The following is a 72089-nucleotide window of genomic DNA, read 5'->3' as shown; positions in this document are numbered from 1 at the left end:
GGAAAGAGTCGGACTTTTTTATCGTTATCATGACAATGAAAGTTGTTCATTGATGTAAAAACAAATAGTAAGAATATGAGAAAAAATTAATATTTTGATTCTAAATTTTTTCTTTTAAATTCTTTAATATTTTATATGTATACCGACAGGTTGATATCCATTTTAATAAAGTAATTATTCAGATCCAAACATAAAAACCATTTTAATATTTTTATTAAATTAATTAAAAATATATTATAATTTTTTATATTAATTGTTACAAAGAAATCAAAATTAGAAAGATATATGTTACATCATTAATCACCAAATTTTAATTCTGAAATGAAAATATAAAGTAATACATTTTATAAATGTAAAGAAACAATAATCAAATACTGCAAAGGAGAGTAAATAAGTAAAGTATTGACAATGAAGGAAAACGGGGATAAATGTCACTCCCTCCCTTTACTTTTACTTGTCGATGTTAACATATTAAGGGAAACAATTCTTCTTCTTATTTTACCCTTCACATTAATTATTCATTTTCAAATCATTTTCTGAGGCTATTGAGAATATATACCAATAAATATGGATATTATGATAAAATATATACTTGATTTATTAATTTTCAAAGAACGTGAAAAGTCAAAAGTGAACAAGTTATGTGTAGGAGCATTAAAATAACTTTTGGTGCAAATTTGCATTGCTATTGTTCGTCTTCTCTTCACGTTTAAAATATTGACAAAGAAGGAAAACGGGGACAATAGAAATAGAAAAGAAGATAAATATAGAATAGAAAAATAGACGTATATTTTTAGTAATTTGGCCAAATAATATAGACGAAGGGAGTACTTTTTTTTTATTAATTCTTAAAGAACGTAAAAAGTCAAGTATAGTAATGTGGCCAAGTAATATGGGACGGAAGGAGTACTTTATTTATTAATTCTTAAATAACGTGAAAAGTAAAAAATGAACTAAAAGTGCACGGAGGAAATAAATATGTGTCGGAGAATTAAAATAGAAGTGCACACGTGTATACATGAGAAGAGAATAAATATTCAGCACTATGACATATATCCACGTGAGATTTATTAATTCTCAAAGAATGTGAAAAGTCAAAAATGAACAAATTAAACTGCACGGAGGAAATAAATTTGTGTAGGAGAATTAAAATTGAATTGCATATGTCTATACATGAGAAGAGAATAAATATTTAGCTAGAACACTAAAATCAAAAGTGAACAAGTAAAAGTGCACGGAGAAAATAAATGTGTCGGAGAATTAAATTTAAAGTGCATATGTCTATACATGAGAAGGGAATTAAATATTAAGTACTATGATACATGTCTACGTTAATATGGACGAAGGGAGTACTTCATTTTTATTAATTCTTAAAAAACGTGAAAAGTCAAGTATAGTAATATGGCCAAGTTATATGGGACGGAAGGAGTACTTCATTTATTAATTCTTAAATAACGTGAAAAGTCAAAATGAATAAGTAAAAGTGCACGGAGGAAATAAATATGTGTCGGAGAATTAAAATAGAAGTGCACGCGTGTATACATGAAAAAAGAATAAATATTCAGTACTATGACATATATCCACGTGTGATTTATTAATTCTCAAAGAATGTGAAAAGTCAAAAGTGAACAAATTAAAGTGCATGGAGAAAATAAATTGATTTACACATCATAACTAGTGTCCTGTATTCCACAAGTTTCTCTTTTAAATTGATTTTCTCCCACCTCTCAAATCTATTTCTCCCTCACCCTTCTCTTTCTCTCTCTTCGTTCCCTCTCCAAACACAGAAAGATTTCGATCGGCGTTGAACAAAAGCTAATTAGTGATGGTCCCAGAGAAATATAAAAGTGTTGATGAGATATTTTCGATTTTTACACCAAATGCAGATCATCGGAAAATACACCAAATCCAGATCTAAGAAAAAGTCATGGACTCCAGCATTACAGGCAGCTACGACTGGAGGTGACGACGGCGACGATGACTTTTTTCTCATTTTTACTCTTCCCATCTTCATCTTATTTCAAAAGATTTCCAGATCTACTTGTTTTGTTCGCCGTCGAAAATGGAGGTGACGGCGGCGATTTTTATTGGGTGGAAACAACTCGGTTTTAGATATTGTTTTGGGTGTTAGTTTCCTGCTAGTTACACAGCTGATTTTGTTTGGTTTGTTTCTTACTTTTCCGACACTTCCACTTCTTCTCTGCGGCGGCAGCGGTGGTTCACCGGCCATGGGATTTCTACTGTAAGGATAGTAGTGAAGGCGAAGAAAGTGCAGTGCATCAACACGCCCTCAAATTCCAACGCCCGTCCACCATTAAACCGCTCTTTTGATCGAATTGCTCTATGTTTTTCGTTAATAATTGTTGAATCTCTTCTCATTGATAACGGCGCTATTCTACCGCCCTTTGGCATGAATCCAACGCATACTCCACCTCCGATGAGAGTTGTGGAGCTTCATGCTCTCCAAGTGTTTGATAAAACGTTTCAGTATATTTCAGTGTGTTGTTTCAGTATATTTCAGTATATTTCGTTGTATTTCTAACTTATGAAACAGTTTCTGATATATTTCATTGTATTTCATTGTATATACGCATACTACAATTTTATATATCTTAAACAATCAACCATATTTCTGTCACGACCCAGCCCCGTGGGCCGCAACTGGTGCCCTACTTGGACACCCAGACAGACAAACATATCAAATCGTAACACACTTATCCAAATCGAATCACAAACAGATAGCATATATGGCTATAACTGCTATATGTCGTCTCAAACTATATCAAACTGCATCAGACACATTTCAGCGCAACATATACATAGACATATATCAAAAAGCCGGCAAGGCTGTCAAATGGCACAACGGCCCAAAACACATATACAAACGCACGCCGACAAGGCTGCCATATACATATACAAAATGCAAGCCGACGAGGCTGCCATAGCGAATAGGGACATATACACACATCTGTACAGAAGCAGGCACACACACCCACAAATACGTCTACAGACCTCTAAACAGACCAAACGAATCATATGGCGGGACAGGGCCCCGCCGTACCCCTGAACAAATACACATATACATAGCGAACAAATATATACCAAAATGTATGCTCTGGAATGAGAAGAGCACTCGAAACAGCAGAAGGGGATGTCCTAAACGGAAGGATCACCAAACTGTGCGTCTGTACCTGCGGGCATGAAACGCAGCCCCCGAAGAAAGGGGGTCAGTACGAAATATGTACTGAGTATGCAAAGCAGAATATACAGAAAACAAACCTGAGACATAAACGAAACAGAATTGTCGAACATAAGTGCAAATCCAATCATATCAAAATGTTTAGTTTCAAATATGTAAGTCATGCATAGGGTACAGAAGAATATGGTCGCCCGCCTGTCGATGGCGCCATAACACAGCATAACACCAGAAAGTTTCAAATCTCCGTATCCCCGTCACATATCACCTCACAACATAACGCCATACACAGCATAACACCAAATATAAGTGGAACCCGACCCTCTTTTGCGAGTAGCTCGGTGAACCATAAGCACAGCATAACTCCGGAGTATATCAAAGCGCGCACGATAACAGAACCGGCCCGGGAACCGGCGAAAGATATAACAGAACGCACGAGCAGAGTCATGAGTAACCATATGCATAAAATCATTATCATAGACTCAAATATAAGTAAATGACCATACTTGAAATTCGAAATGATAATCATACCAAATTCTTTCAAAAGTCGTCCAAAGTACATAACGGAAAGTCGCGGGACCCACGGACGGGTATTGACCCGAGTCGGGCCCGCCTATGGAAAACATAATCATTATACATCATGCAAACTCCTATAAAAATATTGGAGCAATCCGAGCCTTTATGCGAAAGATATGGCATTTCGTAGTTACGGAATTCTTTAAAATAACTTTTTGTACAAAGTTTGGAAATCAATGCTTTCGAAGACATAATGGTTCATACTTCATCACAACATACATAAGAATGCCAAGAATTATATATAAGGATCATAACGTGCTCGGATTTCGAATTTGGAATTTCCTCGAGGCTCGTGATATAGCCTATTGAAAACTAAGGCATGCCAAAAGAAAGAAGGGTTGCGCTTTACATACCTCGAACGCACTTCCAAGATAGCCAATCTAAAGCTAATCCAAATCTACGCCTCGGGCTCCCCAAGGTCTACAATTACGCCAACGAATACCAATCATTAGCTAAGGGCACTTAAGCCATTCATTCCAAACTAATCATTAAATTCTACAGAAAATTCGGCAGCATTTCCCCTGTAAATAGGCCAACCCGAGAATTTAACTCGCTCAAAATCAACAACAACAACCACAATAACCAACCTAGCAACTCCAATAACCAATCCGAAAGACAATATTACATTAATACTCTCTTTTTCATCATTCAACAACATTTATAATAATTAACTCGACGGCTTACATTCGAGCCACCTTATCGCTCATACATTCAATTATCAACCCGAATCTTTACCAACAATATTCAAGGACATAACAAAATCAGCCCCATATGCACTACCTACACCATTGTTATCATTCTTTCTCTTTACATCCATGGAGTACAACAACAAAGTGATTAATACACTAATTATGTATGTTTATCCAGCCCCTTTAACAATGTTAGACCAGCCATCAAGAACAACCCACACTCCAGCAAATATACTACATATATTGTACATAATCATAACTATAATCCCAGCATTTCGACTCAACAAGAGCAGCCACGAAAATTACAACAAACAGCCCCCAAAATGTCACCACAAAACAGCCACGAAATTTATAACAAGCAGCCCCAAAACAGCCACAAAATCCATCACAAAACAGCCATGAAATTCATTACAAAACAGCCCTTATTTACCACATAACAATGACCGATAATCTCACGAACATCTAAGAATATACCAAGCAAATCGCACACACTTCGCATACGATATTTTATACGCCTCTTTCCTCCAAGTTTGATGATTCACATCAGCAACAACATCAACCTCTATATGCAAGCAAACTATCGTAACATTACAACAAGTTCTAAAACAGCCCCATCCATTATGACGTCACAATACAAATCTTAACTATCCTTAGTTCTCCAATTCCTCAAGAACAGCCCCTAACTACGATTTAACCATAACAATGACAACCTCAAATAGCCATATAATCACATGAGATTTTCCACCAAAAACCTTATCAAAACAGCCCACAACAACAACAACATCGACTATTATATGCAAGGAAACTGCTCTAATTTCACAACAAGTTCTAACATGATTTAAACTTTCCTTTCACCTTTTACACGTAATCCATAAATTAATAACAACAACCATCCATGTACAAGAAATTCCTTCAATTTCGTTTCAATAGCAAACCCAAAACAGTCCATCAACACTACAACATCGAAATACAATTTTCGACCTTTATTCCACAAAATTACAGACACATGGAATCAAGTGTAATTTTTACCATTGACAACAGCCCCTATACATGTTAATAACCATATTTCCAGCCCTTCAACATAAACAAATTATCTACAAATATCATACCATAATTATGACAACACTAATCAAACTCAACCCAATTAAAACAACTCCAAATCTGCCCACTTTTAATGCCAACTTTAATCAAACAGTTTTTCTTACTTCCAACTTCACATAATACAACTTAATAGATCCATTACAACATCATTAACTCCAATCTTATAACAAAAAACCGAAATCTTACCTCAAATTAAATTAGGACACTTTAGAAGCTTAAGTTGTTCCAAAAAAAATCTGCCATGGCCGTGAGTTGTCATAACTGTTGTAATCCTTGTTTTCTTCCTCTAATTGGACTTGGAAATCATCAACTTAATTGTGTAGAAGGGGGGAAGAAGAGGAGCTAGCCGTGAGCTTCCTGAAGCTACTGCCATGTCCATGGCCGTGTAGCTCTCTCCCTCTTTCTTTAGTTCACTTTGTGGAGAAGATGAGTGCCTCTCTCTAGATTTTTAGATTTGTGGTTGAAGAGGAAATCCCCCTCTCTCTCTAAATTTCGAATTTAATGAGTATTGGAAGTGTGAGTCATCCACTAAGACCTCACATGTTGTCTCATCTCTCTAAATTTTCAGATTTGGGAATGAAGTGTGGAAGATGACAATGTGATGAATGAATTATTTTAGTCATCAAAGTGTTGTTTATGGGCAGCATAATGCTCCCACACGTGCCCACTATAGAATGTCTTCAAGATCAGATTTTTTTTTTGTTATAATGCTTGGTGGAGCCCACTTAATACACTAATTAGCCTAATTAATCCTTAATCCCCACGAATATTTCTACACTAACTGCAATTAATTAACAAGTCGTGCACTTATTAAAATCGGGGATTAAAAGTCTTTGTCTCATATCCCAAAATAATCTTGTCCTTGAATTTATGTCCATTAGCTCACAAATAATCCAATGTACAAAATTACGGGATATAACATCCTTCCCCCCTTTAGAAACATTCGTCCTCGAATGTTACATTAGTGTTGTATAAGAAAACTTAACCTTTCACCCTTCCTAGTCAATTTTATCCTTCACAACTTCACAGCCTGTCTTACCAATACATTTGCATCCGTCACAATTCTTTTTCTTCTGTACTTTTGTCGTAATCATACTATTACTTCTTTTAACTATAAACTCGTCATAATTTATCCCTGCTTATCAATTCAGTCGGTACCTCATATAACACCCTATTAAGTTTGCCAGCCTTTTCTAAATCATCTCTTATTATCACAAACCCTTCCAAATTGCCCTAGCATTTCCTTTTTACTATATCGATATCGATCTCATAATTACTATTAACATCAATTCAACGATTAACTTATTTCTCGCAGTCAACTACACTCACCACTTAGTCAACTCTTATCATTACCGTTGACACGGCCTTTCAATACATATTACGAACTAATATCTCATTCCTTTTATACTTGTGGAAAATTTTAGCAGAGTTCCCTCTGTATTTCTTTACTATCCCAGAACCTGCACGCAGGAAATACCAACAATGCCTCACAGGGCCAACATATATATATACACACATCATATCATATCATAGCCATGCAGGGCTCCCAATATTAACAACAGTATGAAAATGATGGACTTACCTCGTATGTCTAATCCAAACTGCACCTGTTACACTTTCCTGTTTACCTTCCCTTTCAATCTTTAACTTTACATTTCAATCGTACTTCAAATACCTTACCCGACATACATTCTTCATACCGTTGCTTACCTGCGTACTTTGTAACTTCCAATATCATCAGTCACTTTCTTCGGTCGATGCCGTTCTACTGCTGAAATCAAGGGTTAGTATAAGGAATTTCATTTCCTATGACTGGGCTCTATCGCACGATCTAAGATATGAAAGAAATGTAACATCCTAAATGTCCTGTAGCTTCCTGTTTATAGATGTGGTGCACAACACACCGATAAACAAGACTCTACAAGACACGGTCTGTAGACATCCCAAGGACAAACTGCTTTGATACCACTTCTGTCACGACCCAGCCCCGTGGGCCGCAACTGGTGCCCTACTTGGACACCCAGACAGACAAACATATCAAATCGTAACACACTTATCCAAATCGAATCACAAACAGATAGCATATATGGCTATAACTGCTATATGTCGTCTCAAACTATATCAAACTGCATCAGACACATTTCAGCGCAACATATACATAGACATATATCAAAAAGCCGGCAAGGCTGTCAAATGGCACAACGGCCCAAAACACATATACAAACGCACGCCGACAAGGCTGCCATATACATATACAAAATGCAAGCCGACGAGGCTGCCATAGCGAATAGGGACATATACACACATCTGTACAGAAGCAGGCACACACACCCACAAATACGTCTACAGACCTCTAAACAGACCAAACGAATCATATGGCGGGACAGGGCCCCGCCGTACCCCTGAACAAATACACATATACATAGCGAACAAATATATACCAAAATGTATGCTCTGGAATGAGAAGAGCACTCGAAACAGCAGAAGGGGATGTCCTAAACGGAAGGATCACCAAACTGTGCGTCTGTACCTGCGGGCATGAAACGCAGCCCCCGAAGAAAGGGGGTCAGTACGAAATATGTACTGAGTATGCAAAGCAGAATATACAGAAAACAAACCTGAGACATAAACGAAACAGAATTGTCGAACATAAGTGCAAATCCAATCATATCAAAATGTTTAGTTTCAAATATGTAAGTCATGCATAGGGTACAGAAGAATATGGTCGCCCGCCTGTCGATGGCGCCATAACACAGCATAACACCAGAAAGTTTCAAATCTCCGTATCCCCGTCACATATCACCTCACAACATAACGCCATACACAGCATAACACCAAATATAAGTGGAACCCGACCCTCTTTTGCGAGTAGCTCGGTGAACCATAAGCACAGCATAACTCCGGAGTATATCAAAGCGCGCACGATAACAGAACCGGCCCGGGAACCGGCGAAAGATATAACAGAACGCACGAGCAGAGTCATGAGTAACCATATGCATAAAATCATTATCATAGACTCAAATATAAGTAAATGACCATACTTGAAATTCGAAATGATAATCATACCAAATTCTTTCAAAAGTCGTCCAAAGTACATAACGGAAAGTCGCGGGACCCACGGACGGGTATTGACCCGAGTCGGGCCCGCCTATGGAAAACATAATCATTATACATCATGCAAACTCCTATAAAAATATTGGAGCAATCCGAGCCTTTATGCGAAAGATATGGCATTTCGTAGTTACGGAATTCTTTAAAATAACTTTTTGTACAAAGTTTGGAAATCAATGCTTTCGAAGACATAATGGTTCATACTTCATCACAACATACATAAGAATGCCAAGAATTATATATAAGGATCATAACGTGCTCGGATTTCGAATTTGGAATTTCCTCGAGGCTCGTGATATAGCCTATTGAAAACTAAGGCATGCCAAAAGAAAGAAGGGTTGCGCTTTACATACCTCGAACGCACTTCCAAGATAGCCAATCTAAAGCTAATCCAAATCTACGCCTCGGGCTCCCCAAGGTCTACAATTACGCCAACGAATACCAATCATTAGCTAAGGGCACTTAAGCCATTCATTCCAAACTAATCATTAAATTCTACAGAAAATTCGGCAGCATTTCCCCTGTAAATAGGCCAACCCGAGAATTTAACTCGCTCAAAATCAACAACAACAACCACAATAACCAACCTAGCAACTCCAATAACCAATCCGAAAGACAATATTACATTAATACTCTCTTTTTCATCATTCAACAACATTTATAATAATTAACTCGACGGCTTACATTCGAGCCACCTTATCGCTCATACATTCAATTATCAACCCGAATCTTTACCAACAATATTCAAGGACATAACAAAATCAGCCCCATATGCACTACCTACACCATTGTTATCATTCTTTCTCTTTACATCCATGGAGTACAACAACAAAGTGATTAATACACTAATTCTGTATGTTTATCCAGCCCCTTTAACAATGTTAGACCAGCCATCAAGAACAACCCACACTCCAGCAAATATACTACATATATTGTACATAATCATAACTATAATCCCAGCATTTCGACTCAACAAGAGCAGCCACGAAAATTACAACAAACAGCCCCCAAAATGTCACCACAAAACAGCCACGAAATTTATAACAAGCAGCCCCAAAACAGCCACAAAATCCATCACAAAACAGCCATGAAATTCATTACAAAACAGCCCTTATTTACCACATAACAATGACCGATAATCTCACGAACATCTAAGAATATACCAAGCAAATCGCACACACTTCGCATACGATATTTTATACGCCTCTTTCCTCCAAGTTTGATGATTCACATCAGCAACAACATCAACCTCTATATGCAAGCAAACTATCGTAACATTACAACAAGTTCTAAAACAGCCCCATCCATTATGACGTCACAATACAAATCTTAACTATCCTTAGTTCTCCAATTCCTCAAGAACAGCCCCTAACTACGATTTAACCATAACAATGACAACCTCAAATAGCCATATAATCACATGAGATTTTCCACCAAAAACCTTATCAAAACAGCCCACAACAACAACAACATCGACTATTATATGCAAGGAAACTGCTCTAATTTCACAACAAGTTCTAACATGATTTAAACTTTCCTTTCACCTTTTACACGTAATCCATAAATTAATAACAACAACCATCCATGTACAAGAAATTCCTTCAATTTCGTTTCAATAGCAAACCCAAAACAGTCCATCAACACTACAACATCGAAATACAATTTTCGACCTTTATTCCACAAAATTACAGACACATGGAATCAAGTGTAATTTTTACCATTGACAACAGCCCCTATACATGTTAATAACCATATTTCCAGCCCTTCAACATAAACAAATTATCTACAAATATCATACCATAATTATGACAACACTAATCAAACTCAACCCAATTAAAACAACTCCAAATCTGCCCACTTTTAATGCCAACTTTAATCAAACAGTTTTTCTTACTTCCAACTTCACATAATACAACTTAATAGATCCATTACAACATCATTAACTCCAATCTTATAACAAAAAACCGAAATCTTACCTCAAATTAAATTAGGACACTTTAGAAGCTTAAGTTGTTCCAAAAAAAATCTGCCATGGCCGTGAGTTGTCATAACTGTTGTAATCCTTGTTTTCTTCCTCTAATTGGACTTGGAAATCATCAACTTAATTGTGTAGAAGGGGGGAAGAAGAGGAGCTAGCCGTGAGCTTCCTGAAGCTACTGCCATGTCCATGGCCGTGTAGCTCTCTCCCTCTTTCTTTAGTTCACTTTGTGGAGAAGATGAGTGCCTCTCTCTAGATTTTCAGATTTGTGGTTGAAGAGGAAATCCCCCTCTCTCTCTAAATTTCGAATTTAATGAGTATTGGAAGTGTGAGTCATCCACTAAGACCTCACATGTTGTCTCATCTCTCTAAATTTTCAGATTTGGGAATGAAGTGTGGAAGATGACAATGTGATGAATGAATTATTTTAGTCATCAAAGTGTTGTTTATGGGCAGCATAATGCTCCCACACGTGCCCACTATAGAATGTCTTCAAGATCAGATTTTTTTTTTGTTATAATGCTTGGTGGAGCCCACTTAATACACTAATTAGCCTAATTAATCCTTAATCCCCACGAATATTTCTACACTAACTGCAATTAATTAACAAGTCGTGCACTTATTAAAATCGGGGATTAAAAGTCTTTGTCTCATATCCCAAAATAATCTTGTCCTTGAATTTATGTCCATTAGCTCACAAATAATCCAATGTACAAAATTACGGGATATAACATCCTTCCCCCCTTTAGAAACATTCGTCCTCGAATGTTACATTAGTGTTGTATAAGAAAACTTAACCTTTCACCCTTCCTAGTCAATTTTATCCTTCACAACTTCACAGCCTGTCTTACCAATACATTTGCATCCGTCACAATTCTTTTTCTTCTGTACTTTTGTCGTAATCATACTATTACTTCTTTTAACTATAAACTCGTCATAATTTATCCCTGCTTATCAATTCAGTCGGTACCTCATATAACACCCTATTAAGTTTGCCAGCCTTTTCTAAATCATCTCTTATTATCACAAACCCTTCCAAATTGCCCTAGCATTTCCTTTTTACTATATCGATATCGATCTCATAATTACTATTAACATCAATTCAACGATTAACTTATTTCTCGCAGTCAACTACACTCACCACTTAGTCAACTCTTATCATTACCGTTGACACGGCCTTTCAATACATATTACGAACTAATATCTCATTCCTTTTATACTTGTGGAAAATTTTAGCAGAGTTCCCTCTGTATTTCTTTACTATCCCAGAACCTGCACGCAGGAAATACCAACAATGCCTCACAGGGCCAACATATATATATACACACATCATATCATATCATAGCCATGCAGGGCTCCAAATATTAACAACAGTATGAAAATGATGGACTTACCTCGTATGTCTAATCCAAACTGCACCTGTTACACTTTCCTGTTTACCTTCCCTTTCAATCTTTAACTTTACATTTCAATCGTACTTCAAATACCTTACCCGACATACATTCTTCATACCGTTGCTTACCTGCGTACTTTGTAACTTCCAATATCATCAGTCACTTTCTTCGGTCGATGCCGTTCTACTGCTGAAATCAAGGGTTAGTATAAGGAATTTCATTTCCTATGACTGGGCTCTATCGCACGATCTAAGATATGAAAGAAATGTAACATCCTAAATGTCCTGTAGCTTCCTGTTTATAGATGTGGTGCACAACACACCGATAAACAAGACTCTACAAGACACGGTCTGTAGACATCCCAAGGACAAACTGCTTTGATACCACTTCTGTCACGACCCAGCCCCGTGGGCCGCAACTGGTGCCCTACTTGGACACCCAGACAGACAAACATATCAAATCGTAACACACTTATCCAAATCGAATCACAAACAGATAGCATATATGGCTATAACTGCTATATGTCGTCTCAAACTATATCAAACTGCATCAGACACATTTCAGCGCAACATATACATAGACATATATCAAAAAGCCGGCAAGGCTGTCAAATGGCACAACGGCCCAAAACACATATACAAACGCACGCCGACAAGGCTGCCATATACATATACAAAATGCAAGCCGACGAGGCTGCCATAGCGAATAGGGACATATACACACATCTGTACAGAAGCAGGCACACACACCCACAAATACGTCTACAGACCTCTAAACAGACCAAACGAATCATATGGCGGGACAGGGCCCCGCCGTACCCCTGAACAAATACACATATACATAGCGAACAAATATATACCAAAATGTATGCTCTGGAATGAGAAGAGCACTCGAAACAGCAGAAGGGGATGTCCTAAACGGAAGGATCACCAAACTGTGCGTCTGTACCTGCGGGCATGAAACGCAACCCCCGAAGAAAGGGGGTCAGTACGAAATATGTACTGAGTATGCAAAGCAGAATATACAGAAAACAAACCTGAGACATAAACGAAACAGAATTGTCGAACATAAGTGCAAATCCAATCATATCAAAATGTTTAGTTTCAAATATGTAAGTCATGCATAGGGTACAGAAGAATATGGTCGCCCGCCTGTCGATGGCGCCATAACACAGCATAACACCAGAAAGTTTCAAATCTCCGTATCCCCGTCACATATCACCTCACAACATAACGCCATACACAGCATAACACCAAATATAAGTGGAACCCGACCCTCTTTTGCGAGTAGCTCGGTGAACCATAAGCACAGCATAACTCCGGAGTATATCAAAGCGCGCACGATAACAGAACCGGCCCGGGAACCGGCGAAAGATATAACAGAACGCACGAGCAGAGTCATGAGTAACCATATGCATAAAATCATTATCATAGACTCAAATATAAGTAAATGACCATACTTGAAATTCGAAATGATAATCATACCAAATTCTTTCAAAAGTCGTCCAAAGTACATAACGGAAAGTCGCGGGACCCACGGACGGGTATTGACCCGAGTCGGGCCCGCCTATGGAAAACATAATCATTATACATCATGCAAACTCCTATAAAAATATTGGAGCAATCCGAGCCTTTATGCGAAAGATATGGCATTTCGTAGTTACGGAATTCTTTAAAATAACTTTTTGTACAAAGTTTGGAAATCAATGCTTTCGAAGACATAATGGTTCATACTTCATCACAACATACATAAGAATGCCAAGAATTATATATAAGGATCATAACGTGCTCGGATTTCGAATTTGGAATTTCCTCGAGGCTCGTGATATAGCCTATTGAAAACTAAGGCATGCCAAAAGAAAGAAGGGTTGCGCTTTACATACCTCGAACGCACTTCCAAGATAGCCAATCTAAAGCTAATCCAAATCTACGCCTCGGGCTCCCCAAGGTCTACAATTACGCCAACGAATACCAATCATTAGCTAAGGGCACTTAAGCCATTCATTCCAAACTAATCATTAAATTCTACAGAAAATTCGGCAGCATTTCCCCTGTAAATAGGCCAACCCGAGAATTTAACTCGCTCAAAATCAACAACAACAACCACAATAACCAACCTAGCAACTCCAATAACCAATCCGAAAGACAATATTACATTAATACTCTCTTTTTCATCATTCAACAACATTTATAATAATTAACTCGACGGCTTACATTCGAGCCACCTTATCGCTCATACATTCAATTATCAACCCGAATCTTTACCAACAATATTCAAGGACATAACAAAATCAGCCCCATATGCACTACCTACACCATTGTTATCATTCTTTCTCTTTACATCCATGGAGTACAACAACAAAGTGATTAATACACTAATTATGTATGTTTATCCAGCCCCTTTAACAATGTTAGACCAGCCATCAAGAACAACCCACACTCCAGCAAATATACTACATATATTGTACATAATCATAACTATAATCCCAGCATTTCGACTCAACAAGAGCAGCCACGAAAATTACAACAAACAGCCCCCAAAATGTCACCACAAAACAGCCACGAAATTTATAACAAGCAGCCCCAAAACAGCCACAAAATCCATCACAAAACAGCCATGAAATTCATTACAAAACAGCCCTTATTTACCACATAACAATGACCGATAATCTCACGAACATCTAAGAATATACCAAGCAAATCGCACACACTTCGCATACGATATTTTATACGCCTCTTTCCTCCAAGTTTGATGATTCACATCAGCAACAACATCAACCTCTATATGCAAGCAAACTATCGTAACATTACAACAAGTTCTAAAACAGCCCCATCCATTATGACGTCACAATACAAATCTTAACTATCCTTAGTTCTCCAATTCCTCAAGAACAGCCCCTAACTACGATTTAACCATAACAATGACAACCTCAAATAGCCATATAATCACATGAGATTTTCCACCAAAAACCTTATCAAAACAGCCCACAACAACAACAACATCGACTATTATATGCAAGGAAACTGCTCTAATTTCACAACAAGTTCTAACATGATTTAAACTTTCCTTTCACCTTTTACACGTAATCCATAAATTAATAACAACAACCATCCATGTACAAGAAATTCCTTCAATTTCGTTTCAATAGCAAACCCAAAACAGTCCATCAACACTACAACATCGAAATACAATTTTCGACCTTTATTCCACAAAATTACAGACACATGGAATCAAGTGTAATTTTTACCATTGACAACAGCCCCTATACATGTTAATAACCATATTTCCAGCCCTTCAACATAAACAAATTATCTACAAATATCATACCATAATTATGACAACACTAATCAAACTCAACCCAATTAAAACAACTCCAAATCTGCCCACTTTTAATGCCAACTTTAATCAAACAGTTTTTCTTACTTCCAACTTCACATAATACAACTTAATAGATCCATTACAACATCATTAACTCCAATCTTATAACAAAAAACCGAAATCTTACCTCAAATTAAATTAGGACACTTTAGAAGCTTAAGTTGTTCCAAAAAAAATCTGCCATGGCCGTGAGTTGTCATAACTGTTGTAATCCTTGTTTTCTTCCTCTAATTGGACTTGGAAATCATCAACTTAATTGTGTAGAAGGGGGGAAGAAGAGGAGCTAGCCGTGAGCTTCCTGAAGCTACTGCCATGTCCATGGCCGTGTAGCTCTCTCCCTCTTTCTTTAGTTCACTTTGTGGAGAAGATGAGTGCCTCTCTCTAGATTTTCAGATTTGTGGTTGAAGAGGAAATCCCCCTCTCTCTCTAAATTTCGAATTTAATGAGTATTGGAAGTGTGAGTCATCCACTAAGACCTCACATGTTGTCTCATCTCTCTAAATTTTCAGATTTGGGAATGAAGTGTGGAAGATGACAATGTGATGAATGAATTATTTTAGTCATCAAAGTGTTGTTTATGGGCAGCATAATGCTCCCACACGTGCCCACTATAGAATGTCTTCAAGATCAGATTTTTTTTTTGTTATAATGCTTGGTGGAGCCCACTTAATACACTAATTAGCCTAATTAATCCTTAATCCCCACGAATATTTCTACACTAACTGCAATTAATTAACAAGTCGTGCACTTATTAAAATCGGGGATTAAAAGTCTTTGTCTCATATCCCAAAATAATCTTGTCCTTGAATTTATGTCCATTAGCTCACAAATAATCCAATGTACAAAATTACGGGATATAACAATTTCATTGTATTCCAGTGTATATTTTTCTGTATTTGGAAGTATTTCTAAAAGTTTGGAATGAAGTAATTTGGAGAGAGAAACGTGGGTTGTTATGGAACTTCAACAGTTATGCGTGATACATGGTTGATTTAATTTGACTTACCATTTAAAATGAAAGAAGAGAATCTGTTCCATAAATACAGCCTATTTTTACTCTGCCAGATTTTGTATTTCAGTGTATTTCAAAAATGCGAAATATGCCGGATTTTGTATTTCCGTGTATTTCAAAATCGCGAAATACAACAAAAATTAGCTACGATTTGTAAATATAGAAAAAGTAGCTATAAATTGTTAGAAGCTATTAAAAGATAGCTGTTTATGTAAGTTTCACTATCAAAATTGTCAGATAATAATACATATACTGAGTAAATGATTTTACTCTCTTTGATTATGAATATATAGATTTACTAAAATTAGCAGCTAAAAGCTACGAGTTTTTTCGCTTAAAGGCAAATAAAGTTGTTACTGTTAGTACTACTAGCGAGATTAACGGGGCACTGGCATTGAGAAAAAGTTGTGAATGCTTAGAAAATTTTGTTAGGGTAAAAAAAAGGAAGTTGTTAATAAATTGGAACGAATTGAAATTCCTACTTAATAAATTTAGAGGAAATGCTAGACAGCTAGAGTGGTTATGGGTTTAGCAACAGTCCAGAAATAAACATCCACGGAAAGTCCTTCTGAAAGCTGGCTTGGCAACTGCGGTATATATGGGATTTGGATAGAGAGAAATCTCAGAGTTTTCTAACAAAAGACAACTACCAGAGATATCATGTTACGCCAGATGAAGCTCAATTTATGTATTAGAGTGAGACACAACTCAAGGCTACTTGTAGGGATCTAACCTGAACTCTCACCTAGTTGATAAGGGTTCGAATCTCCACATTGTAATCCCTTTCCCCTACCCCTATATAATAAAAACAAAAAAAAGAACAAAAAAAACAAAAAAACTCAATATCAGTTCTTGGATACTTAGGTTGGTTCCTAGATAGTTTTTTTGTTTGCTAATGGTATAGGGGTCTGTTGAGAGGGGATAGGATTGGTTAATCCACCCCTGGTATGTAAATTGTTACTTGGTGATTAATACAAATTCTTTTAATTGCCAAAAAAAAAATATAGAGGAAATGACAAAATTCAAAATGTATTGTGTTGGAAAGGTGATTATCTGTCTAAATTTTAAGTAATTTTTTAAACATGAATGGAAGAAATACTTGGCATTTTGAGGCTTTGTTTTGAACTAGCCTGATAATTTCACGTTCCTATACTTCTACGTTCGTTGATATTGTTCATATTTGATAGTGGATAACTCACTGGATTACAAACCATGTGCAACAGAGCTTTTGGGGAGGAAACCCAAGCTGAAAATCTACAGCCCAAATTGCTTTACCTATTTTGTGGTGGTATTTATTTTTTTGCTCCTCAAAGCAAACAACTTTTTCGTGGGGGTATAAGTTTATATTTTCATATCATAATATCCCACGAGTTATGTTCCGTGCCCTTAAATTTTTTTGTCTCTCTAAGCATAAGTTCAGTTTTGAAAGACAAAAATTAAAGATCAGTGCATTTGAAGGTCAAACAGTGCAATTGTGTTCCTGTTAACACCAAGGGGTCGTTTGGTAGTTGATTAGGAGTAAGTTATTCATGTATTAAAATTATGCTTAAGTAATACTGTGTTTGGTAGCTAGTTATGAGGTGAGTTATTCATGTATAAAATTAGTACGGTGTTTGGTTTGCACTTTAGAAATCCGCATAACTAATACATGTATAAGTTATGAGGGAATCTATGTATTATTTTATGCATGGCAAAAGGTGCAATAGCTAGTAAATGAATAACTAATACATGAATAACTAAACTCTACATAACTAAAACTTGCATAAAATAATAAATAGATTCCCTCATAACTAATTCATGTATTTTAATACTCTAACCAGCTACGAAACGACCCCCAAGTTTTATATTTTACCTGCCTTAATGAGAATAATATAGGTGAGAATTAATTAGACAGAAGCGAATATATGCCAGAAGAAAAGTAATTAAGTTTAAAAGTTAAGAGCACTTGAACAACATGTAATAAAGTAAAAAAGAAATATTAAATTGACGTTGAAGAATAGCATCTAGTTGTGTTTGAGAAAAAGATCTCCTTGAAAAGAAGTTAACAATTAGAAATTTGTTATGAAATAATAATAAAAGTAAACGACACAAGAAATATAGCCAAAAGAAGTTGGGAGAGAGAGATTTTTATTGCTCTCTCAATTCTACAAATGGACCTCCTATTTATTGGAGGAAAATGGTGGCCAAGCACAAGATAATAGCTTGGAGGCCATATATTCTTGGTTGCCGATGACCAAGTATTCATGGTTTTCAAGTATATTAAATGGATATTCATTACTAATATTTACAACACTTCCCCTTGGGTGTCCATTAATAAGTGATGTGCCTCGTTAAAACCTTATTAGGAAAAACCCTATGGGAAAAGGTCCTAATGAAGGAAAAAAGTTTGTAGTAACACGCTTTGAGAGCCGCCTCATTAAAAACATTGCCAGGAAAACCCAAATGAGACAAAACCTTGATCAAGGGAAAAAGAGTACAACGTGTATTTGCTCCCCTTGATTAAAGCATAAAATAATTCTTGACGATGATGTACTCCGATCTTATATATACCAACTTATCATATCTTGAGGTTGGAACTGTGTTTGTGATCAGATCTGTCAAATGACCTGGTTGATAATCTGCATCTTCATTCCTTAGATAGAGCTGCATCATCACCATATAATATTGTTAAAATCACGTCAAGTACATTCATGACTTGCTTCATAATCTATCTGATGTTATCATTCTATGGTTTGACTGTCATGTATAATAACATGATTTGACAGAAATCCTTCATGGAAAGAGATTAACATATTTGGATCGAACTCTTATGTCGATCAGATGAATGCCCTGTCCATCCAAAACACTTGACAATATTTGTTAGGATAAACACATTCATGCCATACTTTCATTAGCAGTATGCAATTGATCTTATTTCAATATCTCCATATGGGAGTAAATTATATCATGCTCGTGGTTATAGCAAGATATATGAGTGCATCAATTGCATAAAGATATGGTATTTCAGGACCAATTCAATTTTCTTATTTCAACTTCTTTCAGCAGATAATGTACTGCCTTTGTAAACTCTTCAAGAGCTCCAATAATATTCATATGAAAGGTTTTGACTATCATAAAGAGACAAGGGTAAACATAGTATATTTTTACCATTAGTCAATGAATATATATATTAAGGCGATTCCAGTACATCAACCTTGATTCATTTAATCCATTTAAGGATTATAAACCAGTTTCCCAAGAATTTGTATATGCTTCAAGCATTTTGGGTCCTTCAGAATATAAATTTTGTCAAGTAAGCCATATAGGCTGTGACAACTTCCATCATTATAAATTGTGACATCTTCTAATGTCTGGACTACAAGTCCAATCGCTTACCAAGATGCATCATATCACTTAGTAATTATTTCTATGTCAGCATGCTTTAAGAGACATAGAACTCATATCCTCACAATCTTATACAATATTGCGCGTCATACCGTATCAAAGATATTGACGATGAGTTATCATCTCGTATCGATTCGCAATTCGACATAACTTACTGAGATCTCATCACTTCATTATTTTCAGGTACCTGAACCTCTCATAAGGTTTATGAAGTGTTATATCGTAGCTCTTCAAGAGCACATTGCCTCCTTATTATGATCATTTGCTCCTCCCTTTTTCCAGGATTATTATATTTGAAACTGATTGGTCTACCATGCTCCATGTATGTTGTAGACTCTGTCCTTCAGGGACACTAAGAGCATTTTGCAGATGAAATATGAAATAGTTGGATCAGCAAATGCTTCCAGCATTTGACTTGAATTATCTGGGGATCATACTGATGATAATTCACAACATATTTCTTAACTGCTTATTCTCTCCCCTTATTTTAGTGACATATGTCCCCATTTTCTTTTGGAAAATCCATCTGTGTGCATAATGGTATTTCCATTAATCATATAACGCACATCAAACGCTATAAGATGGAAATATCTAGTTCCTGACCCTGACCAAATATGAGGGGAGAATTTATCAAAATTTATTGATCTGAAGCATAAAAATGTTGTTGTATGCAATATATCATATCTCAGACCAACATCTGAAGCTCTGTTCTCATAAGCAATGGTTTGGCTATATTATGGAGGAATCTAATGTCAAACCAGCTTAGATATAAACCAACATTATCAAGATGATTGTCTTGATTACATATTCTGAAAACTGTGCTTCCAACTCAATTATTTTGAGTAAGCAATTTCGTAAATGTCAAACTGCTAGTTGACAATAAACATACATGTGACCGTCTCATAGATGCATATATTTAAGACATCACACTGTAGGTGAAGGGGACCACGTTCACCTTTTATATTTTCCAGAATTTCGGAAATTCAATCCCAACATTAGCTGGTGTAATCAACTTATCATGAGAACAAGCAACACAAACAAATTCTTCAAAAATCTTCTAGTTCTTCAATATGTTTTTAATACTCAATTAGCACATCAGATTTAAATCAGGACGATCAAAATGGTCTTGTCAACTGATAAAATTATCTGTACCCGTAAACTTCAAGTTTACCATGACGAGTGCTATTTCTTTTAATAAACTTCTGGTTTACTATTGCACAAATTGTATATCAATAAACTTCTGGTTTATCGTGGTATGTGATCTCATCATGCTCGGGTAGCATTTCACTTGTGTATTTCTTACCCGTAGTAACTTGAACATATTTAAAATTCCGATCATTTGTAGTCTCAATATGATAAATATGTTTATTGTTAGTAAACTTCAGGTCTACTACAGTGTTCCGATCGTACCAATTATGACTTACAATGAATGGTATTATCATATATAACATCTTCAAGAGACTTTAATTTATTTATCATAATCAGATATTATTTGGACGCTGCTAGTGTCACGATACTTGTAAATAAATAATTAGCTCTTTTGGAGCCTTAGATCATTAATTTCTATTACCAAATATTTCTTAAATACTTCTGGTACCATGAAAGCAAATTTCGACACTATTGGTGTCATGAAATAAATATTGAATTCTAAACTTCAATATTTCAAACATCTCCTTCAGGGAGATTCATCATTAACTGAATATTTTGTATCTAAGCGTCAACCACATAATAATCACATCCTTCATAAAGAGATACATTAATTGTTATTTCCTTCAAGGAAATCAATAACAACTAACCATAACGAATATAGTAGAAACATTCTATTTTACTTTTTTTTTTTCTTAAAAAGATACTTTGATAAAATTGTTTAAGATATTTCTGCGTACGACAAGTACATGTTCCTATGTCTTAATTTCATACCACAAAAATAACATGTATATTCCTTGTATTTTATCTCTCCCGGAGACAGGTTGTGATATTTCTTCATTCACTTCGGGAAATGAAACCTAATTATTCAAATGTGCTTATAATACGACGTTCATCAATAGCTCGTTATTTTGCTCAAGCACAAAAAGACATTGCTCAGAATATTTCTCAGATATTTTACCCGTTCTTTCTGCTTCAGGAGTGAATATTAAAATTGTATCACTTCGGGAGTAAAGTTAAAAGATTCACTACTTCGAGAGTAACTTTCAAGGTCTTACTATTTCAAGAGTAAATTTCAAAGTTTTACTACTTCAGGAGGAAAATTTCAGAATTCTACTACTTTGGGAGTAGATTTCAGAGTTGTACTACTTCAGGAGTATAATTCAAAGCCTTACTACTTCAGGAGTAAAATTCATAGTTTTACTACTTCTAGTAGAATTCAGAGTCTTACTATTTCAAGAGTAGAGCTCAAAGTTCTACTACTTCGGGAGTAGAGTTCAAAATTTACTACTCGAGGAGCAAATTTATGAGTTTAGTACTTCAGGAGTAAAGCATATAATATTCAGAATATTTCTTCTCAATTATTCTACCTCTTTTGGAGATGAATCATGATATTCTCACAATCAAATGCACGTTTATATTTATAGGCTTTACTATATATTATCACATCCGCTTCAGGGAATGAATTTATATTTATAGCTTATATCAAAAGTTTTCATTCTTCAAAAATGGAACACAATCATCTGAACGTGCAGGCCTTAAGCATATCAAATTGTGATAGCTTAGAATCTCTTTTAAGATATTGCTACTTCAGGAGAAAATCGAGGCATACATATGATATAAATAATTTTTCTCCAACACATCTTCAATTGTAGCCACAACAATATATAGGAAATATTTTCACTTCTGGTGACCATATATTTCTTGCAAACTTTCGTTTAGCCATTAAGAGGTACGGAATTAACATCATAATCCTTCTTAACAAAATTGTTCTTCAGGAACAAATTTGAGGCATAAATGATCCAGAACCAATTAAGTTGCCATGGATCAAATGAACCCAATGAGTTGTACTATTAGTAGCAAACTCGTGATAGCCATATACACTCCTTGTGAGGCTATGCTTATTGTGTGAAAGCATAAATTAAATAATTTAAATATTCATTTGCAAGCTAACCTTAGTGTTGCAGAATATTAGTATAAAAGCTTTCGGCAACTTTGGTACCACGGACATGAGATTGAAGTGTTCAATGATCATATTTAAATTGGGTTACCTACCGTGATGACCAGTGGTACAATCTCCATAGTTGACAAGGATACATAATTACATATAGTAGTTGCCAACAAGCCTTGCCTGGCGAGCAAATAAACAACGAATTCGGAGTCCAAATCTTCTCCCAACCATAAGTATTTGCAACTTTCCAAATTAAATACTCAATTGGTTAGAGCTTCGTGCTGATAACGTGTTATGAAATAATATTAAAAGTAAACGACACAAGAGATATAGCCAAAAAAATTGGGACAGAGAGAGAGAGAGAGAGAGATTTATTGCTCTCTCAATTCTACAAATGGACCTCTTATTTATAGGAGGAAAATGGTGGTCAAGCACGAGATAATAGCTTGGAGGCCATATATTCTTGATTGCCAAATTTCCTTGGTGACCAAGTATTCATGGTTTTCAAGTATATTAAATGGATATCCATTACTAATATTTATAACAAAATCAGAATTATACTTTTCAACAAATTATGGCCTGACGAATATTTGCAAGAAACCCTTACTATCAAGCGTTATAAGAGTACCTATACTAGAATACGCAAATTACAAAATTTAAAAACTAGAGGCAATTACGTATTGATGAAAAAGTAGTGCACTACTAGAAAAAGAGATTTTCCCCACCAACATTAAGTAGGAAATTTGTGCTATAAAAACATGACTTTACCACTTTATTCCCACCGAACAATTTCTCTGGTAAATGCATGGTGGGAAATAGGTTTCCATTGAAACGCTGGAAAATTTCATGATTTTTCTATGAGAAAATTCTACCATTTATGTTTGTTTTACTGATATTCAGTAGGAAATAGCCATTGAAATTTTTTCAATAGGAAACCAGTGGAAAAATAGTGATTTTGTAATAGTGTTGGTTGTACCATCATTGCACATCATCTTCTTAGAACAAATATTACTACTTTATATAAGGGAGAATAACAATTTTTGTAGTCCTCACATGAATTTTTTTTGTCTCTTTTTACCCCTAATTGAAGTTTTATGACTTTGTGCATCCTCATACATTTTGGTAAATTTTAAGAACTTTAAGGAATTTTTTAATGCCCATAAAAATGATGATGTCATGGAAAAGGTTATAGTGGCCCCACAAAGCACACTTATAATTATTTAAGTCTTTTATGAGAAAATATTTTTAAACTTGTTTTAAATTATAGTTTACGTTAAGAATTTATTATATAGACGGAAAGAATTATCCTGTTATTTAAATTCTATCCTAATATAGGCTTGATTATTGAATTAAGATATTTGTCTTATAATAATATTTATTATTTCTTGACGTTATTTATCATTTATAATTTGCTATTTTAAATTTTTATTCGTCTGGCTAAACGTATTTTTTTCTTCTTATTTTCTCCTGTAATTTTGTGTCGTACATGCTCGCAAAACTAAGTTATCGATAAAGATTTCACTTAAAATAGGATTAAGTTTTAAATTAAAGAATAAATACAATTAAACTTATACATTGTTAAATACTTTAAAAATGTATCAAAAATGTAAATTATAGTCATTTCGTCTCAATCGAAAAATGACATCCGAAGTACGGTATAATTAAATTTTACAAGCACATGCTTTTAACATAAAATTTATCTAATAAATTACTATATTAAAAGAGGAACTATGAAATATTATTTTTATATAAATTCTGAAAATATTTGAAAAAATATTGTAGTTAAAGAAAATACTATTTCATCTCCAAACAATAACAATACTAGACAATTGCAAAAAGTTTTAAATATTAAAATATTTTACAAAATACGGATAATCAATGTCTTATGTAATTTAGGACAAAATAGCTAAGTGTTCAACATAAAAAAGTTATACAATGTAAATTTCATAAAATGGTTCATTAAATTAAGAAAAAGAAAAAAATGTTATTTTTAACATGCATCATTTGGAAGGAAAAAAGAAAGCTTAAAGTAAGAACAATTTAATTTCATTAACTTTTCAGTATTTTCTATGTGATTTACTTTGAAAGAACATCTACAAAAATATCTTGTAATATCAAGGCTTTTAATTATTTATAAGTTAACTTTATTGATTTCATCATATAACAATATTTTTAATTAAATACTTTTGACTTTAATTTAATTGAATACTGTAATATCTTTTGGTAAAAAATAAGTTAGCCAATGTGGTTTCAATTCAAAGAAATAAATGAAATTAACTTAACATATGAAAAGCTCATTGGAGACTTTAATCTCAAAAAATTTAAGTAAAAAAAAAATAGAAGTGCTTTCAATTGTTTGATTTTTAAAAACACGTCTAATATATAAACTAAGAAAAATGTTTCCTTTCACTTTCAGATATGTTTTTGTACTTTAATATTTTAGAAGTTTTTAAAAATGTCAAATTAATGTTACAAAAACAAAGAACCAAGAGCGAACTTTTTTACAAAAATATCTGCAAATTAAATTTTTGACGCTAGTCTCCTCTTGATAAAAGAAACAAAAAAATCAAAATGTAGAGAACCACGTGCCATAAAATGATAAATTCTTGCTCTAATGACAAGGTGCGGGGCTGTTCATTCTCTCGAAAAAATATCTTATCTCAAAACGTTAACGTCGTTTTTACATTCTAATTAATTAAATAAATCCGCAAAATCCCCCTGAACCACATATCCTGTTCCCGTATATATCCCACAACACTATTCACATCATATTGAACAATTTCCAAAACACTCAACAAAAAAAAAAAAAAAAAAAAAAAAGGACGTCCCTATAAGTCTGCTTTCGCTGATATTGGCTCATTAGTATTTGATAGTGTGGCAACTCACTGGATTACAATCCATGTTAAGAAGACCTTTTGCGGAGGAAGCTCAAGCTGAATAATCTACAACCCAAATTGCTATTGTTTTATATTTTCTTTGCCTTAACAATAGTGGATGAGAATGAATTAGACAGAAGCGCATATACGCAAGAAGAAAAGTAAGTAGCAAAGTTGAGAGCATTTGAACAACATTTGATAAAGTAAAATGAAATATTAAATTGACCTTGAGCTTGAAGAATAGCATCTAGAAATTTAAATTGTGCTTGAACAAAAAAAATTACTTGAAAAGAAAGCTAAAAATCTAGAAGTAACAATTATTACTTCACTTTGAAATACTTTTCAATAAATTATGGCCAGACCAATATTTGCAAGTTCTTCTACTATCTAATAAAAGCGGATAAGCACACGGGACGTCAAGATGCCTTCTTGGCATCTTAGGGGCATCTTGGTCATTTCGGACGAAGTGGAGCAATGTGATTGGCTGAAAAGGTATCCGATTGTTGCTTCAATATAGCTATTTGAGTGAGTTGACCAACTACCCCTTGCTTATCTCAGCATACATCATCACATCATACAACATCTTTTCTAGAGATGTGGGTCCCATCTGACTCTTTGTTGTACACGTTGCTATGACTAATGCTGTTTTAATGACTAATGGTGTAAATCATTTGCCTTCAGGTATTATTTGATTTACTTTTAATGACATTAGATATAGATTAAAAGGTTGGTAACTTACATGTAGAAATATACTAAGTAAGTTTATTTGTTTCTTTATGTATCCAAATAAAGAGTAAATCTATTTATTTTGTTTCCTTATTTACTCAATTATAAGGGGGAGCCAACAATACAAAAATCAGAAAAAGAGAAAAAAAAATCTCCTCCAACACTATAATAATGTATGATAATTAAAAAAAATTATACATTACTAATTTCATTGAATAATCATCATATATCAGTCAATCAAAGCACTGTCTAAATTGATTAAAAAAAATTACACCCAAAGGTAAAATTACTCAAATGACTACCTTATGCTAGTGTCCTATCATTTATATCTATCTTTTTAAACTAGATGGCTTGTGCCCGTGCGCCCAACACTTCGAATTATAGTGTATTTATGTATATATAGTTGTGTTTAGATAGTGATAATATATATATATATATATATATATATATATATATATATATATATATATATATATACTATGTTTAAAATACGATTAATATAACATTGTAGTTTGTGCTCCGTATCTAAAACTTTATTAAATTCGTGTTTGCTATGAAAATTTATTAATACTTTTTAAAAGAGAAGATTTGTTTAAAAGAAAACTATTTTCCTCTCTTTGAGATAAAATAATAGCAATATTTAAGCATCAGTTGATACTTTCAATTTTAATTCGATTAATTTAAAGGTGTAAAATACTTATTATTTTTTATCAAATTTTGATTTGGATAATTCTAATTCAAATTATTAAATTAATTTTACATGTTTAAAACGAAACAAAGTAGAAATTGATTTTCTATTTAAACGAAAAAATGCTATTTTTTAAATTTTGGTAAATATTCTCGGTTTAGCTCATTTTACTTGTAGAAAAATAGAAGTATAATAAAGTATTTCTATCTACTTTTTAGAAGAGTTGGTAATATAAAGTATAAAACGTCATTTTTTTGCCCTTAAATAAAAAAGTGGGTGGGTACACAAAAGATTTTTTTGCCCTTAAATAAAAAAGTAGGACCGAACACGGACGACGATCTTGTCTCTATAAACCGGCTCTTCTATATAGCAGTAATAGTAAAATAATACATATAATTTTTTTATCAAATTTTGATTTGGATAATTTTAATTCAAATTATTGTATTAATTTTACATGTTTAAAATGAAACAAAGTAGAAATTTGATTTTCTATTTAAATGAAGAAATTCTATTTTTTAATTTTTAGTAAATATTTTTTGTTTAACTCATTTTACTTATCATGTTGTTTTTTACAAGGTTTTTTTAAGGAAACGTCCATTAGAATTATAATTTCACTAATTTAGCTTATTAATTATTTGATCTCCATTTAATATTATTTTTTCTTTTATGACATTAATCTCATTTATTAGAGTAAGGAAAAAATGAAAAAGTAATTAAATTCTATCTTACTTTTTCTTTTCTCATTTATTAGAGTAAGGAAAAAATGAAAAAGTAATTAAATTCTATCTTATTTTAATATATAATATTTTAAGTATGTTGCTGTACAATAATTTCATTTGCTCCCACTAATGGGTTGATACGCATGTGGCAATGAATCCATCATTATTGATTTAATTGTTTGATTTTCTAAACACTTTTTTTTAACATTGTTTGTTTTTTGAATATGGAATTCACATTTTTTTTAATATTGCTTGATTTTGTTAATATGGGGTTCACTTTTTTTTTCCCGTGAGTTTGGACGTGGTGGGTTCCACTTTTTTTTTTTTAAATACTGGTTGGTGTTTAATATGGGGCCATGAAGAACTTCTATTTTTTAATAAATATTTGTTTAACTCATTTTACTTGTCATGTTGGTTTTTACATGGTTTTTTAAGGAAACGTCAATTGGAATTATAATTTCACTAATTTACCTTATTAATTATTTGATCTCCATTTAATATTTTTTTTATGACATTAATCTCTTTTTGCATTTATTAGAGTAAGGGAAAAATGGAAAAGTAATTAAATTCTATTCCACTTTTTTTTTTCCCGTGAGTTTGGATGTGGTGGGTTCCACTTTTTTTTCTTCTCTCTTTTGTTTTTTAATACTGGTTGGTGTTTAATATGGTGCCCAATTTTTTTTTTTAATATTAGTTGTTGTTTAATATATATGGGGCCCACAATTTTTAACATTGTTTTTTTTTAAATGGGATTCGCCTTTTGTTTTTTTTTAATATTGCTTGATTTTGTTAATATGGAATCCAGTTTTTTTTTCCCGTGAGTTTGGATGTGGTGGGTTCCACTTTTTTTTTTTTTTTTTTAATACTGGTTGGTGTTTAATATGGTGCCCAATATATATATATATATATATATATATATATATATTAGTGTTTGCTACGAATACGCACGTGGCAATGAATCTATCATTATTAACTTAATGAGATACTTTGAAAATTACCTGAATATTGTTTGATTTTTTAATATGGGGTGCACTTTTTTTTGGACATTATTAATTTGCACTATTTTTTTAATATTAGTTGTTGTTTAATATATATGGGCCCACAATTTATTTTTGTGTAGGAAAATTAAAATTATGGGGCCCACAATTTTTTTAAATATTAGTTTTACACTATATAGAAGAGATGGGGCCCATAATTTTTCTTTTTAATTAAAGTGGAACGGACGACGAAAACATGAGCCCCAACCGGCTCTTCTATATAGTGTAAATATTACAATTTGTAACTATGTTTTCCCAAATTAAGGTATTTTTTCGGATGTATTTGATGCGTGTAAATTCATAGAAACACAGTAAAAAAAAAAACATATCCCTTGATTTTTTTTTTCTTTCCCCCCTCCCATTTTAGCAGGATTTATAGTGTTTCCACACTTCCCCTCCAATGTGACTCGAACCCAGGACCTACCGGTCGTGGGTGGAAGTGCTTAACCACTGAGCCATCCCTCACTTGTCTATCCCTTGATTTTAGGCCATAACGTTGAGATCATTTAATTAGTTATTAATTGGTATTTTTTTACCATACTCTTCCACAAAATCATATTTTAGATTTCTTTTCCATAACCGTTTTCTATTCTTTCATCCAATCTTCAACATTCAAATGTAACAAATCAAAAATTCAATATTTGAAAACATTCAACAGCTAATGTATTTGAAGTTTTCAATATTGATTTCGTTTTTTATTTACCCATGTATTTGATAGCATAACTAATGTATTTGAAGTTTCCAATCAAACCCCATGTATTTTATATTAAATCTCATGTATTTGTGTGAGTGACAATTTGCATCACTCATGTATTTGATGGATTATTTTAAACAAAATACATAAATATATAGAAAACTTACCATGTATTTGTGTCACCCGTGTATTTGAAATTAGATGAACTGATGGAATTAATTTGAAAAAAATACACAAATATATAGAAAAACTTACAAAAATATACCACCAACCACAACAATTAGTAGTTATATCATAGAACATACACAAATACATATATTTTTCATCTTCTCAAAACCCTAAAAAAAAAAAAATTCTCTCCCCTTCTCTCATGTGTGTCGCCATAACCACCACCACGGCCTGGAGCAAAAACAATCACTTCCACCAAGTTGATTTTGTGAAAGAATAATAACACAAATAGTGAAAATTTCACGAAACAAAGGAGATGGGATAGAACGTGAAAGAGGCCCACTTATGTCTTGAATCGAAATAACCGTACTGAAAATACCGTTTCGGATTGCAATATCCCAAAATGGAAAATCGAATTTTGCAGAAGGGTGAAGAGAGGAAGAAGACGACTATTTCACTGGGCATTCAAAGATTCTTCCCTTTTTAAAAAGGTAAGAATTTATGAAAAAAGAAAGAGAATGGTAATGTATATTAAGTGATTAATATTGTTACCATTAAAAGGGGATATGGGATTGGAGGTGCTAATTTTTAGGTGTATTTGTGAAATGGTAATTGAAAGTTACTGTGTAGCTATAATAGTTAAATTAGAAAAATATTTAGTTATTATTAGTAATTAAAATAAAAGATAGCTATTATCACTAATTATGTATTAGAAATAGTTAAACCATAAAAATTAACTAATGGGAGTGACATAATTTGCTAGTTCATAAAACAAATATTTCCTGAATGACAACCACGTGCCATAAAATGATAAATTCAAACCCCAATGACAAGGTATCCACCGACTGTTCATTCTGTCGAAAAAATATCTTATCTTATAACGTTAGCGTAGTTTTTACATCCTAATTAATTTTAAAAAAATCGTCAAAATTCCCCAAACCACATATCCTATTCCCATATATTTCCCACATCACTATAGCATTACTGAACAATTTCTCAAAACCCTCAAAAAAAAAAAAAAAAAAAAATGGGAGTAGTAATCATAGACGGATCAACAATTCGAGACTTCATTAACGACGAAGCAGCATTCACAAAAGCAATAGATAAAGGATTTACCGATTTAGACCTCAACAACGACGGCGTTTTATCCAAATCCGAGCTTCGTAAAGCGTTCGAATCTCTGAGGCTAATCGAATCTCACTTCGGCGTTGACGTGGCCTCGACGCCGGAAGAACTGAGCAAACTCTACGACTCGATATTCGACAAGTTCGATTATGATCATAATGGGACTGTGGATAGAGAGGAGTTTGGGAATGAGATGAGGAAAATTATGATGGCGATTGCTGATGGACTTGGTTCGTCACCGATTCAAATGGCGTTAGATGATGGTGACCAGAGTTTGATCAAGCAAGCTGCTGATCTAGAAGCTTCTAAGCTTCCTGCCTAATTATATATTACCGCTTTTGATTTGTTGAGCAATAAGTTTTTTTTTTTTTTCTGTTGTTTCAACTTTCAATTTCTGTGTGTAAGAACCTTAGTTTGTGTGGTGTTGCTAAATCTGTATTTTTACGTCCTAATTTTGCTAAGTTGGTTTGCAGATAAATATGTCTTCGTATTCACAGTTGAAATGACCAAGCAATTCTAATGACACAATTTTTGCTTTTTGGTTTAGTTTCAAGTAACACTCCCTGTTAAACTGCCTTTGTTCCGATTTTACCATTAAAATTTTAAGAGTCAAATAATTTAATTTTAATTGTGAATTCAGGTTTGAAATCTTTAAATTTTTTAAAAAGTAAAAATTTATATATTTAAAAATTATATAAAATGTACTATAAGTCATAATAAATTATAATTCAAAATATTTAAAAGATAGATAAAATAATTACGGTCAGTGAAATACTTGTTTGAATTTTGTAATCCGTAAATTGATACGGAGGGAGTAACAATATTTATACAACTGTGCTGTAGGAATAGCTTGGTATAGATTAGCATCTATATTAATTCAACATAGGAAAGAATTTACCGCCAAGGTTGCGGCAAATATTTCTCTCTGTGTTAAAAATAGAATTGTCTTTTGTAGGAGCAGTTTAAATATGAAATTTGTTTATTTTTCCCTCGAGTTAACTTTTCCGTGTGAATTTAAGTTAGTCTGGACTTGATTTTCCTGTGTGAATTTAGATTAGTCAGATGCCTTTATTCGACCACAACAACGTGTTATACTCAGTGTAATTTTACAAGTGGGGTCTGCATGTGTTATACGCAGTGTAATTTTACAAGTAGGATCTGTATAAATGAGGTTTGGAGAGAGTGGCGCATGCTAGCCTTATCCCAATGGGAGAAAAAGTAAAAAAAAAATAGAAAAGAATGAGTAATTTATTGGAGCGGTCAAATGAAAAGGAAAAACTTGTGTAGTATTTATAATCAATGATGAAATCTGAATGCTAAATGTAAGATATTTTCCTCCTAAACTACGGTACTATAAAAAGTAATCGATATATCCATTGCTTTTCAAACAAATAAATTATCGTCTTAACTTTTTAAAATCAAAAGTTGTATTTTCCTTTCAATTTGAAAAAGAAAGACAATTCATTATTAAACTTGTTAACTAGCAAGGAAACCCTTGTGGAGACACAAGATATACGTCATTAACAAATAAATTGAATGAAAAGTCAACAATCAAAATTTAGATATCATTTTGTACGTAAAAGACATACCTTTAGATAAGATGTGCATAAAAATTTACACATTTAACGGACTCTTGACGGAAAAGAAAGAATTATTATCATTAAGTTTTGTAATAAGAAAATTAAAAAGGATTAATATATATGTATTTCAAGAAAAAGAAAACAAAACATTTGACGTCGCCTGAGAGATTCGAACTCTCGCGGGGAAACCCTATGTACTTAGCAGGCACACGCCTTAACCACTCGGCCAAAGCGACTGTTGATGTCTGTTGGTTGGATGGAATTACTATTGTGCCATAATCAAGATTGTAGCTTAAGGAGTCTTTTGATTGCTAGTTAGAGTTATGCAAATATTAGTTATCCATAGATTGGTTAGGTAGGGTTTAATTATATAGAATTTTAGTTATTCATGTAGTAATTATTTCATCTTCTACCCTACATAAAATAATTCGTAGATTTCCTCATCACTTATACATGTATTAGTTATGCGGGTTTCTGAATTGCAAACCAAACACCCGATTAATTTTATATATCAATAACTTACTTTTTAACCAGCTACCAGATGTGGTATTACTTGTGGAGGATTTAATACTTGCATAAGCCACCTCCAAACCAGCTACAAACGACCCCTAAGGGTTTGATCGTGATAGTGCCAACTATATATGGCAAACTCAGGGTCTCTTGTTGCAACTTCCTACATACTATACCTGTAGTTTCTTTCCTTTAGTGCTTCCTTCACTGTTACTGGTACATGAGTCTTTAATTGTTCAAATTTATTTCATAGTCACCTGTGCTCTAGCTATAAACCAGCCCTATTGCCATTATGGAACAATGTTTTGACGGAGTGTTCTCCTCAGTAGAAGCATGGTTCACAGGGGATTCAATTGAATGATCATCAGAAAATCAAACATACTATATATAGAAATAGGATAAAAATAAATTTGTGTTAGTATAAATTAAACTTGTTGAATTCTCTTGACTTAAGAATTTTCTTAGTGTAGTAACAAATGTATGTGGCTCAAGTTTTTTCAGGTCGCCGTAAGTTCGAATCCAAAATGTTACTATATTTTTTTATATTTTATTGAATCCTCTTATTCGAAGGGCATAAGCTATTCCTTGCGCTACTACCATATATATTTTTTCCAAAAAATAAAAGCTCTTGTCTTTCCACCACGGGAAGGGATGGGGACAAGAAATCGATATTCTGGATGACTTTGGATCGATTTGTGACCATTGAACCAACGGTTTGTGGTTCTTATATTAATCGTTATTATTGTACAGGCAATGAGAATGAATTATTTATTACTTGTAAATGCATTTGAGGCGAAAACTCAACCCAACTGAATATCAATGACTCAATGGATTGTGCATTATAAGTCCATGCCTCTCGTAGATGACACATGGTTGATTCATTAATAATATTTGGGTTAACTTGCTTTTCAGAATTAATTAAAGACAAAATATTAATTTCAACCTCATCTTAAATTCAAAACGAATTTACATGAGATTCTTTAGAAGAAATCACATTGACCCACACCTTCGACATTTTTGTTGCTTTATGGTGAATTATTGCCCTTTCGCGCATATTATAATTTGTACGCCGACGTATGCCATTGGATGTTGGATGTTAGGAGAACCCCTATCTTGTTTCTTTGTGACTAAGTGTTTAATCTAGTTTGCCAAAGACCAATGTTGGAAAATGGTCATGATATCTTTATTATCCTTATCCGTTATTACTCGTTTAAATTTGACTTTTGTACTCTGTTAAAAAAATATACTGCACCTGTTCTAATTTATATGATATACTTTTTGTTTTAATCTATTCTAAAAAAGTTGTCATGCTTTCTCATTTAAAAATAATTTAATTTTACATTTATTATTTTACCTTTAATAGAATGATTTATATAGTTACACAAATGTTTATAATTTGTTTTAATTTAGACCATACGTTTCAAAAAAAAATTATTTCTTTCTTAAAGTACAAGTTAGCCAAACATTGACACATAAATTGGAACGGAGAAAATATATGAAAGTTCAACTAACTACTGCACCCATTTGACACTATATGTGCTTAATAATGAAAAGAAGAAAATGAAAAAGAAAAGTCAGACCTGGCAACTAGACCAATATCTTAAGCTATTAATAATATTAGTGCTAACCGTAATACATGACGAAATGGATGCATGTTCATGGCAGGACTTCATGATCTTATCCACTCTCTGAAGCAATTTTAAATAATTTGGCCATTTGGACGTTAAAGCAACAAACGGCACTGTTATAGGTCGTCATGGTCAAGTAATACCATTCGTAGAAATAACTGGACTTCTAGAGTAACCACCCTTCCCCCTCCAAAAATAAAAAAAGAAGGAAAAACTACCCACGACATGACACAGAAGTTAAAATCCTCAATTAATTAAATTAATTGAACTTGTGACTTTCTTTAATTTGAAAAAACATGTGGTCAAATAGCATGGAAATTTCTGCGTTACCCTTTACTTGATAAGTTGCTTCTTCACCATGTCAATGATATAGCTGAGCTGGCACCAGCCAAGTCAAAGAGGCTGCCAAGTTTGAAAGTCACAAGTTTCACTCTCTTCCTATAAATACCTGCCTCACGTGCCATTTTTTCTAAAATCATCCATTTCATTTCTCTCATATTCTTCTTCTTACAACAACTTCCTTTGCCTCTCATCGGTAATTAATTCATATCCTTTTCAAGAATCTTGTGCGTACCCTATAGGAATTGCAACAACAATGATGATTGATGAAAATATGTTGGTGAAAGTAGGTCTCTTTGCATTAGTCCAAGCTTTGGTTTATTTGATTCTATCAAAGTCTTCAAACATATTCTCCAAGACACAAAGATCACACAGCTTCAAAACAGTTCGTTCTTTAAGCATTCGCAGGATGGCCGCCGCACTCGCCGACTTACCTGTGGGTGGTGAGCCACATCTCCCTCTTCCTTCAAGGACTTGAGCTCTTCTAAGTCTTTCCAAGACAACTAGTATTTGATGGCCTCAAAGATCATGGCTTGGAATAGTTAGCTTCCTCTTTTCTTTTTTTATATTTTTGCTTTTGTGAGCTTTTACGTATTCTTTGATTTGTTCATGGATAAATTAGCTGGTGTGAATTTGGGATAATATGTAAGAATATTGTCTTTTTAATGAGACATTTAATGTGGCCCATAATTATGGTAACAAATTATTTACCTTCTCTTCCAAGTAAATAATGAATATAGCAGATAATAATTTTGATTATGCATATCCGGAAGTTTCCTTGATGGGAGGAAACATTTATTAGGTGTCCCTAGGGTAACCATATTTTATGGAAAAGTCCCTAGGGTTAAAGTTATTGCCTAAGAGTCCCTAGCCTACCTATAAATACGCCTGTGACTCCATCAGTCCAGAATTCTGAAATTGTGATAGGCATAGGCTAGAAGGCTCTAGGGTTTTTTCACTATTCCTTTCAGGGTTACAATTCGGTAGTAAAATAAAGAAGGTGATTCTCACACTTGAACAACTATGGCTTAAGGTAAGTTCCTGTTTAATATTCCGCTGCGATGACTCTGTGTGTATGTGTTAAGAATTACAACATGTGGTATCAGAGCCTTTCTTTAGCTGTATTGTTCAGTACTGTATTCAGATTAAGATCAATACCGAAGGATAGGATAAATATGGCTTTAAATTCTGCCACCGTAAAGTTTTATGTTTGCTCGAAAACTGTCCAGTATATGTTTCAGCTCCACAATTTTATGTTGGAGTAAAATTCGAATGGCGTCCTTTAATTTTGTGGCGGCAGATTGATATGTTTTGTTTGTAAGTCTACTGTTTTCGTGAATACTTGATAAGTTTTGATTTTCTTTTAAGTTTGTATCGTGACTAACTGAATGGCTCATGTTTAGTAGTAATTTGCCTATTAGATCAAGCCTTCGTATAATAGAATTAGTTGTCACTACAATTGTCTAAATTTTGTATCTATTTGTCAAGTAATAGAATATTCAATTGTGGATGGGATGTTACTGTTGCTTGTATTCTTCTGGTCCAATTGCTTTTAACGTTCGGATTCACATGAGTCTTATTCTGATTAATGTTAATTCAGTCCATAATCGATTAAAAGATTTTGTCCAGATTCATAGTCATTATTTGCTTGATCTTTTTTTAGACGTAATAACAAATTTACTTGTTTAATTAAAGATTTGAGCAATCATGTTACTTCTGGACATATTTATTTGTTTTATAGATGCTTTGGGATTATACGTAACTTCTGCTACTATTCTAATAAATTCTTATAATATTCTGATTATAATAATTATAAGAATTACTTTGCTAAGTACTATTGAGGTTTTATAAGCATTCTGCTTACATATTATCTATCTACTATGAAACTAATCAACACATGGTTTAAGTTGGTTATTAAGATCAAATTACAGAAAGATGTCATTTTTAAATTTTCTTTATATCTTGTGCACGGGATTAGCCACAGCACCTTGAGTACTTGATATAAAAGAAATTAAGCTATTTAATTGCATAAAGTTTAGTAATTAAAATTATAATGACATCTATTTAGTTCAGTTATTTCATTAAAATGGTAACTCGGCCCCACAGGGAGGTAACTATTTTGGTGAGATTAATTGGAAGGAGATAGTAAACCTTTTAGTTTGAAAATTTTCCTATGCCCACAGGTACGGATTGTTTTCTAGTTTTATTTTGGTTTACTAGTCTAATAAAGTTAAGTAAATTCTGTGCATGTGTTGCAACCTCTACCCACAGGAAGGTCTTGAATTTACTTGGAATCGGTATTTACGCGATTCACTTTGATGGTTTGTACTTCATAGCTTATGTGTGCATCCTTGTTTTGCAGTTTTCACAGCTTTTCCTACTACTATCTTTAATGAGAATGCTCGAATTCCGATGTTGTCTGGTGACAAATTTACTGAATGGAAGGAGAAAGTCCTTCTCACTTTAGGGTGCTCGGATTTGGATTTGGCAATTCGTGTGGAAGAACCACCTAAACCCACGGAATCAAGTACGCCAGATGCTAAGGCTTATTATGAGCGGTGGGAACGATCTAATCGCTTGAGCTTGATGCTCATAAATGCTCATATAAGCCAAAGCATTAGGGGTTCCATCCCTAATAGCGATAAGGTCAAAGCTTATATGAAGGCAATTGAGGAACAATTTGTAAGCTCTGACAAGGCGCTGGCCAGCACCCTTATGAAGAGGCTCTCAAGTATGACCTTTGATAGAAGTCGTACAGTGCGCGAGCACATTATGGAGATGATAGACATTGCTGCTAAACTCAAGTCCCTTGAGGTTGATATGTCTGCGCCATTTCTTGTGCACTTTATCCTCAACTCTCTTCCTGCGGAATATGGTCTGTTCAAGATATCTTACAACACGCATAAAGATAAATGGTCAATTAATGAACTCCTGACCATGTGTGTTCAAAAAGAGGAGAGGTTGAAGCATGAGATACCTGAAAGTGTTAATTTGGTGACTCATGATAAAAGAAATGCGAAGAAGGGCAAAAGTGTTCCTATGAAGAAGAAAGGCATTGTTGATAAAAATTCTTGCCGTTTCTGCAAAAAGAAGGGACACTGGAAGAAAGATTGCCTGAAATACAAGAAATGGCTTGAGAAGAAAGTTAATTTTACCTTTGTATGTTATGAATCTAATTTTACTGAAGTTTCTGATAATACATGGTGGATCGATTCTGGTTCCACGACTCATATTGCTAAAACCATGCAGGGTTTTCTAACTCTAAGGAAGCCGATGGGAAGTGAACAAAAAGTTTATTCTGGAAATGGGATGCCATCAACTGTGGAAGGCGTGGGGACTTATAGGCTTATTTTAAAAGATGGTTTTCAATTAGATTTAGAAAAAACTTTTTATGTTCCATCGTATTCTAGAAATTTAATTTCTCTTTCAAGACTATCAGTTGCTGGTTATGATTTCAATTTTCATTATTCTTCAGTTAAACTTTTGAAAGATAATAAAGTTATTGGTTTTGGAAATTTGGATGGAAGATTATTTAAATTTGAGCTAGACCCCACGATTGAATGTAATGTTTTAACTCTGCATGATAAAGAAATTGGCACTAAGAGATGTATTATCAATGAGAACTCATCAAGTCTTTGACACAAAAGATTGGGACATATCTCAATTGACAGAATCAAAAGGTTAGTTCATGATGGAGTTCTAGAAGCTCTTGATTTTTCTGACTTTGGGACTTGTGTGGACTGCATAAAGGGTAAGCAGACCAACAAATCCACTAAAGGTGCCAAAAGGAGTTCTCAATTGCTTGAGATCATACATACAGATATTTGTGGACCTTTTCCTACCCCTTGCTTGAATGGTGAAAGATATTTCATCTCGTTTATTGATGACTATTCAAGGTACATGTATCTTTATTTTCTGTTTAACAAACCAGAAGCACTTGATGCTTTTAAAGTTTACAAAACAGAAGTAGAGAAACAGACAGGAGATCAGATCAAAATTGTAAGGTCTGACAGGGGTGGCGAATATTATGGTAGGTACACAGATAAGGGACAAGTTAAGGGTCCATTTGCTGAGTTCCTTGAAAGTGAAGGTATAATTTCCCAATATACCATGCCAGGAACACCACAACAAAATGGTGTGGCAGAAAGAAGGAACCGAACATTAATGGACATGGTAAGAAGCATGATTAGCAGATCGAGTTTGCCTTTATCCTTATGGAGTGAAGCCTTAAAAACCGTTGTGTATATTTTAAATAGGGTTCCATCCAAGGCTGTTCCCAAGACACCTTTTGAATTATGGAAAGGATGGAAACCTAGTTTAAGCCATTTACACATTTGGGGATGTCCAACTGAGGTGAGGGTTTATAACCTCATTTGAAAAAATTGGATGAAAGAACAATAAGTGGTTTCTTTATAGGCTATGCAGTTAACTCTAAAGGATTTAGGTTCTATTGTCCTTCTCATTCTCCTAAAATTGTTGAGGCTAGAAATGCTAAATTTCTTGAGGAACATGAAGTAAGTGGGAGTGGTTCGACTCAAGTGGTGGAATTGCAAGAGATAAGGGAACCACCTGTGGTACCTTTATATATTGGGAACTTGAATGTAGTTCAGACAAATTCTCATGAACTGTCTGAAGAGCAACAAGTTCGAGAGCTACCACCACATGAGGAGCCACATGAAGATCAATCCACTTTACCTGAACCTATTGAAGGAGTGTCTGAACCAGTGGGAGTAAGAAAATCCTCAAGAGTTCGCAAGCCAGCAATTTCTAGTGACTATGTTGTATACCTTCAAGAGTCTGATCATGATATTGGACTTAAAGATGATCCATGCTCTTTTTCACAAGCCATGAGTGGAGAGAACTCCACACTTTGGTATGATGCCATGAAAAAAGAGTTGGAATCTATGGCTAAGAATAAAGTTTGGAATCTCGTTAAATTACCAGAAGGAGTCTCTACTAGAGGATCCAAATGGGTTTATAAAACCAAAAGAGATTCATCTGTTAATATTGAACGATATAAAGCTAGACTTGTAGCCAAGGGTTTCACTCAAAAGGAAGGCATTGATTACCATGAAACCTTCTCTCCAGTTTCAAAGAAGGATTCATTAAGAATAATTATGGCATTAGTAGCTCATTTTGATTTAGAGCTACATCAAATGGATGTGAAAACAACTTTCTTGAATGGAGATCTTGAAGAGGAGGTATACATGCGTCAGCCTGAAGGTTTTTGTGATAAGGATAATAGTCACCTTGTTTGCAAGTTGAATAAATCCATTTATGAACTAAAACAGGCTTCCCGCCAATGGTATATTAAATTTCATAATATTGTTTCTTCATTTGGATTTACGGAGAACATCATTGATCAGTGTATATACCTTAAGACAAGTGGGAGCAAATATATTTTCCTAGTCCTATATGTGGATGATATTTTACTTGCTAGTAGTGATCTGGCATTGTTGCATGAGACGAAACATTTTCTTATTCAGAATTTTGAAATGAAGGATATGGGTGAAGCCTCATATGTCATTGGTATAGAGATTCACAGAGATAGATCTCAAAGATTACTTGGACTATCTCAAAAGGCCTACATTGAAAGAGTTCTGGAAAGATTTGGAATGAAGAACTGTTCACCTATTGCAGCACCCATCATTAAAGGTGACAAATTCTCATTGAATCAATGTCCACAAAATGCATTGGAACAAGAGCAAATGAAAGGCATTCCCTATGCTTCGCTTGTTGGGAGTCTTATGTATGCACAGGTCTGTACTAGACCTGATATTGCCTTTGCAGTAGGAATGCTTGGCAGATATCAAAGTAACCCTGGTCTTGATCATTGGAAAGCTGGTAAAAGGGTTTTGAGATATTTGCAAGGACCCAAGGATGTTAAGCTCACATACAAATATTCTGACTCATTGGATGTCATTGGATATTCAGACTCTGATTTGGGTGGATGCAAAGACTTTGGTAAATCTACTTCTGGATACATTTTCCTTCTTGCTGGAGGCGCTGTATCTTGGAGGAGTGTTAAGCAAACCATTGTTGCAACATCCACAATGGAAGCTGAGTTTATTGCATGCTATGAAGCTACATCACAGGCGTTATGGTTGAAGAATTTCATTTCGGGCCTTAGAGTTGTCGATTCTATAGCAAGGCCATTGAGAATTTTATGTGATAATTCAGCTGCAATATTCTTTTCGAAGAATAATAAAAGTGGCAGCCAAAGCAAGCACATCGACATAAAGTATTTGATGGTTAGAGACTATGTCAAGAAGCAAGATGTGAGTTTTGAACATGTTAGTACTACTTTGATGATTGCTGATCCTATGACTAAAGGTTTACCAGCTAATGCTTTCAAGGATCATGTAACCCGTATGGATCTTAGTAACTCAGTTTAGTCTTGCTTTTGTTTTCTAACACTTTGTCTAGACATTATCGTTTCTTTGTTATACATGACAGTGCACATTTTGGTTTTCATGTATTATGTTGTGATCATTGAATCAATAAAGTTGGACTCTGAATGACTTATATTAAGTTATTCATAAAGATGTTGGACACTTTGTTAGAATATATTATACATCGTAATACATGGTAGGAAGTGTTTGTTTAAAAGCATGACCGCCATGATTCGTGTAGTAATGTGTTCTAGTTGAAGTGCTTGTTGCATAACAATTTAGATGAGTGAATCAAGTTTATGGCCATGATTATCACTCAAACAATTATCTGATTATAATATGCGGGCCAAGTGGGAGAATGTAAGAATATTGTCTTTTTAATGAGACATTTAATGTGGCCCACAATTATAGTAACAAATTATTTACCTTCTCTTCCAAGTAAATAATGAATATAGCAGATAATAATTTTGATTATGCATATCCGGAAGTTTCCTTGATGGGAGGAAACATTTATTAGGTGTCCCTAGGGTAACCATATTTTATGGAAAAGTCCCTAGGGTTAAAGTTATTGCCTAAGAGTCCCTAGCCTACCTATAAATACGCTTGTGACTCCATCAGTCCAGAATTCTGAAATTGTGATAGGCATAGGCTAGAAGGCTCTAGGGTTTTTTCACTATTCCTTTCAGGGTTACAATTCGGTAGTAAAATAAAGAAGGTGATTCTCACACTTGAACAACTATGGCTGAAGGTAAGTTCCTGTTTAATATTCCGCTGCGATGACTCTGTGTGTATGTGTTAAGAATTACAACATAATATTCTTATTTTAAGTATTGTAAATTATTAGTTGGATGGTCATTGTAAAAATTACTACTACGTGTTTCGATTACTCTTGATTAAATTTTGTCTCAAATTTGTGAATACTTACTCAGTTATCTTTTATTTACTTTGGCCCTCGTTGACCAGTTACCTTAAAAAGTTATTTATTCCTTCGTTTCAATTTAAATGTCTTAGTTAGATGGGTCCGACTCCTCTTCATTTCTCTTATCTCCATTTTCCCCAAGTTCTAGCTTAAATTAGGGACACGTGACATATGTTAGAATCAATGACTAAGATTTAATTAACTAAAGAAAGGACTTAACCATGATTAGAATAATAAATTTTTCTTTCAAAATTTTGACAATGCCACAAATCTAGCTAAAACATTATCTCTTCCATCAATATATTAAAAAAATTCAACCACTGGATTTTATACTTCGTTTTTTTTTTTTTTTTTAAAAGTAAATTTTAGTCCCATGGGACTATTTTCTATCTATTAAATACTAAGTTTTTTTTCTTTTCCGTCCTTGCTGATTTTTTTAAAACATATTTCTTTACTTCTTTTGAGATATTACTACATGGGATATATTTGTTGGGTACTTTGATTAAAAGATCCATTTCAAGTCTTCAATTGAGTAATTAATCCAATAAACGAAATAATTCCTTTTCTTACGATTAAGAGAATTAGACTTAATTATAATTAACAATTAATAAAGAATGGTTAGAACTCCAGCCTACATGTTCTGAAAATTACAAAGTGATTCATAATCAGCTATATGATTAGTAAAAGTTAAAAAAAAAAAAATTACCTCCAAAGCTTCCCCCGCAACCTAGCTCTAAGAATTACTCAAATCCAGTGGTAATATAATTCTTTTAATATATTGATGGAAGAGATTATGTTTTAGGTAGAATTGTGGGATTGTCATTTTTTGAAAGTTTTTTTTTTTTTTTTAATTTTCCGCCATAGGTGGCGTCTCCCTTGTATTGATAAAGACATAGAATACAGCAAAGAGGCCAGGGGGGAGCTTAGCTACCACCCTTCCTGGGGTTAAACGGGGTTACAAAAAAATTCCCCATTACCCGAGAAGTTGCAACAAAAGAATCATATGTCCCTTCCTATAAGAACAAAGAGAAAAGAGATGAAGGAGGCATATGTAGCAAAAGAATAAGCACTATACAGAAGAAATCCTTAGCGGCTTCTAAATTGTATCTTAACATGCTTGCGCCTGAACGATGGCATTTGGATTAAATCAAGTCTGAAGGGGCCGAGGGCCTCTTTTGGGAGGTTATTACAGTTGTAGACGATCACATCTTGTCCCCTTGTGCTCACTTTAGCCATGGCATCCGCTACTTGATTCCCTTCCCTAAAACAGTGTTGTGCCACCACATTTATCTGAGAAATAATCTTTCTAGTCTCCTCAATAATATGGTACAGTTGCCAAGGTACAACACAAGCATAGTTCAACATATCTACGACAAACTTAGAGTCACACTCTAAAATGACATTATGCAAACCATTCTAAGCCCAAAGAGGGCAGCCTTTGCCTCAGCGTGGTTGTGGCTGCCCATATCTAAACTTTTTGCAAAAGCCATATACATATGGCCAGCATAATCCCTGATAACACCACCTGCCCCGATGTGACCATCATTGTATTTACTACCATCCGTATTTAATTTTACCCAATTCAGTTCGGGCCTTTCCCATTTAATAATGGTACATTTGAACTCGTCTCGAGAGTTCATGAGAGTATTGCAAATCTCTGGCCAGTTAGAGGCCCAGTTGATGTTCAAATCATATTTAGCCAGGATCCATTTGAGATGAAAGAGAATTTGATAGACAGTTCTAGAAACATACATCTTTTTCTCACCGAATTTAGCAGCACACCTAGATTTCCACAACTCCCAGATAGTGATCAATGGTAAGACTGTTAGAATTTCCTTGTGGACCGAACTAAAATGCTTGGCGCTCCACCATTTCAACAACATAGCAATAATAGAAACATCCTCCCAAATGATCCCGAGAGGGGCCCCAAAAAATTTCCACACTTTGGTTGCACAGTCCCCATTTACAAAAGTATGCAGCAAAGTCTCTCTTTGTGGCACAAAACAACAGTGACATCTAGAGACGAGAGAAATGTTGAATCGCAATAAAATGTCATCGAAAGGCAACTTTCTTTTAAGAGCTCTCCATATTTGGAAGGAAATTTTAAAGGGGAGAAATTTATGCCAAAGCTTAGCAAAAATGTTCATGTTATTTCTGGACTGCCTCAACAAGTTCCAAGCAGATTTAGTAGAAAACTTACCTGACACTGACGACATCCAAATAGCAAGATCTGGAATATCAAGATCACCAAACTCAATGGAATTAATGAGTTCAATAATATATTCAGGAAGTTGTTGAAGCTCAGGAAAGGCCCATTCTCCATCGATTTTGGCATCTTTCACTAGTAACTTTAAGTTTGCCCCTCCTGTCTCGACCATAAGTGCTAAAGCCACTTGACCGGTCCAGTTGTCCCACCATAAACTAATATCTCCCCTATTAATTCTCCAGAGGATATGTTTTTCAGCTTCCTCTTTTATCTCCTTGAATTTCTTCCAACAATGAGACTGCCCAGATTGATATTTTATTGATATTTTCTCTCAACTAGTCCAACCCTTTTGCAATATTTGGCAAGTAGGAAATTTGACCATAAGGTTCTGACCGATCGAAATCTCCACCATCTTTTGTAAGCAAAACTCTTCGATATTTCCTTAATTCTTCTAAACCCCAACCCTCCTTCCTTTGTAGGATAACATAATTTGTCCCATGAAGACCAATGGTAACGATTTTTCCCATCAGAGGATCCCCAAAAAAATTTGGCCAAGTAAGCTTCAATTTGTTTTATGACAGTTTTGGGGGGGGGGGATTAATAGCAGCCAAAAGATGAAGGGGTTAGGATTGCAAAACATGTTTGATGAGCACTGCCCTTCCCCATATAGATAAGAGTTTACCTTGCCAACCATTGTTTTTTCTTACAATTTTGGACACCACGTCATTGAATAAAACAATCTTCTTTCTTCCCACATAAAGGGGGCACCCCAGCTAAGTTATAGGAAAATCACAATGTTTGTAACCAGTAGAGAGTTTGAGCGCCCGGATTAGATTATCAGCAGTATCTTGAGCCACTAAAAAGCAGCTCTTGTTGGCATTGATCAGCTGACCCGAACACTCCTCATAGAACCTAAGCTGTTGAAGGACCAGCTCAATAGAAGGCCGAGTTCCAGATGTGAAGATGATCAGATCATCTGCATAAGCAAGATGCGTAATCTGAGGGCTACGAGGCTGCATTTGAAAAACAGAGAATTGGGGATGCAAAGGGAGTTTGTTTAACAACTTGGAAAGAACCTCGACCCCTAGTAGAAAAAGAGACGGGAATAGAGGATCCCCTTGTTTTAATCCTCTGGAAGAATGAAAGAAGCCCCTCCTGTGACCATTAATCAAGATGGAGTACCAGTTCCCAGAGACAAGTCTCAATACTATATTGATCCACATGTCAGAACAACTGCCTTCATTTTTTGAAAGTAAATAAAGAAAATAAGTATGATTTTAATCATGGTTAGGACCTTTCTTTAGTTAATTAAATATTAGCCATTAATTCTAACCTATGCCATGTATCTCTAATCTAAGTTAGAATTTGGGGAAAATGGAGAAAAGAGAAATGGAGAGGAGTCGAATGTTATATCTATGTGTTCAAGACAATATTTTAACAAAATCAGTTTCTGTTTTAAGAATCTAAAGACAAAAAAATGTTAAGGACAAAAATAGAATAAGTAGAAATTTCTGAGCCCACAAGTTTCTTGTGTGTCCTTAAGAAATCTAGTCCCCTCACAGTTGCCAAAGGTTACTGGATTAATTTCTTCCAGGATAGAACGAAAAAACTATTCTGTAATAGCGGCAATGCAAATTATAGAATTTCGGTGAACTCAAAGATCGACAACAAATCACACTGGACACTTACTATTTTTGTTTGAAAAAATTATGCAGAATGCAGAAGAGAGAGGGGAGTAAAAGCGCAGTTTTTCTTTTCTGGAAAATTTTCAGTATCTGAAATGAGGCGAAGCCTCTAAAAACTCATAGCCATTGAACGCACTTGTTCGGGAAGAAGATGACCGTTTGGTCAGTTAATTTCCGTTGGGAATTTAATATTAATTTATTTCGCGTGTTAATTAAATAATTAAATAACACACGAATTAATATTAAGAAAAGGAAACTTAAGTGATGAAGATGGAAAACAAATTTGGTCCAAAAAAATTATCAATCAATCAGATCATTTGACCAAATCTAAGTCCAAATCCAAATTCGAAGGACAACGGCGCGAGAGGAGTCCCTCTTCTCCACTCTGTAAGAGCTAGAAGAAGTGTTTCTCTATATAAGCACACACATATCACTTTCCACCACCAATGTTGGAGAATGCTCATTTGGAAAAGTTACATTCCCAAAATTTCACTTCCCTCCAATTTTGCTTCCCTCCATTTCTCAATTCACACTTCAGCTTTAAAGCTTACTACTTAGTGACTTTATATCCCAACAATCCCCACATGAATGGGAATGGCTATATCATGAAAACATGCATGAAAAACTTGTGTGATTTGCAAGCAAGGATTAATCGCATCTGGATAAGTAGGTTTCTCTTTGAACTTTCCATAGTGAAAACATGTCGGATATACTCGATCAATCGGTAAATTTGATATCTTTAAACCGTCGAACTTTGGTGTATACCTAGACAACCACATGTCACACAATTAACCCTTTAACCGTGTTTGGTTCTCATTGTTTAGAGATTCTGGATATCCAAAATACAATTGTTGTAATATAAAAAAGGGGACAACAATACATATTGCTGATGTTGAGCAAGTTTACGCCTTTAGGTCTTCAAAGATAGATGATCTCCAGCAAAAACTTCACTTCGAGGAGCTTAATTCAAGCCGATTAATTTACAGTGAACAGGTGCAGTCGAATAAAAGGAATGGATACTATCTCTGCTGTCCAAATGCTAGAACCCGCACAAAAATATGACCCATGTTAAATAATCTGCACAACTTCATAATACTGTCCTCAATGCTGGTGCGGATCAACAGCTTGTCCTCGCCTTGCTCTCACCCTTGGACATATTGTAGGGGATGAGGCATTGAAGGCATAGGTTGGCCCTGAAAATCGTGTAAAGATTGAACCTCGCCATTAGTTTCGACTGTATGTCAAGGGAACAATTGGTAAAATCACTTGGTAAAAGGCCAAATTCCTTCATATTTAGATATCGGACTATTGTTCACTTTCATCACATTGAATGGAAAAAAGTATCTTTACATGTCAAGCCCCTTTCTCTAGGTGAATTTGCAATTCCAATTTTTTAAAGCTAGCTATGCAAATTTTAAAATCAGTAAATATGTATGATCTCTAGCTTGAATACCAAAAAAAAAAAAAAAAAAGCCTTCTTTTTATTTTTAAATTACATCATTCTTTACTCCAAATTATACAGGACTAAAGGCACCAAAATCCAGAAAAGGAAACATGGAAGAAGTTAGAATTAAACTCTCCACATACCAAGCACGTAACCAAACGCTTAACTCTGTATCTTTTAGTCTCAGAAATAAGGTAGAGCTAACATGTGGCAGTTTCAAGCCAAAAAATTATAAACCACTTTGGTAATCACAATTATGTCACGGTATAGTATAAAAACTTAAATTCTTTATTTATTTATGAATATTACATAAGGGATAGGGAATTATAAGGTGGTGAATCGAACCCTCACCAACAAAGTGAAAATTCAGGTAGCCAACCAACTGAGTTATTAAGATCCAAACTTAAATTCTTCAGTTCGACATAAACTATTTATTCTATTATAATATATTGTCGGTAGGGGTGGTTCCCCATCTAATATACACAATTATACGAGTAGTAGTTAAGGTCTTAATTCCCCCCCCCCCCCCCCCCCCCCCTTCTATGATAGGATAATTAAGGTCTATAAGGTTAATAGCAACTCAATAAGGTTTGAGTATCAAACACATTATTTTAATCAAGACATACAGATGGTTGTATTTTTCCCCTCACAAGGAAGATGGTTGCTAATTTGTGACTTTGACAAACAGACTACATATCTCAAAAGGACCACTAATCACCCCCCCCCCCCCCCCCCCCCCCAAAAAAAAAAAAAAAAAAAAAAAAAACCCTTGGCCTACAGGTTCTGGTTCTTAATTAGCAAATGGTAATTATGGAGGTTGGGATTGTACTAGTCATTATCTCAATTTTTAAAATGTCATCACTATTGAAGTACAATTTGTGTTGGTCTTCTCAAGATTTTTAAGCGTTTAGCATATGTTATATAGTAACTATTCAGCTTAAACGAGAAATAGAAACTCGGATGCGAAAATTCTTGTGGTTAATTTCATGTTACGTGGTAACATATTGCTCTTACTTTTTTGTTGTATTGCAAAACTTTCAGATCTGAATTGGACTGGATTGATTTGTCTTTTAAAATTAAAATTTAGATATTTCTTTACTACATGTTAAATTATATAAGTTGCACCTTTCCTTGAATTATAGATATATTTTATGATGTTGCAAGGTGTTCACACAAATTTATATGCACATCGACTTATCAATAGGATAACACCCTAGATACAACTTACAAGCACATGTACCTCTAGTAAACTTCATCATGGTGGCCGAACGAATGGACTCATACTGAGCACAGTAGTTGGAACTTAACTTTGAATTATCTAAGACACAGTGTCGGATCTAGGATATTGAAGTCGTGGGTGCTCAACAGGCGGGCTAACTAAAGTTGCCTCGAGTACAACATATAAATGTACGACTAATTAAAATTAGACCTAAAAATATATTTTAACAAGTAAACTATAATATTATTATTTATTTATTTTATCCTCAGTATTTGTATGCGATAGCTAATATATTATATCATCATTGCTTTCACTAGATTTATTTTTAAAATCAAGTTCCACGAAAAATCATATATTAGCTTAAGGTTGATTTTTTTTTGAAATTTTCTATTTATTAATTTACACAAAATAATTTTAAACTATACCCAATTATCTAGTCTATGTCAGAAGATATACAAAAGAAAATGAATAGGGGCAATTATCTTGGCAAGAAAGCCAAATTGTTGAGACCAAACGAGGAAAGAAGAAAAGTTTTGCTTAAAAAAGAAGCTCTGGGGGAGAATTAGTTTAGTTCTATTATTGCGGAAAAAGTAGTTTTGTCTTTTTTGGGAAAATAAGTTTAGGGGGACGGGCAGTGGCGGAGTCAGAATTTTCATCCAAGGGGTTCAAAAATTCTAAAAGGTAAATATACGAAGAAGTCAGGGGGTTCAACATCTACTATATATACATAATAAAATAATTTTAATTTTAAAAATACACTGTAATTTTTCGTCGAGGGATGAACCCCCTGGAGCCAATGTGGCTCCGCCCCTGGGGACGGGAAGAAGATAAAAAGAAAAGCCAAATAAAGAAAACAAGGAAGGGAAAAGAAGGAAAAAAAAAACATTTCTGTTATGAAAAAGAATGAATATGGAAATTGGAAAGGAAAATAAAAGAGGAAACAAAATAAAGACAAAGCAAGGGAGAAAGAAGGCATTAGCAGAAAATGACAAAAGAAAAGTTAAGTCGGACGATCCCACATTCTCATTGAAGAATGAGCTCCTATATCTAGCTTAAAACCAAAGCACCCGCCAGTCATCTTCTGTCTATGGGTGCTTACGTCTAGTATTTGTTCCTTGGTTATCAATTCTCTGTGTAAAAATATGAATTTCAAGTCAAAGCAATGGGTGCTTGAGCACTCATAGAGAGCCACATGGGTCCGCCGTAAGACAATTTTCTTGCAACAAAAAAACAAAGAATAAATTATAAAATAATAATCAGCTTTACTTATTTGAATATTCTCAAGAAATGAAAAACGTGAAAGATTTTGAAATAGATGAAATAATTCAAAAGTTGGATATGTTACACGCCTTAATCATTTAAAATTGGATTGATGTGTCCTATTTCTTGTTGTTGATGTTCTGTCTAATTAATATGTTGTGGACAAAAGTTAATTAACACGACTACCATATCACATTCGAAGCAAAGCGCTGGCTCAATTAGGACACCAAAATTGTGTCATTGATGAACTACTGACTAGATAATTGGTATAGGACTTTTCTTTGTTCTGACTAGTCAAACTAACTCGACCATGACAGTATTATGAATTTGTCAATTTTGACCAATAATTTGTAATACGTACATTCAATTCCTCCAAACAGGATGTTGATGTTCTGTCTAATTAATATGTCGTGGACAAAAGTTAATTAACACGACTACCATATCACATTCGAAGCAAAGCGCTGGCTCAATCAGGACACCAAAATTGTGTCATTGATGAACTACTGACTAGATAATTGGTATAGGACTTTTCTTTGTTCTGACTAGTCAAACAATTAATTTGTCTGATAATTAATTAGGCTAAACCATGTTAGAACAACGTAAAAAGTACTATTGTATCATAATTTACTGCCAAACTGCTTAGATCATATATATGAATTAAAATCTATCCATTTCGTTCAAACAAGGAGAATACGGGACTTTTGATAATATTTCTTGGTGTTTTTTTTTTTTTTTTCCTTTGACATATATTTTAAATCTGTCTTTGATGCTTGAATTCGTCCTCAACTTATTTTGATCCAAATAATAAGCTTTAAACGTTATCGCGACTCTATTCTTGATAGATTCAATTTAACTTTCTAAACTTGACTCGACCATGACAGTATTATGAATTTGTCAATTTTGACCAATAATTTGTAATACGTACATTCAATTTCTCCAAACAGGAGTTGGAGCGTGACATATTGATAGCGTTATGACCCTTAGAGCCTGTTTGGATGGGCTTATGCCTATAAGCTGTTTGCAACTTATAAGCTAAAAAAAATAAGTTGGGGTAGTCTAACTTTTTTTTTTTGGCTTATAAGCTGTTTTTAGCTTATAAGCTGCTTTAGATAAGCTAAGTCAAATGGACCCAATTATTTTTTTGAGCTTATTTTAAGCACAAAATGACTTTAAGCTGGCCAGCCAAACACTCAAAAAAACTCAAAACAGCTTATAAGCAACTTATAATTCAATCCAAACGGGCTCTTAACAAAGTTTTGGTTAGTTAGGTCCTTACGTATTCATTTGATCAAATTATTTTATTACGCATATCTAATAAATCGATCCAAACCACTCAATTTTGACACCCATACAATTAAAATAGTAAAATTAGATCATTTGGCCACTATAAAACAATATCTTAAGCTTAAATAATTTGCAGCTGCTGCCTAAAACATGACTCATCTTGATTGTCACGAAATGCATGGAAGTTCATGGAAACTTTCATTTTATCGACTCATTGAAGCCGGACAGTTTTATAAGGTAAAGTATACTCCATATATAACTAAGTTCACGTGATAATTCTTCTGCATAGGTGACACGTAAGATGATTGGTACGCAACAATTTTAAGCAATTTGGCAATTAGGTGTTAAAGCAACAAATGTCCGTTAAAAAGTATTATAATAATAAGGGCCTTTCTGTTATTGATTGTGAGGGTCAAGCAATCCAATTTCATCGAAATAACTTGATTTCCCATTCAATTCATTCAACAATGTAATTATTTATTTTATTCCCGAAAAGGGGAAGAAAGGACCTACAAACGACATGATAAATTAGTGAAACTTGAACTTGCTATCTTTTAATTCTTATTTTTATAATGTGGTTTATTTTAAAGGGAACGGTGCTTGCTAAATTGGATTAATAATTTATGACCAACATAAAGCTAAGCAAACATTGTTTTAATTTCACGAAGTATCCTTTCATATTTTCTTTTTTTTTAGTAGTCCTACTTGGTGTAATAAAGGTCCAACCAATCAATTTCTAGATTGTTGATAATTATTGAGATAATTAACAATTTCCAAATCATTAAAAATTTGTAATGTACCAGATAATCTTAGAATCCTCTTTTGGACATCTTCATGTTTCTCGATATTCATATTTTAGAGCCCGTTTGGACGGGCTTAGTTTAAGTGGCTTTTAAGCATAAGTCATAAATTAGGATTTGTAGCTTTTGACTTATTTTAATTATTTTGACTTAGAAATAAGCGATTAAAAATATTTTTTATTTTATTCAGACACTACAAAATGGCTTAAAATCTAGTTTGGCTTAAAAACACTTAAAATAAGCCCGTCCAAACGGGCTCTTAGTAAAAAATTTATGACAAATCTAATAAACACAATTCACTTATTTCCTGGATTAACAAATTCTCAAAGTTTTAATAAGGACATTTTTTAAGAAATTACGTATAAAAATTTTATACTACTAATGCTCCTCGAATTCATACACAATAAATAACCATGTTATTTTTAGTTAATTAGTAGTATTACAATATTATATGTATGGGCCGCAGAAGTGTGATGAGTACATAAAACCATAGATGGAAAATTCCATGCAGCCGTTAATTTGCTTGATAAGGTACTTCTTGAAGCCATGTCAAAGGCAAAGCCAGGTGGAAGTGGTCGCCTAATTTGAAAGTCACACGCTTCAATAGCTCTGTTTTGTCTCTCTTTATATACAAGTCTCCCACATAACAAGTTTCTCAAATTTTCCTTTCAATTCTAAAATTCCTCTTCCTTCAACTCTCTCCAAATTCATATATACTCCTACTTTTATTCAAGAACCTAGTACGTACCCTATAGAAATTGAAAAAAGAAATGGAGATTGATGAAAATATGTTGGTAAAAGTAGGTCTATTTGTTTTGGTCCAAGCTTTAGTTTATTTGATTCTATCTAAGTCTTCAAACGTATTTTCCAAGACACAAAGATCATACAGCTTCAAAACGGCTCGTTCAGTCAGCATTCGCCGGATCGCCGCCTCACTCGCTGACTTACCTGCCGGTGGTGAACCATCTCCTACTTCAAAGGACTTGACATCTTCAAATTCTTTCAAGTTATTCCAAGACAACTAGTTTTTAATGGTCTCAAATATTAATATGGCCTCGATGTTATTTTATGTTTAATTTTGTGTGCTTATAATATTAGATATTCTTTGATTTGTTGTTGGACATAGTTAAACCAGATTATTTGGTGTGAATTTGATATTGGGTTTTTTTTTTCCTTTTACCTCGTACGTGTAGGTTACAAAATTCGTTGTATGTTGTAAATATTTTAATTAATTGAAGGTTTAAATAGATATCTGTTAAACCTATATACTGTATATTAATTGAGTTTTGTCCATATTATTTTCTTGTCAAAATTTTTGTTTCAACGTGTTAATCCGTGCGGCTGCGCGAATCCCAAAGGAAACCTGAAATGACAATTTCTAAAGCTTATCAAATTTACAGATGGCGAAACTAATTTTTGTTTCCTTAATTAAATATCCACCACTATAAGGGGGGTTTGACAATGATCTCAAGTTCTCAACCTGTAGATAATGAAAAGAAATAAGCATAAGGAGCAAGACATATATAGACCTTTGCTTCCACAATATGATGGAGGTACAAATTATTTTTATGGACAGTTGATCAAGATAGCTACTTGCTATGTTGGACATACTCCTCCATTACACTTTAAATGCAATTAGTTTTACAAAAAGATGTTTCATTTCATTGTTAATCGTGTTGACTATCAGTATTAGATTTTACTACCACATTGAATCTACCCCTACTATTGCACAGTTAATTCCTTGTAACATAACTTTGGCTTCATCAGCCATATTATTTCTGGATTGGCCATAATATTCAGCAAATATTGTAATCACATCACCCAGATTATCTCTAAAGATACTTCCATTCTTAGAGCTTCCTGGGTTGAAGGCGAAACTAATTAGTCATCAGTTTCTCTAATTAATTTCTCGAAAGAATAATTAATCAAAGACGAACATTCACTTTACGATGGATATATAGATGCAAATGATTGATTAAATTTGTGGATTTGAAAACTAACCTCTCAACTCAAAAAACAGTAATCACAAATTGCTACGAGTTTTCCTTTTAGGATAAAACTGTCACTCTTGCTGAGAGCCTTTCCCTTCTATATTTTCCTTTTGGGAAAATAGCACTTTTAGTCCTTGTGTTATTGCGATATTTCTATTTTAGTCCTTGTGATATTCGGTTAAGCGCATTCAACCTTCAATTGAGCAATGCGTGTGATTTTAGTCCTTCACCTAGTAGACATCTAATAACATAACGGTCTGTTAAATTGCAAAGGGGCAAATCTGAGTATTTAAATTTCTAATGTGGTTCAATTCCATCGAATTCTTTCTAGCAATATATTCTAGTAGGTTAATCATTACGCATGGCAGAAAGTTGAAAACATCACAAAACACTCTACGCACACTAACTTCCATTTGTTATCTTCAAGATTCATCTATAGATCATGTAGGGTATCGGTATTCTTCTTTGCCGGTTTAATTCATCATTTCTTCTTCGTCGTGTAATGCAACATTGTTTACCCCGAATTTGGTAACCAATTGAATTTGTGTGTGGATATGTGCTTGGGCCTTAATTCGGATTACAAAGAGTTGATAAGAGCGCCTTTTAATACACAAATAATGAGCACAAACACCGGTTGGCTACGCATGCGCGAGTTGATTTGAGAGGTTCAATCATAAACGATCAAATTTGCAATGAACAAGATCAATGGATTAACTAGAACTGGATCAATATATATATTGTGTTACAGAGTATATTTGAAAGCAAAAGATGAACCAACCCCCTTAAGGGAGGTGGGAGCACTCTATTTATATTCATGAGCCCATGGGCCTCCTCCAATGTGGGTTTAATAAAATAGTAATAAAAGGGACAGCCTCTGCACGGATTTGGTGGGATTTGACTGACGGCGCCGTCTGACACACGCACAGTTGGCAGCTGACCATGACGTGATACCTCTGACGCATCCTAGCAACGGTCGCCTCGGACCAACAGACTCACGGGGACCGGACCAACGGTGATGAGACACCGGGGAGAGATCCCGAACCCTCGGTGGCTTGGAGACCGGGTCAGATGGCGCTTCTACTCAGCCTTGATAAAAATGCTCATCCGGAAAGGCGATGTCCCCGTACGAACTCTCGCCCCTTCTCTTTCTCCGATCCATAGCTACCCCGGATCGACCCGTATTCGGTTTTCCACCGTATACAGATAGCCCCACGCTTCCCGGACCAGCGATCTATCAGAGTGACGGGAAGTGAACGAGTCATGCATTCGACCGCCCGGACGACCTATCCTACCTCCTTATTTTGGCGGGAATGGGTGCGCCACGTCTTCCCCTCTGTCCGCCACGTGTCCCACTCCGGATGGTCCGTTCATGTCAACCGCTTTTTGCACGTCGTTTCGCATCACTTCGCATTAATGTCGTGACACGTGGCGATCCTTGATTGGCCGTCCTCGATAACCGTTCCCTTCCTTGTGTCTATATAAAGCCCTTAATTTCCTCATTTTTCCACTTTTTGCGATCTGTTCTTTCCTTTCCTCTTCCTTCTGTGTTCCAGATCCGTCCTTTCTATTACAAACTTGTTGCCAAATCTTCTCTTATCTATACGAAAAAGAGAGGGAATTAATTTGGTCATTGTTCTTGTCAACCGCTCTTTGCTTTCTCGAATCGTCACTTCCCTCGTTTCCTTTGCGTCATTTCCCAAAATCCTTTTCCCTCCATTCCTTCAACATGTCCGAAACCACTTCTACCGAAGTCCCTTCAGTTTCATCTCCGAGGGCCGAGGCTGCGTCCCCAACTCAACAAAAGATTACCCCCGAAACTACGGCCTCGGATATTATACCGGCCAAATTTAACTTTAACAAAGACCTGGAGGCAAAGAAGCCCTCTATCGTCTCGGACCGGGGATACGACGTGAGGCGGTATCCTTCCTCCATAACCGAGGATAAACTCGACACAGTCCGGGCAGACTGTGGGTGGGACACACGCCCGGTATGGGTTTTTGCACCCGGGCCAGACGAATTCGTCACAGACTACCGGGAAGGGTTTTTGTTCGTATACACTTACCCCTTTACCCTTAAGCTCGACCCCCGGTAGACCCGGTCATACTGGATATGTGCCGGACCTACGGCGTGACTCTGGCACAGATCGGCCCGATTGTTTGGAGGGTCGTTGCTTGCCTCCGGTTGCTGGCCAACAGAGCTGAGAAAGAGTTCTCATTGGGCCACCTTATACGCCTGTATTCCCCAAGAATATTCCGGGACGACATCATAAAACTAGCCAAGCGTAGTCGGAACCCGTTCTTCTCGAAGATGGACGAAGACCGGGACAGGGGATGGTTAGAACGCTACGTCCGGGTAAAAACTGAAGACATAATCCCGGCCGCTCATCTACCTTTTCCGGAGAAGTGGAACGACAAACGTAAGTCCGATCCTTTGAGCAATCGCCCTTACCTGTTCAGTCGCTTATGGTATCGTTTTCTCACCGTCCTTTCCTTATTTTCGCAGCAAATGGGTTTGTTCCCCCCGTTATTCGAGATCTGAGCGAGTGGGTCACGACGCTCCTTAACCAGCTTCCCTATGAAGACCGGACTTGGGCCCACTTGTCACGCGGTCGATGGATCGCCCAAAATCATGGTAACATTTGACTTTCCTTTGATCTTGCTGCAGGTTTAGCCATCCGAGGCCGTCAGTTTTCTTAACCCGCCTACGTCTTTATCTTTCAGGTTTTCCAAAGGGCTCGGTGGCATCTAGATCGGAGTCGGGGGCCGCTTCCCCTGCACCGGCGTCCGCGTTCAATACGGCGGGTTCCTCCCGTGTTCTTGCCGAAGCCGCCAAAAGGAAACGGCCCTCCGAAAAGGGGCAGCCGTCCAAACGAAAGAAAGCGAGAAGCGTTGCCTGGACCCCGAGAGAGGAAACGGAGCCCGACGTCATAGTTCGAAGGGTCGACCTGGCACCGTCAACGGCCACAATGCCCGTGGAGACTGCCTCCGAACCGCCTTTGCCTTCTATCAACGAAGGTATCTTGATTCCCGCTCTTCCTTCAGGTGCGGAAGAAATCCTTTCCCCGGCTCCTCTTCGGTCGGTTGACTTTGTGGACATTTCAGGTGAAACTTCCCCGGAAGACACTCCTCCGCAGAAGAGAAGAGGATCCGGGGAAATGGCTGGCACTGCAACCCATAAAAGGACTATTCCGATCCCGGAGACCGAAGCCCCCGTTCAGGCTCGTCCGTCGCCCGGCCACGGGCCTGTTTCTGCTTCGGAGCCCCCGGTTCTTGCCAGGAACATCGAGCCTGTGCCAAGTTCGTCTACTCCTGGCCCGAGGATTGAAGACTTTGAAGATATGTTTTCAACTACTCCTCCTGCTACCGGTGACGCTGCGGGTTTCAGTCATCTTCCAATTCCTCGGGTCACAAGGCCGGCCAACCGACAGTCAGAATCTGGATCTAGAGATAACCTGGTGACCATCTTTCCAGCCCCGAGCGCAGAACCACGAAGGACCAGGTCGGCCGTAATCACCGTCCCCGAGGATTGCGGCTTTCTATCATGTCCGGTAGGAGTAGCAAGTTATTTGAGTCCTCTTGTCTCCGACTCGGACAAGCGTAAAATGACCGGGGTCACCTGGCAGTGCCTTATGAAAGAAGGCATGCACGCGGGCAACCGGGTAAGACTCTCGGCCATCTTTGTACATCAGTAGACTTCATGCTTTCTAACTCTTTATGTTTGCTTCTCTTGTAGAGCGTAGTACTGGTAAACGAAGCCTTTATTCATGCCCAGCATGAGATGGACGATCTTCGAGGCCAGCTGGATGCACAGGGCCGAGAAACGGAGAAATATAAGCATCTCCTTCGAGAGAAGGAGGAGGAGTTGGGTCGGGCCGCCGTCCTCGCCAACCTTCGTCCCGAGCTTGATGAGGCCAAGGACGAAAATCGTCGTCTGAAAAGTGAGTTGGCTGCCATGACCGATTATAACCGAAGCCTCGAGGCTGAGAAGATTTGCCTTAGCCAAGACAAAGCTCAATTTTCGTCGAGGCTGGACGAGCTGGAGACCACCGTGTCTCAACTCGGGGGGGAACTTGATTTGGTGAAAGTCGATGCAGCGAGCTTAGCCGAGAGGAACCGGCTACTGGAATCTGATACCGCTCTGTATAAATAACGCATGAAAGTTTTCGAAGAGAAAGCCGAGGAGCGGTCTCGGATAAATGAGGGCTTAAAAGCCAAGCTGGAGGAGGCGGTGAGTGCCAACGATGTACTTAAGGCCGAGCTAGAAGCTGCTGTCCATATGAGAACTATTGTTGTGGCCGGCCGGGCCGAGCTGGAGACTAAGTTGGCTAAAGTTGAGGCCGATTTGGAAGAAGCCTGGAAAGACGTGGAAGCGGCCGAGGCCCATACTGCCATTGTCGCTGAGTATGAGAAGTGGAAGTCTCGGCGACTCACCCTCGAAGAGGCCGATCGCGGATTCTCCGATCTTCCGGCCCTGATAAACCAGGCCAAAGAGATGGAGGAGGCGGCAAACCATGCCCTCGAGTCCGATACGGATGATTCCGAACGAACCGAGTCCGATCATTCTACCTCTAGCCACGCCGAGTAGCATAGGATTTTCACTCGGCTTTTGTTTTTTGCCTTTGCCGGCCTTTTAACTTTTGATGTAAATGTACTCTTTATAAAAGTATCTTTTGCGTACATGCAAGTTGCACTTCTCTTGTGTCTTCGTTTGAGTTCTTATTTTTATTTTTCCTCGAATTACTGGTCCGTTTTCGGACAAGATGATCCGTAGTCATTGGTTAACTCTGCCCGTGGGACTCACCGAATGTTTTGTGACTTCGGATCTTTCTGTGCCCATGGTAGGGGCTTTTCTGGGACCGGCGTTTTTCGTAGCCGGTTTGGCCTTGTCTAATTTCGGCCATAGTGTCCGGTGTAGGGCGTATGAATTGAACAATGCCGCAATACGGTCATCGTAATGTTTTCTGTATTGCAAGTGTTTGTACATATGAGAATTTTCATTCTTGTATCTTTGCCATAGCAAACACTAAATGGGACACGATTCATTATGATCGTTTGATCCTTACATCGAAGGGGGTGGCCAGTGGCCGGCCATTGTTTTTGCCGTGGCAAATGCTGAATGGGACACGATTCATTATGATCGTTTGGTCCTTACATCGAAGGAGGTGGCCAGTGGCCGGCCTTGTTTTTGCCGTGGCAAACGATGAGCTTCTTTCTTTATTTCTCTTTATCGTTTCATGCTCCGATGTGGGTACTGTGCCCCCTTAACACTTGTCCGAGCTTCGAGGTCGGGTAAGTGTTACTAAGCCCCCACTCGGAAGGTGTACCCTCGGATATCCGAGTTCTGGCCCTCTATCTTCGTCACGTAGCACGTTGTACTTATTGTCTCGTTAAAAACCTCGTCGGAAAACCCATTTCGGGACAAAACCGCACTAAGGAAAAGAGTACAACACGTGCTTTCAGTCCTAAATTCTATTTTTGTGACGTCCTCGATTTCCTGTAAAAAAGGCAGCATGGTTAACAGAAGGTAAATATGAGAGGATCATACCTTAGCAGTAGTATCTTTTTAGGTGGGCTATGTTCCAGTTGTTGCGCAGGCATTGCCCGTCCATGGACTCCAGCTGGTATGAGCCTTTGCCCGTTACACCGGTCACCTTGTACGGTCCTTCCCAGTTCGGTCCTAGCTTTCCCTCGTTTGGGTTCTTTGTATGCAAAGTAAATTTTCGAAGTACCAAGTCCCCAACTCGAAAATGCCGAAAGTTGGCTCTCCGATTGTAGTACCTTTCCGCTCTCTGCTTCTGGGCCGCAATCCGGACCAATGTTCTTTCACGCATCTCATCGGCGAGGTCGAGTCTTATGGCCATGGCTTCCCCGTTTAATTCCTCGGTTGCGTACCCGAACTGGAGAGTCGGTTCACCAACTTCGACAGGGATAAGGGCTTCGGCTCCATATACCAATGAGAAGGGGGTCTCACCCGTGCTAGACTTTGCCGTGGTTCGGTACGCCCATAGCACCTCGGGTAATACTTCTCTCCAATGGTGCTTCGATGCTTCTAGCCTTTTCCTCAGGTTTTGGATTATTGTTCTGTTTGTGGATTCCGCTTGTCCGTTTGCACATGGGTGATATGGGGTCGACACAATCTTCTTGATCTTCAACCCTTCGAGAAAGCTGTTGACCTTGCTACCCACGAACTAAGGACCGTTATCACAAGTTATTTCGGCCGGGATGCCAAAACGGCAAACGATGTGATCCCAAATGAAGTCGATAACCTCTTTTTCTCTGATTTTTTCAAAGGCCTGTGCTTCGACCCACTTAGAAAAATAGTCAGTCATAAATAAGATAAAATGTGCCTTACCTGGTGCCCGGGGTAACGGACCCACGATGTCCATTCCCCACTTCATGAACGGCCATGGTGAGACCACCGAATGCAGCAGCTCCCCGGGCCTGTGGACCATTGGGGCATGTCTCTGACACCCATCACACTTTCGGACAAAACTTTTCGCGTCCTCATCCATACGATTCCAGTAATATCCGGCTCTGATAAGCTTTCGGACCAGAGCTTCCGCCCCAGAGTGATTACCACAGGTTCCTTCATGTACTTCCCTCATCACATACTCCGTTTCCCCAGGGCCCAAACATTTAGCCAAGGGTCCGTAGAAAGAGCGACGGTATAATCGGCCGTCCACTAAGCAAAAACGGGCCGCTTTCGTTCGTAACGAGCGTGACTCCTTCGGGTCGCTTGGGAGCTTATCATCACGCAAGTAGTCAATGTATCTGTTGCGCCAATCCCAAGTCAAACCTGTTGAATATATTTCGGCGTGCCCGCTTTCTATGGCCGTTTTTGATAGTAGCACCGTTGATCCAGGGTTGACTTCGGCCCCTTCGACCGCGGATCCCAAATTTGCTAATGCATCGGCCTCGCAGTTCTGTTCTCTTGGTATATGCTGCATAGTCCATTTTTTAAATCGGTGAAGTACCACTTGGGTTTTTTCGAGGTACCTCTGCATCCGTTCGTCCTTGACTTCAAACGTGCCATTCACCTGGTTTGCGACCAAAAGCTAGTCGCACTTTGCCTCGATAGTTTCTGCCCCCATGCTCCGGGCCAATTCCAAACCTGCGATCATAGCCTCATACTCGGCTTCATTGTTAGTTAATCTGGTAGTTTTGATTGACTGTCGGATGACATCACCGACCGGGGCCCTAAGGACAATACCAAGCCCGAAACCTCTAAGGTTCGAGGCCCCGTCCGTATACAGAGACCAAATGCCCGTGGCCTTTCCCGAGGTCAGTAGGAATTCTTTTTCGACCTCGGGAACCATGGCCGGGGCGAAGTCTGCTACGAAATCGGCCAAGATTTGGAATTTGATGGCCGTTCGGGGTCTGTATTCGAGGTCGTAACCGCTAACCTCTACAGCCCACTTCGTTAGCCTACCCGACAATTCCGGTTTATGCATGATATTTTTCAAAGGATAAGTAGTTACTACACATATGGGGTGGCTTTGAAAATAAGGTTTAAGCTTTCTGGAGGCGCTCACCAGTGCTAATGCCAGTTTTTCCAAATGGGGGTAACGGGTCTCCGCGTCCCCCAATGTTCTACTCACATAATAGATAGGGAATTACGTACCTGATTCTTCTCGGACCAAAACGCCGCTTACCGCCACTTTGGAGACAGCTAGATATAGAAATAGTGTCTCGCCTGCCTTCGGTGTGTGCAGTAGAGGGTGGCTAGATAAGTATTTCTTCAGATCCTGTAAAGCTTCTTGGCACTCGGGTGTCCAGGCAAAATCGTTCTTCTTTCTGAGCAAGGAGAAGAACCGGTGACTCCTGTCCGAGGATCTCGATATGAAGCGACTCAGTGCTGCGATTCTCCCGGTGAGTTTCTGAACACCCTTGCTGTTGTTCACCACTTCAATCTCTTCGATGGCTTTGATCTTATCTGGGTTGATTTCGATCCCTCGGTTCGACACCATGAAACCCAGGAATCTGCCAGATCTTACTCTGAAGGCACACTTCTCCGGATTGAGCTTCATGTTGTATTTTCGAAGCACATCGAAGGTTTCCTGCAAATGCTTTAAATGGTCCTCTGTTTCCAGGGACTTAACAACCATATCGTCAACGTAAACTTCCATTGTTTTCCCTATTTGTTCTTCGAACATTCCATTAACTAGGCGTTGATAGGTTGCACCAGCATTTTTTAATCCGAAAGGCATGACGTTATAACAGTAGGTCCCGTACCGGGTGATGAAGGACGTTTTCTCTTGGTCCTCCGGGTACATCCGGATCTGGTTGTACCCGGAGTAAGCGTCGAGAAAACTCAACATCTCGTGCCCGGCCGTTGCGTCGATCATCCTATCGATGTGAGGCAACGGAAATGAGTCCTTCGGACATGCCTTGTTTAAATCTTTGAAATCAACACACATTCGAAATTTGTTACCTTTTTTGGGCACTACCACAACGTTAGCCAGCCACTCCGGGTATTTCACTTCCCGTATGGAGCCTACTTTCAAAAGTTTTGTTACCTCGTCCTTCACGAATGCGTGCTTAGCCTCCGCCATGGGTCTTCTTTTCTGCTTCACCGGAGCAAACTTCCCGTCCAGGCTGAGCTTGTGAGTTGCTATGTCTGGTGATATACCTGTCATATCTATATGCGACCACGCAAAACAATCGGCATTAGCACGGAGGAATTCGAATAATCGGCATTAGCACTGAGCCCCGTGCCCAGGTATACCTTTTTATCCGGGAGATATTCGAATAGGATGACCTGCTCCAGCTCCTCCACTGTTGACTGGCTTGCATCTGAATCATCTGGCGTGACAAACGACCTGGGTACCTCGTAATCTTCCTCCCCATGCACCGGATTAAACCCGGCGCTCTTTGATTGCTATTTGGGAACTTCCTCTCCTATTGCACATTTCTCTCCCGGCCCCTTGGGCCGATGTGCCACTTCCTCTACTGCGAACATTTCCCTTGCAGCGGGCTGCTCGCCTCGGATGGTTTTCACTCCTTCCGGTGTGGGGAACTTTAACAGCTGGTGTAGTGTTGAAGGTACCGCCCTCATGTTATGTATCCAAGGCCTGCCCAATAGTGCATTATATTTCATGTCCCCCTCGATCACGTAGAACACCGTTTGCTAAATGGTGCCACCCACGTTTACAGGCAGTGAGATTTCCCCCTTTGTGGCCTCGCTTGCCATATTAAACCCACTTAATACCCGGGCCACAGGCACGATCTGACCGAGCAACCCCAGCTGTTCGACCACCCTCCATCGGATGATGTTGGCCGAGCTACCTGGGTCAACCAAAATTCGTTTGACCTTAGTTTTAAAGACCAGCACAGAAATCACCAATGCATCATTATGGGGTTGGATGATGCCCTCCGCGTCTTCGTCATTAAAGAAGATAGATCCCTCGGTCGAATGATCTCGGCTGCGCTTTTCTCGGACAATAGAAATCTTTGTCCGTTTCATTACCGGCCCTCGAGGGGCATCAGTGCCCCCCACTATCATGTTGATCGTATGTTGGGGTTCAACAGGGTCGGATCTTTGATAGGATTCTCTTTCTTTATAGTGATTTTTGGCCCTCTCGCTCAGCAAATCTCGGAGGTGACCATTTTTCAACAGCCGGGCTACCTCCTCTCTCAATTGGCGGCAATCTTCGGTTCGATGACCGTGGATCCCGTGATATTCGCACATTACGCTCGGATCTCGCTGACCCGGGTCCGTCCTCAATGGTTTAGGCCATCTTACATCGGGTACACGTCCAATGGCTGAGACTAGTCCCGAGGTACTAACGTTGAAGTTGTACTCCGAAATTTTTGGAGGTACTTTATTGCTGGCGGAACTTCCGGTATCACTCCTGAATGAGAGTCCCCGACTGTTGGACGGGCGTTCAACCCGCTTGCTGCCCCGTCCCGAGAAACGGCTCGGATTCTCTATTGCCTTTTCTGACCTGAAATTTTGCTTCTCCGTATAAGGATACGGCCGGAACCTCTCTTTCGATGATTCAGACTTGACTTCATATCCCTTCCTCGGTGCCTAGAAACCTCTACTTACTTTGGACCTCACCGGGGAGAGTTCGAATTGATCATCCTCCACCCGAATTTTCGACTCATACCTATTGTGGACGTCGGCCCAGGTTACGACCTCGTATTCTAACAAACTTTCTTTCAATTTGGCCGAGGCCACCGAACTTAGCATGCTGAGTCCTTTTGTGAAGGCCTGTGCGGCCCATTCTTCTGGAACCGGAGGGAGCTCCATCCGTTCCTTCTGGAACCGGGTGACGAATTCCCGTAGTAGCTCATCGTCCCTTTGGGTTATCCGGAAGATGTCTGCCTTACGGGCTTGCACCTTTATCGCACCGGCATGTGCCTTCACGAACGCATCCGCGAGCATTTCGAAAGAAGTGATCGAATGCTCGGGTAGGTGGTCATACCACGTCAACGCTCCCTTCGACAGAGTTTCCCCAAATTTCTTTAACAACACTGACTCGATTTCATCCTCTTCCATATCATTGCCTTTTATGGCACAAGTATACGAGGTCACGTGCTCGTGCGGGTCCGTGGTGCCGTCATATTTCTGTATGTCGGGCATTTTCAACCTCTTCGGGATCAGTTTCGGGGCCGCACTTGGCGGAAAAGGCCTTTGGATGTACCTCTTCGAATTCGGCCCCTTCAGCAGAGGTGGAGCCCCCGGTATCTGGTCCACCCGAGAATTGTACGTCTCGACCCTCTTCTCGGTCGAATCCACCCGTTTCGCCAAGGTCTCGAGCATTTTTAGGGCCTCAATTGAGGAGCCGGCTCCGGAGCCATCGCTCTCGACCATTCGCTCCCCGTTTCTTCCGGTTTCAGTCGTACCCTTTGACTTTACCGGCCCTGCTTCACCCTTTCCGCTCTGCAGGTGAGCAATCGCTAGCCCTTGCTCGGCGATTGCCGCCCTTTGTTCCTGCAGCATTTCAAAGATTAAACGCAAGTTAATGCTGTCGTTTGGCGCGCCCGGCTCTCTCCGGACCCGATCCCGGGATAATGTAACGGAATGGCGGGTGTTTAGAGGATCGGTTGCCGGTGGAATGGCATTCACTTGATCTACGGTGTTTTGCCGGTTGAGTCCTTCCCTCGAGTCAACGGGGTTCGGATCAGCGGGGTTCGGCAGTGCCCGCAGTCCGCTCCCTTCATTTTCCGCCACTATCTCAGTATTGTTGACATGACCGGATTGCTCGACGTCAGCCATTTGGATCGTTTTCACAGAGACGAAGAAGGAGTTTTTGGTTTTGGTGACTGCGGTGGAAGTTAAGACCAAAGACCACTATTATCCTAGCCCCACGGTGGGCGCCAAACTGTTTACCCCGAATTTGGTAACCAATTGAATTTGTGTGTGGATATAGGATATGTGCTTGGGCCTTAATTCGGATTACAAAGAGTTGATAAGAGCGCCTTTTAATACACAAATAATGAGCACAAACACCGGCTGGCTACGCATGCGCGAGTTGATTTGAGAGGTTCAATCATAAACGATCAAATTTGTAATGAACAAGATCAATAATGGATTAACTAGAACTGGATCAATATATATATTGTGTTACAGAGTATATTTGAAAGCAAAAGATGAACCAACCCCTTAAGGGAGGTGGAAGCACTCTATTTATAGTCATGAGCCCATGGGCCTCCTCCAATGTGGGTTTAATAAAATAGTAATAAAAGGGACAGCCTCTGCACGGATTTGGTGGGATTTGACTGACAGCGCCGTCTGACACACGCACAGTTGGCAGCTGACCATGACGTGATACCTCTGACGCATCCTAGCAACGGTCGCCTCGGACCAACGGACTCACGGGGACCGGACCAACGGTGATGAGACACCGGGGAGAGATCCCGAACCCTCGGTGGCTTGGAGACCGGGTCAGATGGCGCTTCTACTCGGCCTTGATAAAAATGCTCATCCGGAAAGGCGATGTCCCCGTACGAACTCTCGCCCCTTCTCTTTCTCCGATCCATAGCTACCCCGGATCGATCCGTATTCGGTTTTCCACCGTATACAAACATGTTTCTCATTAATCTCAAATTTCTCTATAAGGGTGTCCTAGTAATCGGGGTATTGGGGTGCAGGGCTGCACCGTGTGTAAGGGTCCATGCCAAGGCAACTATTAGTATGATAGTAACAACCTTCTTTGCAAGATCCAAAAGAGAAAGAAGAAGAAATGGAGATTACCCCCACTTGCGGATAACAATCTCAACTGCAAATATTTACTTTTTCTTGAAAGAAAATGATTGAGAGAGAGAAACTGTCCATTGGGGTAGACAACCAGAATCAGAGAAACTGGAGAATGAGAACGCAAAGAAAGAGTCTTTTTCTTTTCTTTTCTTTTTTCTTTTTAAATGTATGCATTCAAAATAACATGAAAGATCTTATTTGCCCCTCTGCAATTTAACAGACGGTTATTTTATTTGATGTCCGTTAGTTGAAGGACTAAAATCACACGCATTGTTTAATTGAAGGTCGAATGCGTTCAATCGAATATCACAAAGACTAAAATAGGAATAATACAATAACATATGGACTAAAAAAGCTATTTTCCTTGGAAGGTTGGCTAGAGATTTCCTGTAAAAATACTAGTCCTGCTGAGTTCATAATGAGAATATTTTTATCGTTGAATCTTTTTTTATTCTATGTATTATTCTCATTATACACATAAAGGAGAAATCGTATGAGGGTGAAAATTTCACGTACGGTTCTGCTTTTCTGTTCTTATTTTTAAGGGTATTTCAGACTTTCTATGTCCCTAAAAATTGAAGAGTCACCGCATCAATCTCTGCATATCTGGAAATTTCTCCATTCTTCTTTCTCTCTCGGTCATACGAGCTGCCCTTAGCATAAACCACAATGAAGCTTCTGAAAACAAAGAGCAAGAAATTCTGATTCAGATAGAGAAGAAAAAGAGTGATGAAATTTTCAGTGAAAATCTATGATGTAACAAAGAGGAGAAGTGCAAAAGAGATGGGGACGGAAGGAAAGATTGAAAAAAAAAAAAAATGGGTTTCCTTATAAAAACTGAAGGTATTTTCTCGAAGTCGGCAAATTGAAAAAGATGGGTTTGTCTGGAAGTTCTCTTATATATAGTTGCATATGTGCAATTTTCTTTCAATTCCCCCCATATCTCTTAAAATCAGGAGAAGTAAAAATTAATTTTATCCTCCATTTATTTTGATTTGCAAGAAAGAATTACTCTTGCGTGTGGCATCCGCAGCAAGCTCGATACTCATCCTACGTCAAAGTTTCAATTTTGGGCAAGGTAACAATGACGACAACTCATTAGTATAATTAAGATTGTGAAATTGGATTATTTTTGCAGCAACAACTCATTTAGTATCTAGAGATGTTGATCTCCACGTACAAATGTTTTATAATTAAATATAACCTGAGGTATAAGGATTTCGTGCTTCAATGATCATGCAATACGAAGTGGGAGCTGAGGAAAAATATCAATGCTGGCTTTAATGTGTTCATAGGTTTTCCTCTTTTTGTTGTGTTTAATGATTTAGTAATTAGTCATACATAGCTTAAAGTGCTAGCGTAATCGTGTTACAATGATGGGCTGATGGCTATAACATGACTGTGAGATTTATATAGAAAACTTTCAGGTTAATGAACTCCTCTACAAATTTGTGTATCTGAATCTATCTTGATAAACAAGGATTGGTTAATCCCTCTATTGTATACTTTAGAGATTCACTTGACAATTTTGAGGAAGACGAACGAGTTAACCTTACGCAACAGTCTTTTATTCTTGATTTGTCGCATTATTAGTAGGATTTTTTTTTTTGGTTGATCTCTTGGTCCTTAATCTTAGCAATTTGGGTATTATTGCTTTAGATTAGTGTTATCAAAGAATAGTTACAAAGTTGCTCTCTGTTTAGCACAGGGATAGCACAATGCCTTCTTTTATTGTCTTCTTGAGCTAAGCATTTGAGTATATAGATTATGAGCATGTTTGGATTGGCTTATAAGTTGCTTATAAGCTGTTTTGAGTGTTTGGTTGGCCAGTTTAAAGTCATTTTGTGCTTAAAATAAGCCCAAAAAATTAATTGGATCTGTTTGACTTAACTTATCTAAAGCAGCTTATAAGCTGAAAATAACTTATAAGCAAAAAAAAATAAGTTGGGCTACCCCAACTTATTTTTTTTTTTTGGCTTATAAGCTGTTTTTTTTAAGCCCATCCAAACAGGCTCTATATATATAGATGATGAGAAGGGCCTTCGAGGGGAAACATGAACAAAAACCAGTTTTTTTTTTTGGGTCATGTCTTCCCATTGTTTGCTCTTAGTTTTTTGGTCTTACTATAGTGTTTTTTTTCTTTTTTTTCTTTTTCATGGAGTTGCTGGACTATTAAACTTCATTTAAGTTATAGGGGCTATATAATTGTAGATGTAGCTTGAACTAACCAGAAGTATGTATAGCAGTAATCTAAGTTAAATGTTTTAAAGAGTAAACAATGAAATACTAAACAAGAGTAAGCTATATCTCCAGATTTGGTTTATAGTGTTGTGTTATATGATTTTGGGTCATCTGAACTAAATAATAAATTATTTATGTTGTTGCTATATTGCACCTCTAATTTGTTAAATAAGCTACGTATTTGTGGATACTTATCAGTTGATTTTCAATCTTACATAAACATGAGTTTGAATGAACCATGGACTATAGTAGTTTCAAGTCTTAGATAATTAGTAGTTTCAAGTCTTAGATAAGTATGAGTTTGTATGAACGATGGACTATAGTAGTTTCAAGTATTAGATAAGCATGAGTTTGAATGAATCATGAACTGTAGTAGTTACACCAACTAAAGGCCGAAATACTACTTATAATGTAAATGAGCTTTAGCTTGCTACTGACAGTTGATTGGATTTTAGTTCCAACTTAATTGACTGACAGTTGATTGGATTTTTGGCTTTCAACAGAACGGATCAAGTCAAAGGTCGGAAACTTCTGTTGGATTTTCTCAACTGTTTTTGTCGCTGATAGCACACAAGAAAAACCAGCTATATATTTCTCACGTTTGATGTAGTTAGGGAATTGGGATGGAAGTGAGTAGCTCACATGGGTTGCTCATATATTGTATACAAGACTTGAAGATGAAGGAAGGATATGGGATAAGTTTGGTCTTGATTTTTGGTCGTGACTGGTTGTGGCTTATATTAGTTCTGTAGGTTAGTGATTTGGATCTTAAACAAATGAATTTGAACATGGGATGTGAATACATATATTGGTATCTGGTGTTTGATCTGAACCAAGTGGTGTTATTCCTTCTCAATAAGTAATCAGTATGATTTCATTTAATTGGTCTATGTTATAGTGTTATATCCTTCGATTGCTGTTATTATTTGTTATTTTTTGTAGTTTAATTATCGTATTAATTGGTGGTAGTTACTGTTCCTTTTTTCAGATTGCTCTATCATGCTTTTATAATATTTTACCATGGCTTATTCTCTTCCGTTATTTCTTTTTGGAACTTTCCTAAGCACATTTACTATGAAAGAACATGTTAATGTCAATATGCTTATTTTTTTCCTTCACCGAGCACTTCGGCAAATGTCTATTGTTAACATTATTTCACCAGCTGTGCAGGTGTTTTTAGTCTATACAATTATTTTGTCAAGTACGGCAACAATACTGCTACAATGATAACAGCAAAAACAAGATGATTTTCAATGGCATAGCAGCTGACTGCTGTATATGTAAATAATGTGTTCACACACACACGCACACATATATATTGATGGTGTAATCATGGTTATATATATATTGATGGTGTAATCATGGATGCATATATCAACAGTTTAAAATATTCTTTCTTCACCTGCCTTTATATTATGCATTGATAAGCTTACACTACATTCACACCTTTTGAAACTGCATTCAAAAACAATTTCACACAGAGACATGAAGGTAAAGATTGGGGTCGTGCACGCACGGGCAACCACCATCTAGTTACCTTACAAAGCATGGAACTGTTGGGTCCATCCCATAATTTGAGGAAGGAAACATCTCCCTCATTTTAAGAAAGAAAACATTTCCCTTGGTTTGAGGAAGAAAACATATTCCTTGTTTTAAGGAAGAAAACATCTTCCTTGTATTTGGAAAATTGTCAAGTGCTTGCTTGAGTCACAAATGACATCAATAGGTTCATTTCATCCCTATAAATAGCGAAGCCTTCTATCATTTGTAGCATCACCAAGAGCAAGAGAGAAAAACTGTAAGGAAAACACTTGAGTGAGAGATATGTATTCAATTTAGGATTGGTTTTTTGTAATAGTTGAGTGTGAGAGTTGCTCCTCCTATTATAATTCTGTTCCGGTTATGAATAGAAGACTTTTCCAATCCTAACAAATGTTATCAAGAGCTTGGTTAATCTTCCAAGCCAATCTTTTAAAGTTTCGTAAAATTTTCAGTCAAAAATTTTTTGTCCCAAAATTGTGTTCTGAGTATACCATTAGAAAGATCTCGTTCCGAGGATTCCGAATATATATTTTTCGACCACCGGAAGGCCTCCAAAAGTCCAGTCAAAGTTTCTCTGTCCACCATCGCCATCGCCGCTGCCGCTCCGCCACCTTCCGGCCACCAGCTCGCCGGAGAAGATGGCCGGAGAAACCCGATCCGACCCAGTAACCCGTCCGACCCGACCCGTTTTGTCCAGGCCAACCCGTTTGACCAGAACCAGATCTGGTCAAAGTCCAATTGCCACATCATCTTTTTGTTGACTCTTTCAACCAGCCAGTGGTTAAACCGGCCCGGTTCAGTTTGAATTAGTGCAGCCCTGTTCACTCTGTTTTTGTCCGGTTTTCAGTTTGGTCAGACCGGTTCCCTAAGTTTTCGACCATTCCGGATTCAACCGTGAGTCCCGTTTTGCCTGACTCTGCTTCCACAGTCCAGTACAAGTAGATTAGGTGCACTTTATCATGGAGAAATCATCATCGGATACCATGATTCCGCTAACATCCTCAAATTATAACATGTGGAAACCTCGTTGTCACGACCCAGCTAGGGGCTGCGACGGGTACCCGGAGCTAGTTACCGAGCACCGCTCACTCTATTACTTATCTTGCTCATTTAATACTCTTTTATCAAGTTTACATACCAATTGTAGGAAAATCATATTTAATCGAAACATAAATACTTTATATAAATTTGCCTCTTGGCCATCAAAATAATATACATACATATGAAAACATCTTGTGAGACCATCTAACCCACACTGCGTATCTACGAGCCTCTACTAACATAATGAATTCATAGACGGAACAAGACTCCGTCATGCCCAAAATATGCATGTATGAAGGTACATCAAAAGAATAGCCATAAGCACCTCCGAACAATGGAGTGCTATGATCTGTCAGCTGACAGCTACTGAGGACCTGGGCCAAGCTCTCCTCCCTGTCTACCTGTGGGCATGAACACAACGTCCGAAGAAAGGACGTCAGTATGAATATTGTACCGAGTATGAGAGGCATACATAATGAAATGAGACATCAATAATATGGGAATAACATCAACATGAGACATCTGGATCTGACTGATAATCATAAATGAAGTAATGCATGCTATCTTACTCATACTCATCATCATAACATGTATGCATCACATGCAAGCTGCCCGTCCATGTCGGAACGGTGTGATAATCAATAATATTAGCCCGCGTCCAGGCCTCCCGCGTCCGGGGTACCATCTCATGCCGCCCACTAGTGGTGTCTGCCCACGCCCGTAGGTCGTGGTGTATCCGTATCGCCGCCCGCCGAAGCGGTGTCTGCCCGGCCAACTAGGCCCGGTGTGAATGCAATCATGACATGATTAATGTAAATACTCATAGTAATATGCTTATCATAAAATACTTATCTTATC

The 72089-nt window shown here is 36.9% G+C and overlaps 3 protein-coding genes, 4 long non-coding RNA genes and 1 other non-coding gene across 8 annotated transcripts; 3 read left to right on the top strand and 5 right to left on the bottom strand.

The window, feature by feature from the left end:
* Nucleotides 1-2640: 2640 nt before the first annotated feature.
* On the bottom strand, nucleotides 2641-5996 carry LOC132599882 (uncharacterized). Its single transcript, XR_009567058.1, has 3 exons — nucleotides 5749-5996; nucleotides 4126-4192; nucleotides 2641-3191 (listed from the first exon to the last, which is right to left on the bottom strand). It is a non-coding gene; the product is annotated as an uncharacterized LOC132599882 (long non-coding RNA).
* A 1545-nt stretch (nucleotides 5997-7541) lies between these two features.
* LOC132645071 (uncharacterized) lies at nucleotides 7542-11325 on the bottom strand. Its single transcript, XR_009583987.1, has 3 exons — nucleotides 10650-11325; nucleotides 9027-9093; nucleotides 7542-8092 (listed from the first exon to the last, which is right to left on the bottom strand). It is a non-coding gene; the product is annotated as an uncharacterized LOC132645071 (long non-coding RNA).
* A 1117-nt stretch (nucleotides 11326-12442) lies between these two features.
* Nucleotides 12443-16226, bottom strand: LOC132645070 (uncharacterized). The gene is made up of 3 exons (XR_009583986.1): nucleotides 15551-16226; nucleotides 13928-13994; nucleotides 12443-12993 (listed from the first exon to the last, which is right to left on the bottom strand). It is a non-coding gene; the product is annotated as an uncharacterized LOC132645070 (long non-coding RNA).
* Nucleotides 16227-30688: 14462 nt separating this feature from the next.
* Nucleotides 30689-31427, top strand: LOC132645069 (uncharacterized). Its single transcript, XM_060361838.1, has one exon. The coding sequence runs from the start codon at nucleotides 30852-30854 to the stop codon at nucleotides 31269-31271; it is 420 nt and encodes a 139-aa protein (XP_060217821.1). The 5' UTR covers nucleotides 30689-30851; the 3' UTR covers nucleotides 31272-31427.
* A 1256-nt stretch (nucleotides 31428-32683) lies between these two features.
* Nucleotides 32684-32765, bottom strand: TRNAS-GCU (transfer RNA serine (anticodon GCU)). Its single transcript has one exon. It is a non-coding gene; the product is annotated as a tRNA-Ser (tRNA).
* Nucleotides 32766-43708: 10943 nt separating this feature from the next.
* On the bottom strand, nucleotides 43709-45050 carry LOC132644267 (uncharacterized). The gene is made up of 2 exons (XM_060360852.1): nucleotides 44869-45050; nucleotides 43709-44750 (listed from the first exon to the last, which is right to left on the bottom strand). Exons 1-2 carry the CDS (start codon nucleotides 45048-45050, stop codon nucleotides 43709-43711), a joined length of 1224 nt encoding a protein of 407 aa, XP_060216835.1.
* A 7812-nt stretch (nucleotides 45051-52862) lies between these two features.
* On the top strand, nucleotides 52863-53488 carry LOC132599881 (uncharacterized). The gene has a single exon (XM_060313049.1). The coding sequence runs from the start codon at nucleotides 52986-52988 to the stop codon at nucleotides 53238-53240; it is 255 nt and encodes an 84-aa protein (XP_060169032.1). The 5' UTR covers nucleotides 52863-52985; the 3' UTR covers nucleotides 53241-53488.
* A 12312-nt stretch (nucleotides 53489-65800) lies between these two features.
* On the top strand, nucleotides 65801-69631 carry LOC132645068 (uncharacterized). The gene is made up of 2 exons (XR_009583985.1): nucleotides 65801-67485; nucleotides 69152-69631. It is a non-coding gene; the product is annotated as an uncharacterized LOC132645068 (long non-coding RNA).
* Nucleotides 69632-72089: the final 2458 nt, after the last annotated feature.

The sequence above is a fragment of the Lycium barbarum genome, chromosome 6 (genome assembly GCF_019175385.1).
Source record: "Lycium barbarum isolate Lr01 chromosome 6, ASM1917538v2, whole genome shotgun sequence".
Classification (NCBI taxonomy): domain Eukaryota; kingdom Viridiplantae; phylum Streptophyta; class Magnoliopsida; order Solanales; family Solanaceae; genus Lycium; species Lycium barbarum.
The sequence above is the reverse complement of the archived record's forward strand: the minus strand, read 5'-3'. Positions and strand labels throughout refer to the sequence as shown.

Coding starts and splice junctions, on each gene's coding strand:
- LOC132645069 (XM_060361838.1), top strand. CDS start 30,852: ATGGGAGTAGTAATCATAGACGGATCAACAATTCGAGACTTCATTAAC.
- LOC132644267 (XM_060360852.1), bottom strand. CDS start 45,050: ATGGGAAAAATCGTTACCATTGGTCTTCATGGGACAAATTATGTTATC. Junction 44,751..44,868: donor TTGCCAAATATTGCAAAAGG/GTTGGACTAGTT, acceptor GAGAATTAATAG/GGGAGATATTAGTTTATGGT.
- LOC132599881 (XM_060313049.1), top strand. CDS start 52,986: ATGGAGATTGATGAAAATATGTTGGTAAAAGTAGGTCTATTTGTTTTG.